At 38.1% G+C, this 72,089-nt stretch overlaps 1 pseudogene; it reads left to right on the plus strand.

Moving 5' to 3' along the window:
• The first annotated feature begins 1,153 nt into the window (after positions 1-1,153).
• LOC124197740 lies at positions 1,154-29,676 on the plus strand (annotated as a pseudogene).
• The last annotated feature ends 42,413 nt before the right edge of the window (positions 29,677-72,089 follow it).

A 72,089-nucleotide genomic window follows, 5' to 3' on the forward strand; every position in this document is an offset into this window, starting at 1 on the left:
CTCGTATCAACTTGTTCGTTTGAATGTCTTTTTCTACTTTATTGTCGAAACCTTCCTGATCGCCCGTCTCCGTTTAATCGTTACGTGATCTCATTCAAAAATTCAGTTCTGTGTGTGTCGCTTTCCCCATTTAATTGGCTCTCCTCATGTGCAGTTTGTTGTGATTACCTGTCCCAAAATCTAGACAATCTGTTAAAATCAGAAGATCTTGTTTTGTCAGGAAGGGCCGAATTTTGTGAAACGGTTGGGCAATGCTGCCATTCACCCTATTCCTCCCGTCTTCTCCCTCCCCCTCCCCCTTTTCTGGGTGGACGAGATGAATCTCCCCTTACTGATGACCAGTGTACGTTTGCCGCTCGAGTTAAATACGACATTCTTATCGCTCTCCCTTTTGCCCCACAAGACCGACTTTTACAGATTATTGAAATTTGTCGCAAGGCATGGGTTGCGAAAGCGGTTTCTCTAAGAGAAGTGTCGACAATTTTGGGTAATCTGGCCCAGGTGATTCAAGCGATTCCCTTCCCACATGGCCATTATCAGTGCATACAGCGGCATTTTTTTAGGGAATCGGCTCGTGCTGATAGGGATCTGTCGGCCCTTATTTTTCTAGACAGAGAATCTAATTTTTATTTGGATTGGTGGGCATCCAATGTTGAATCGGCGAATGGTACGCCTCTTTCTACTTAAAAGCCGGATCTCATAATTTTTTTCCGACGCCTCCCTCTCAGGATGGAGCGCGTCCCTAAATGACGCGTTGGAAAAAGGGCCTTGAACTGGCCGGGATCGATATCGCCACATCAATAAGTTGGAGCTGCTTGCAGCCCGTGAACAAGTCAGGCGGATCAAGGTCGAAGGCCCTGTACCGGATTAGCGCAGAGATCGTTTCGTGGAGTGAATCGCAGTCGATTGCTATTAATGTCGTTTATCTTCCCGGTTCCTAAAATATACATGCAGATTGCCTGTCAAGAGCCCCGCCGGACTCAGCAACTGGATGATGAGTCCAGCCGTATTAGAACACCTAAGAACTCGTTTGAGCCTCAAGGTGGACCTGTTTGCCTCGTTATGGAACAGACAGATGGACCGATCCGTTAACTGTCATCCGTACGCGTTATCAGTAGACATACGCATTCCCGCCATTTTGTTTGATTCAGAAATGTCTGACCAAGATATGGAGGGAGCAGGCAGAGCTGTCGCTGGTGACCCCTTATTGGTCGGCACAGTCATGTTCATTGTCGCCACTGGAGCTGACGTGCGAACTAGCGTTGATTCTTCCGAGGGAGAAGCTTCTGTTGGGCTTCAGGTGTTCGTTTGTGTTTGTGTTGGGGTTCAGGGCCAACAACATCCGCTTGCGTAATCGATCCTGCTAATCGCCTGGCGGTTGTCATGAATCAAATGGAAAGCAGCGGCCTTTGCGACCAAGTGGTCAAACTTATCCTGGGCGGAGTAAGCAACTCCACATCAGCTGCTTACCAATCCGCTTGGAGAGGTTGGTATAGTTGGTATATTCGACAAGGAGTGGATCCCATTTCTCCACTTTTATTTAAGGCACTGGAATTTTTGTCATGGCTGGTGGGCGAGGGGAAAGCCTATAGGACGGTTAACGTCTCCCACTCTTTGCTTTCTCTACTTTGGGTAAGATCGACGGCGTTGACATAGGTAAACACCCTCTCGTGGTTAAATTAATAAAAGGAGCCTACAACAAAAAGCCGCCGCCCCAAAGTATGCAGGTTTTTGGGATGTAAACTTATAGTTATAAATTATATAATCTCCTTGGGTCCTAACGATAGAATCTTGCTTTCGGGAAATCGGGGTTTGCCAACGGACGCTATCTTATCAGCATCTTATCAGCTGGAAATGGGAACCCACATTTACAGGTTTTTACCATTGCTCAACTGCGTGTGTATCGGTAGCAAGCGCTTTGCATATGGGTCGTTAGACCATCATTTCTGTATGCTGTAAAGTCACCTATATGAATCCAGGTCGAGCCACTTGTAGGCAATTATCTCATTACTCGAGGTCGCTAACTAGCGACAGAAGGGTTATTGTGATTGCCGTTCAAGTGGCGAGATCTGGATCCATATAGGTGTTGACCTACATCTGATTCAAAGCAGTGTAGCAATGGTAGCAATGGCAGTCATCTCAGGCCCTCAGGAACTACGCCCCTTAGACCAATGAGGATTTCAAATAGACATATCGTGTTTTTACACGAAAACTTTGTCAATTTCAAATAGTTCTGTGGCTATCCGAAGTTCGTTTGGTTTTTTACAATTTTTCCACTTTTTATTTCAGAGTTGATTGGTGTTTCTTTACCAATGGCTATATTTGTAATAGACTATAGCAACAGTGGAGAAATAGATGGCGAATAACTGTGCGAACTCAGCGGTTATCGCTGCTGAAGCTAGAGAAGATATAACGGCAATGAATTACAAGTATGATGATTTGATTTTGATGAATTTCATTTTATGTACAGTCATGCCCTTTGACGCTTTTAAAAAGAAAGGAAAAAAATGCAAATTTTGCAAACCAAAACTCTAACAGCCAATCCTTCTCCAAATCCAAGTCTCCGATAAGTTATCCACGACGCCAATCCAAGCTCATACAACCTAAAAATCCAATCCAGTGAAACTTATCTTCCCCGTAAAGTAAGACTAAGCTTCGCCTGAGTGAAAACTCAATTGTGTCTGTTACTTCCTTGTTCCTACGGGCACTGCAAATCTTCTAGAGATATTCTGGTTGTTTGTTAGAGTTCTGACATTTTTCTCCATGCCCTGAACTTCAGTCACCTTCGGATTTTTGAGAATTTTGGGTGTTGACGTCCCGTACACTTCTGCAGTCACCTTAGGTATAGAAAAGGTCACTTTCAGTTGAGACCCCGTCAATGAATCGGATGGATATGACTCAACTTTGCGGTATCTTTTGGTAGTTTCTTTACGCTTGAATCGGTCGAATTCTGAACTTCGCACTTGACTTTGAAAATAACACTTGACAAGGTAAAAATCTGGTTTATTTGTGTGTATAAATTCAAACTAAGCAGAGATTTATATTATAGGATACCACTTCCGGAGCTTTCTGTCCGGTTGTCACGAAATAAACTCGCAAACAAGATTTGGTGGAAATTGCAGAGTTCACTGTGTCGGAGCATCCGGATTGTCCACCAAAATTTCCTGATGCTGTAAAGAAGAAGTTTGGCAATTTTGAGCAAGAAGCCTGTCACATAATTCACAGTCATAGGGCTGCATTGAGCGAGAAAGGTAGCCTCTCCATTTCACCCATAACAATCTAAATATCGTAGCTATTTTATAGCCATTTGTTTCATTTTGATATCAACAAGTGGTGGCCCATAAACTGTCCCACTGAATCCTTTGCACCAAAAGTATTAGGAGCAATATTTGGGCATGGACAATCCTTGTGTCGCAGCAACCACTGGATTGTATCCCTGATTCAATTCCGCGAATTAGAATCCCATTGTCAATTAATTGGAATGATTCAATTCCTCAATCGAAGATAATAAATATTGACTAATATAATAAAAAATTGTATAACAGGGCGCAATGGACACCGAAGCAGCTGATGAATTGCTCAATGATCCAGAGAAGGAAGTGTTTGAGAACATGTTGGGCAGGCAGCCAGATGAAAATGATAAAACTGACCTTATTCAAATGGTTTATGAGTAGTCGGAGGATTTTTAGTATATATTATCATTCAGAAATGATTTTAAAACATGATTTATACATCCATTGATTCATTTTTTAGCCATATGGTGGCTGATAAGAGTAACGATGGAGATGGGCCAAGATTTTCTGATGAAGAAGAATAATTTCGTCCAACTATCAACAACGCTCTAGCCAACACTACGCCGGAAGAGTCTTTCGATTTATGGGCCAAAAAGAATACGCTAATGCGTTCATCTTGCGCCATTTCCGTTTATTCCAGTGGCCAAACGACCCCTGCGACGAATTCGTCCCTTATTCATTCTATTTTGAATAACATTCCGAAACGCAATTTCAAAACCCTCAGGGAGACCAAGAACACTACTTAATTCAAGCTTTGTTCTAAAAGTGAGACGGCTGGCCATGCCCGCATGTTGGAGACACGCTTGCGATTACTCTCTGCTGCCATGGAGGTGCGTGATAAGTAGAAAAATCCAATGACTGCTGCCGGAATCCAAAAAGACCTGAAAGACATTATCTTTAATCCGCATTCGATTCTCATTATTGTCTTTTTTGTTCGCAGTGCGTGTGCAAATATAATTAATGATTGGCAAGATCAACGCAAAGAAATCAATGGCAAAATTTTTATTATTTCTTCATTACTTGACACTGAACTTTGTCCGAAATATTAGCTTAATCGTCAACAAATTCACCGATAAAGTTGTTTGGGATATCCATGTTTGCAGTAGAAACAACTAGCAGCAGACACAATGGCTATTTTGTAAACAAATGGAGCGAACGTTGCCATACATTGAATTGAATCCTCCTCTTTTTACCTCACTTTCTACTTTCTCTTTATTGACTTTATTAACTCCATATTCTACTTCATTTTTTCCCTTTTGCCCCATTACCCCCGTCATCCTTAAAATGATTTTATCTTCATCGTCACCTTCGTCTTCATCGTTCATATCATCGTCCCAATTAGTAGTCTTTCGAATCATATTCCGACTCGTTCCCAAATTTTATCATCACCTGTCCGAGTTCCAAACCCACAATCCGCCCAGTCACGATCCTCGTAATTTTCTAAAATAAAATAAGGTTCGTTTCATCATCGTCCCGATCATCGCCATTATCACTTCCACACCAGAAATTAGGATTTAGGAAAAAAATCGAACTAATTTACTTAAGTATACATTTAGGCAGGCCGTAACTCAGGTATAAGTAGAAATAAATCAAAAGGAACAAAAATGGCGTCCAGTTAATAAAAAAAAATCATTGAAAGGAACTCTACCTCTTGGACAAACAGAGGGATTCCCTGATTTTGAAATCGAAGTGTAGTGAGGCATTCTAAACAGAAAGAGTTACTGCAATACACGAGGTGATCTATATGATGACATATTACGCAATGTAAATATTGGTGATCTCATACCTTGGTAACGGTACAGGATCATCGGTACGAGATTGGAGCCTCCAAGCAGTCAGTACTAGATTATCGGCTCTAGACAGAAGAAATCACAATCATAATTCTTGGTCGAATAAAAGCTACTACTCTAAACCAACCGCTCGGTATGGCTCCAAGACACTTAATTAAATCTGAGGGAAACTGGCCTGTTTTCTATACGTTGGGGGGATGTAAGCGCTGTACTAGAAATTGGATCTAGTTGCGACAACACTATATCTTGTTAAACTTTTTGATTTGGAAGCTCTTGAATTGGATTTTGTTCTTCCGTAACAACTTCATCAAGGGGTGAATTTCCGATATCCTGTCTTTCGCGAAAGTTGTGGAGTTCTTCTTGAATAATAGGTTGCCCCCGGCGATGTCATTAGGTTCTTTCGACGAGTAAAAATTTTGAGATTAGCACAGATAATAAAGCTCACTTGCTAATTTATGCAAATTTTCCGTATGCAGTATACCGAAAGTGTTCTTGAACTGTTGGTAAAACTGTAGGTGTTTAAACTTTTTCTTCCACGCCTTCTGATATGTTATGGTTGATTTCGACAAATATGCAGGCTAATCAACAACGAGTAAAGGTGGTGCGTAACCTTCTTGGTCTAAAGCCCGTTGAAACATGGCATTGAGTTGTATTTGTAGTTGATGGTCCTGAAAAAGAGAACCATAAAATGTGTGCCCACTTTAAAATATTTATTTTCTATTCAAAAGCCCTTATACCTGGATTCTGTCATTTGTTAAGTCTGATTCAAATTCTTTTGAAGGAAACCTCTAGAAATTCTGGAATTAATTCATCCGATTTCTTTTTGCCGTATCCTAGAAGATGCGTGCTTGTTATCGGACACCGCTCACATCTCCACGGGTAGCATGGTTAAAATTCACAGGTTAAGCTGCCTCAATTTTTTGTAGAGTTTTTATTTCAATGTAGAAATAAAATACAGTGTTTCTAATTTGTTTATTAATTTTGATTGACGACGCTAAAAATGTATTTACTTACAGGAAAAAATCCAGAATCAATTCAAGCGACATCCATGCATTCTTTGATTCAATTTTCGGTTGTATAATTCCAGATGATTGTTGGTTAGTCTATGATCATTTTGATTTCGAAATCGATAAGGTCCAATTTGGTCGAACCAAAATCTTTGCACGTATGAAAAGAAAAGTCAATGGCGTCCACAGCATCTGCTTCGAACGCAAGGTCTTCTATTATTATTTCCCCAAGGATTTTAAGACCTAAAAATATTTAACCGAAAAAAAATTATGGCTCATATTATGTGTAAAGCATTTAATGTTTTTTTTTTAATGATAACATTTATAAATATTTAAAAAATCTGACTTATGTTTTCTTGTCAGTGATAAAAGTAGCACGCCCTTACCTGATGGCAATTTGAAAACTGAGATGTCATTGCTGAAAGAATGGCTGCAATCGTAAATCATCAGAATGGATTCTAGCGAAACACAATTTCTTTCCGCCGTAAGAAGCGATGACAATATATTAATAAAAAGCTGTGACTCAATAAAAAATACATAAATTTCATCTCGATGTTACCTACCAACCGGGGAATTGAGGCCTTGCTAAATAACAAATACAAATATTTAATTCAAACTGGCGATCAAGGTTTCAAATTGAAGTAATAAACAAAGGGGAAAAAATAGGGAATAACAATGGTTGATTTCAGCTTTGCAAATATAGCTTGTTTTTTAATTTTCTTTACGTTTGCCTATGCTTCTGCTAGCAAAAGGTTTTCAATCGTTTTCAATCGTTTCTTCCAAAGTAGCGGTAACAAAATGACATTTGAAATTGTTTTGTTGGTATTCAATGTTTTCTGCTGGTACATTTGAGCAATCAGTTAAAAAACAAAGACAACCAGCAAAAACAAGTATCATAAAAAATTATAACATTTGATGAAGTAAAGGAATTATTACATATTCTATTTCGGCATCATCATCACTGTTAAAAAGGTTACCGATTATCAGTAGTTTGGTATCAATGAAAATCAAGGATAGGTACCAAAATTTGGAAAACGGTGATTAAAAATTTAAAAGTAACCGAAAGAGACAAATTGGTAGTTTTTAAACCTCTAATTTGATTTCGAGGATAATAATGCACGATTTTCGTAATTGTTTTTCTTCGCTGGGCTTGGAACTTATAGATATTTGTAAACCTTTAGATTTAGTAAATGAGTTTTTATAATAATTTTGTATGTAGGGAACTAGGTTACACAACTGTTGCTATTATAGACAATTAATAGAATATATTGGATGAATAATACTATTGCTGTGATCAATTAACACTATATGGGCCTACTTAGCATGTAGCATACAACATCAGTGTTAAGTTCAGGTTTTCCTATAAATATACAGTCATGCTTGAAAGTTTCTTTAGCAGGCAAATGGCTCTATTTGTTTTAATTTTCAATTGACGGAGGGTATAGCATAGGAAGATCACTTAACCTCTAATTTTTGTTCTTTCTGGTGGGAAAGTTGAAAGAAAAAAAGGGGGAGAAGAAAAGAATGGAAAAGCACAAAATAAATCCAAAAAGGGGGAAAGGTGTGCTTTTCAGTATAACTTCCGTCAATTTAAAATTGAAACATATATAGCCATTAGCCTGCTAAAGAAACTTTCAAGTATGACTGTATATATTGAATCTACAACTATATATAATTCATTTTAAGTTTTACTCATTTGTGTACCAGCTTGGGGTTCTTTAGGTCTTAGATTTAAACCGTACTGGAGACACACTTTTGTTTCCTTTTTATATTAATTTCTTACACAAAAATATAAGGGACACAGACATAGCAGAACTATGTCGGAATCATGTGTGTCATTTCCGATGTCTACACGACATACTTTTCTTCTAGGTACATCACTGAATCACAACACATTAACGACATTTGAACGATAGTCGGGTGCCACCTGGACAGGACAACCATGGCTGTATAGTGACTTGCTGTGAATTAGTCAGGCAGCTCTAGTTGTTACACAACCAATAACAGTTTTGAAAAAATCTGCACATTTCGTTAAATGTTTCTGGTATGTAGAAATACAGACACAAAATTGTACGTTAACATGTCTTTCACAAAATATGAATTGGTGGGTTCATCAACTTTATCAATAAAACTAAATAATAATTTATTTTCCTTCAGTAATTAACTAATTATTCTCTAGTACCGATCTCAGATCTGCAGCATAATGTCACTTTCCTTTGCTTGGCGTTGAAGACACTTCGACATTGTAACCAAAACATTCATTTGATCAGTGCTCTTACAACACCTATCGCCCCATGGATATCCAATATCTATGGATATCCAATATGTCCTTGTCCTATCTTTGTCTTTTCCTAGTCAGACAGCGTTTAGACATTCAAAATGTTTTTGACCATGGCCTTCATTGGAAAAAGGACTCTTATCCTATGTTTTGAGTATTTAAACTAGGATTAAAAGATTTGGAATTGATTTCGTCCTCATGTGATATCCGCTGCAAATCCCTTGAAAGCGAAATCAGCACCAAACATTGTGCATTTATCTTTTCATTGAAAGGATATCCTCTGTATATGTTTAGGAATGATTCTCTTGTCTTAAATTAGCATCCCATTGATATCAAGGAACTACATTACAGACGTTCTTTTGACTTACACATTTATAAATAATATCGTTATGTCAGACGTTTTTTTTCTAAAGGGTTTTGAACATTTTTTCACAGAATTAAAAGTTGAAAAATTGTGTTGTATCATATAATAATGATGATCAGGATATTTGGTAGAGAGACAAAGGAATTTAGAATCAAAATTTTTAAACTGTTCCCCAAGGAGGTGATTAATACTATAAGGACCGGCACTGTTGCTCTGTGTGTTGGTCATCGCTTCTTGGTATTGTTTGTTGTTTGTTTTCCGGGGATTGTTTTCGTGGGTTGTCTTTCTTTTTACGCTGGAGTCTCTCGGGCGGCAGATCCGTCTCAGACTCACAAGAGCGCACCCGCTTCTCCTTTTGTTCGACTCAGTTCTCTTTTCTAGTGTGTAAAGCGTATATTAATCTACTGGTTATTGTGCCAGTAGTGGCGATTAGGCTCCTTGACTGTGTTTTCGACCAGCATCGAGTTGCTTTTCCCCTATTGTGTACCAATCTCGCCGAGTTGTGTAGTCGGAATAAAAACTCCCGTGACAATATGTTGATCAGCCACACGAACGCAGAGCGGAGAATAATTCCACGAAGACGGCGGTAGCAATCCCAAAATTACCTATCCCTTCGATGGAGTTACATGACGAAAACATATGTTAATTCGGTTTGATGGTAATTTCATTTTTTTTAAATTTTATTTTACATTAAGATAATAAATTTAATCTTTTATATAAGAATCGGATTATGAAAGCAGGTGTTGGCATAATATTTAACAAACACCGTGAAAAGAACATTTCTAAATATCATGAGTCAACAAGTACGTGATTTGTGCAGGTGTTGTGAAAAACGGTTCCCAGAAACACAATCTCAGAGGCCCCTGTTTGACCAGTTTTTCGACGTCGTGTTCTCCCTTTTATCGGAATTGCTTGGGAACTGGTGGTTTGGTCCATCTTTGATGTTTTCATCGTTCTTCATACATTACTTAATGTGTTATGAAATTTGTGTTTTTGCTTTGTTCTACTCCAAATATGACCATCACTGTACCCTAGTCTACTCTCTATGCCATAATATTATTTTCTTTGTTTTCTTTTTTCCCTGGAAATACAATAAAGAGGCAACTATCAATATTGATAACGCCTCTGCAATTAAAAAAAATACATTACTTAAGGTAGGGTTTGAAATTATTTTATTCAAAAAATTATTAAAAAACGGCATTTTTAACCAGGTGAGAGAAATACAATAAAAATTGACAAAAACGTCGTCGCGGCAGAGATGCTGAACATACCGCAACAGGAATAATTCTGTGATGGGTTCATTCTTTAATTTAACATTTCAATTCTCATAATTAAATCTCTCATAACACGACAAGAGTAAAATGGCAAATTTAAAATATAACAGTATTATAAAATCCATGTCGCCCAAGTAATCCTCGTCTCCTATGAGGTATGGATCCAATTCAACGTAATCATGTTAAATATTTTGTTATACGCTGCATAATCTACACACCATTTTTTAATTTGCTAGTGTATAAATTAAAACGATTCTTTATTTTTAGGAATTTTTTTACGTTTAACGAGGTAAGTTGGAAGAGAACGGTTGCTTTCTAGGACAGCCATTACTCCTGATTTAAGAACAAATTTATACTTTTTCCTGCAAAAAAAATCCGAGGGGCCATCTAGTTACGAATTTTTTAAATTTAATCTGGGGCCGTTGCGGATTGAGCTTCGATACTGAACATGATGATACTAAGGAGAATTATGCCAACTTTCGAAGATCGGATTCCTTGTTCTAAATTTGAGTGTCCAAATTTGTTTTACAGTCACTACGGGTATTATTAAAGATTGATTTAACATCGTAAAATTATGTTTTTTTGTCAGTGGAAATACATTTTTAGAATGTGGCAATTGGTCTTAAAACTTGCAGAATAATTCCCGTACTTGGTAAATTTGTACGATGGCTCTAAAATTAGTCCAAAATGAATAATTATTAAAATTTCATTACCCCAGATTTAAAAGAAATTTTGTATTTTTTCCTGAAAAAATCCAAGGGCTACATTTAAAAAAGGGCTATCTTATTAGTTATTACGTATTTTTTTGCTAAATTATTTTTAGATTGAAGATTTTATTCCTATTTCTAAATTTGAGTTTCCCCATTTTTACAGTCATATGATACAGGTATGATTTATTAACGATTGATTTAACACGTAAAAAAAATTACATTTTATTTTATATACAGGTGTGATCAAAGGAAACTTATCATTCATGTTCGAAAGAGATGACGTTATAACTGCATTTTTGTGTCAAGTGGGTTTATAGTTTTTGGTTTTGTGGTGCAGTTAAAATTTGTTGGAGCACCTAGGTGGGCATGGATATACGATTTCGGGGTCTGAAGGCCATTTCGTGGACGAAGATTTTGTCTTGAGCCTTTCCGTCAAATTCGATGGCTACGGTGGGAGAAAAACAGTGTTGACAAATTGGGGGTGATAAATTCCGACACACTCCCAGCCCGGAATTGTTTGTACTTCCACCGAGTCCTAGATCCGTTGTTCGGCAATGATAGGTGCTTTATATCGGATATCTTGTAGAATGTGAAATGTTCGATTTGGGAGGGGTTTGAGTGTTTGAAGGGGCTTGGAGCGTCTCTGTAACCTCCAGCGGATATAGTGTTTTTACGAAACGATTTATTTTTCTTTTCGCGGTACGAATTTGGGCTGCTCGGGTTTCCTCGTACGCGCTGGCGGTAAGGCTTTCAATCATGGCTAGCTTCCAGTTCCTTCTAGGTCTTTCGTTGTGAACAAGAACAACGTCGCCAACCTTGATGGTGGGAGAAACCTTTCTTGCAAGAAATTTGGCGTTCCTTAAGACTGGTTTAATAGTTCTTTTGCCAACGGGACCAGAAAGATTAAAGAATTATATGGTGAATGCCAAACATGTTGAAAGATGAGAAGGCTTTTCACCGAAGGTGGGATCTAGCAGCCCTTCTTCGACAGCTGGATGATGTAAGAGTGGAGTAAGACGATCCTCGTACAGCAGGTGAGATGGTGTGAGAGCTTGAGGTTAATTTAAATCTGACTTCACATACGTTAACGGGTGGTCATTGAAATTGGCCTTAAGTTTGGTGACGATAGTGTGGAAATCATAAATTTGAGTTTTGTGCGGCCAAGCTACTTGGGGATTCTTTGGTTAGACTGACGAGGCTTTCCCAAAAGCAACTATACCAGGGGCCACGCTTCGAGAGAAAACGCCACTCCGTCTGAAAGTCGGAAAGGTATTAATTGTTTCGCACTACATGCGTCAACAACTTTTTCGCTGTATTTAATTTTAGGCAAGTTTCTAAAAGCCTCGGTATTGCCAAAGTCCTTTCCGCTACAAGCATGGTGAGACTAGTGCCGTTTTTCGTAAACGATGGACTTATTTGCGCGTCGTGCAATCGACGCGTGTAAAAATTGGAGTATTCGAAAAACGCGACTTGCTACGAGTGTTAATGTCGCATTTCAACTGTCTTACATGACGTAATAACATAACACACTTTGTTATTCACTAAAAGAAGACTTTGTGGAAAGGGGTGAAAAAATGTTGTGTTCATGATATTTTGGTTGCTGCTCAACTGGCAAGGCCACTTCGCCAGTTCATGACTGCTGTTCAGCTAAAGAAGGGAGTTACAGGTGCTGCTAGAACTGCTGGTGGTACTACAACTGGTACTGGGCCTGCTGCTGGACCTTCTGCTGAACCTTCTGCTATTTCTGAAAGATATAATACGCATCAGGACAAGATTATCAGAAAAATCTTGAAATTGATGCCACCTCTTCTAGAAATTTCAATTAATCGAAGGCAATCAACACAAAGAAGAGGAGAAAAAAAAGAAAAACCACTAGAGATGTCGACCAACAAAAAAAAATATGCTTTTTTCAGTTTCATATTTTCAATCAATGTCGAAATGTTTTCGCTCTAGTTCCCTTCTTTTACTCTAGTTGTACTCTAATTCCTTTTTTCTTGGAAACCAGTTGAAAATGATAAACTGGGTCCTGAGTTGTTTTACAATTTCCTGCATGCCATGAAATAGAATGAGAGGTATTTTTTGTTTCTTTCACAGTTATTTGTTGTGTTTGTCTAAATTTTCTTATTTTCGTTTGCCAGAAATCCTTACTGATATGGGCATTGTAATCGTTTCGGATACTCCAAAGAAATACAAGTTGTCGGGGAGTTCGCGAACGCATCCAACACCCGTGCAGGAAAAGGACGTAGCGACACCCAACCTACTGCAAGATCCAATCGTCAATGCCTACAGGCCAGGCGACATTATTTTGATTGCGATGAGCCAACCAACAAATTTATGGTCTTTCGTACATGAGGCAGATGGAAGAATCAATTCTTAATCTAATAGGTGAAAACACCATTATTGAAGATCTAGGGACACTTAAGGCAAGCAGCTCCTTTAATGAAGAGTGGTATGAATATGAGAAGGGAGGATTGTAAACTGGAAATAGAGCTAGGGAGGCTGTTATACCTTCAACAGTTGTTAAAGAAAATAGCAAGAGCCATCTGTAAAATGTTTCCATACGAGACAAAGAGAGGAATACTCCATGAAGGTGCGACAGTAAGCTTTGAGTGTGTTGGGTACCTATCTTAGAAATTTTATTTTGTCAAAATCATCATGGTTAAAGCAAAAGCCGTATTCGAGCGAGCTGTGCTGACTGGCGTTGTTTTAGGGTTCTTGAGTTCTTTTGTCCAAAAATAAGTTCATTTATATCGAATGGAGAAAGTGAAATGGTTGGACAAGATAGTTTCACCAGAGTCATGAACCAGAGAGATGTCAGATGTCTTACTCCTGTGTAAAGTCCAGCAGTCGACGTTTCCCCCTCCCCTTCCATTCGTTTGTAGTTCTCCTTTCGGTGAGCTCCTGTAACTTTGCTTTGCATGGATAGTGTATACGTTTCCCATTGAATAGCTCCACCCCTTACGTCAGAACCATACCGCCAGGCAAAGCAAGATTTTATGAGTTTGAGAATAGAGGCAGAACAGGATTATTTCTGCTACGAAGGGGAAACCGAGACTGCTGGACTTAACAAACGAGTCAGATTTTGATTTGGGGCTGAATAAATTCTAGCAAAAGTGAGTTTCATTGAACGAGTACATCGGTTTCATCCATCGAAAACGTTTTAACTTTTCTTGCTATAGTCAAATGATTATTATTATATAATTTTGCACATTTCGTCTGCATCAGCAGTAGAGAAAAATTTAATTTGTTTTTGGTATACAAATATTGCAAAATCGTTCAACAGTTTTATAATATAAAAAATCAAATAACATTTACCATTGTAATTGAAATTTGTTATATAATTTTTAAATTCTGTTACCAAATTTGACGTTTTACAGGATATTGATTGTATATTGGAAGTCAGTAATGTTACTGTATCCAAAGTTGGATGAATCACACTGATTGTTTGTTGTACATTATCAGCAATTTGTGTGTGCTCACGCTCATTTAATCTTTTTTATGGAAAAATGATGCCCTTGTAGCTGGCAAGTCCATTTTCTCTAGATCCAAATAAAGACATAACAACTTGAACATGTGTTTTCAATGTTGGCATATCCCTGAAATGATGATTAATATTTTTTATACAAAAGTAAAAATAATACAACGCAACAATTATGTTTATAATAAATCGTATTAATGCATACTCATGATGAGCAGTGAAAATCCCCTTTAGTTCAACGAAAATTATATAACTGTTTGTAGTACTTTTTTTGTTAAATTAAAAATGAAATTAATAATTTGCGTTGTTTGTTGTTTGTTATGTTTTTGTAACATTATCTCCTATTTATAAAAAAATTAGCTTTTAACAAGATATGTTACACTTAATTAAAAAAAATACATGCCATATACTTTGAGATTCACATAGTTTTTTTTCTAGGGAGTGCGATTTTCCCAAATGTTCTGTTAGAAACAAAAATAATTTTTGTTTCTCAATTTTATCAAGCGATGGTTTCATTTTAAAATCGAAGTATAAAACAAACAAACTATGTGGATGGTAATGCCCGCCCTTTCAGAGATGGCCACCACCACCGTCTACGTCACAGCCATGACGTCGACACCAGTGGCATACGTCACACCCATGACGTCACGCCGACTAAGCACGCTGACCCAGACACCGGTCCAGCTCAACCAACTCACCGGTCCAGCTCAATCGACATGACGATCAAGCGGGATCACACAATCCCGCCAATTAACCCTCCTATATAAGTTGTATCTTAAATGTGTTTTCTCTCTCTTCTTGTACTCCACTCCTGTTGACTAGAAGTCAATACATTCAGTCTACTGCTCCAAACCCGTCTTGTCAAATCACGGTAAGCGGTGCCTTACATAAACATCCTATATGTATAATAGCACTATTGTTTAGTGACTTCCAGGCTTTCGAGGAGCTTCTTGAAGCTACGAGTGGCGAACTCAAATGTTGTTTGTATAGCGTTGTCTGATAATATAATTTTTGGCATGCAGTGATGGGGGATTAAGTTCCTGAAAGCCAATATAAAACAACTGTGAGTTCTTCTACTATAACTCAAGATAGATAGCACGAGACGTGATGCATGTGGAAAGGTAAATATAATCCTTCGAATCCCATTTGCCAGGTAGAGTGCGGACAAGAAACGGGCCGGCAAAGTCAATGCCAGCTGGGAAATTAAGCTAAAACTTTACAGTCAGTAAAAACGTTCTGAATAAAACGTTCATCGACGAATTAATTTATGAACAAAATAGATTCCAAAATTTTATTAAATTCCTATGCGGTTTTGGACTTCTCGAACAAGAAATTTTCTAGAACAACAAGGATGTCTTCTAATAGAGAAGAATCAATGTTATAGCGATAAGGAGACGAAAACATCTTTAGTCCAGGAAAGGACCTCTCAACGCTGACTTGTGTTACAGGGAGCGGTCACTAATTTTGCGAGTAAATAAATCTCAGGCATTTCCATTTTCATTTTCTCCCACCATTCAAATTGTTTTCCATTCTTCTGAAGTAATGGAATGGAATGAAAAGATTCAATAAATTGAGTGCTGTGGTTTCTTGAAGAAAATCCTGGTGTTCAATTAGAACGAAGACTTTTTTTTAAATATGCGGTCTAGATAATCTTCCATATTTTCAATTGGAAGAACAGGAACCGCTACTTAGTCACATTCTGGGTGTCTATTTTCGGCTATTGACATAATTTGAAACCATACTGACTTTAAATGAGCTTTGGACCAATTTTTATCTTCACCAGAAAGCATTATTTGAAATAAAGGATCAAGATGAATAGGGGAGCAAAATAAATCAATCTGCTTTCAAAGAGGTTGGCGATTATTCAACGTTTTTCGAAATCGTGCGCAAATCTATTTTTGACTTTTTCAACTTGAATTTTGCAAAGAAGCCAATGCTTTAAAAATCCCCCTCCTCTTTATTCCTATTTAACTAGATGTGTTACTGAAGTGTATTTTTTGTTTTCATCTTCGCCAATGTTGCAACTAGATGTTATGGCGTTTGGTAAGAAAAGAGCAATTCCTTTTCCAGCAATTTAAGCAAAAAATCGTAATTGAATGTTGAACCCAATATGATCGAATATTTCCCAAAACAAAAAAAAATACATGGAAATTGCAAACAGTAGCAGTTATATTTGGTTTAAATTACTACCTTCTTTTATCGTCCACCAATTCTCTTAGGTAAAGGAATATGTCTCTTGTAACAAGAAATCCCCTATAATATCTTTTAATTAATCAGACAAACATAACTTGATTCAAAGTCAGACTAATCATTTTAATCAGGCTACGAATAGGGCCAAAAAAAGAAAAAAAAGAAGAATTCCTTTTTGCTATGATCTTCGACAAATTTGGCTACAGCTACACCAGTACACCAGTATATTGCTTTGTTCTTTGATTTTATATACTTTTCCAAACATTTTGTTCCTTTTTTTATTTAGAAATGAATTTGCAATGAATAGCAGGCTATATGGGAGCTGCGGTAAAAAAACACTTTAAGACGTAGAAAAAGAGTAATGAACGACACCAACTTGTATATTTTCAATATTTCCAAGGGTCGACCGTATAGCTGGTCTGGAATACCACCAACTCGAAAATCATCAAATCCACAAGTAGTCTATAATGCCTCTCCCGCCTCGACCACGGTCCACTACCGACCAATGTGAAACCAATGCCGAAACTATGCCGAAACTTCAGTTTCAGCATTTTGTAAAGATTGTAATTTTTGTTTTCAGAAAACTTTAAGGCATAAGTTTAGGCTCTCGGGCGTAAGAAAGGCAGGAGAATGAAGTTATACTAAAATTATGCCATGATCACATTTATTAACCAAACTTATGTGTCCCAAAGTTTAAACAATTTTTTTCTGTTGTTATTAATGTATATTCAAAAAATTACTTATGGATGAATTAAGACTTTTTTTTATTTTTTATATTTTTAGCAAAATTGAATTTTTGAAAATAAACATAACTTATATTTTTTAGAAGTCTGGCAACAAACATCAGAGGTAGTTTCAGTGTCATTTGCTCAGTGTGCTCTTTTTGTGTTTACTTGCAATAATGACATTGAGTGAAATTTTTTGGAATCTTGGCCATAAAATAACTTGTCATAACGTACGGGGAAGCATTAGAATGGATAATCGTTTATTATTTCCTTCTTTTTTCGGGACATCCCCGCAAGTGTGTTATATGTGGTCAACTCAACGTCCGCCTAATTCATCACCTAATCATCTCTTATGGGGACTTTTATTGTTAAAAGCAATACAACATCGAGAGTGTTAATGCTGTCCTTGTTGGAGCACGCAAAAAGACTTTTCGAAAATGGTCTTTAATTTGTGTTAATTTATGTTAAATTTTGGTACATAATCTTAAATTAGGTTATTTTTTTTTCCAAAAATCGTTGGCAGATGGACTGTGGAGGCTACATATCCAGAACATTCTGCTCTTTCGGAGAATCTTTTTAACAAAGCGTTTACATGTATTCGCGTTATAAATCACATTTGTTGTTGTTTCTGCTCTTGTATAAAAACTAACTAGGCGAGATTTTAGCGACGATGAAAAAGATTATCAACAATGGCCATTCCGTGCAAATCCAATAAGTTGGCGGTGCGCGGAAAATTCTGATGAGGTTTAAATGTACCATATATAGAAAAGAAAAAAAAAAAATTGCCGAGTAAAAAAATAAACTTGAACGGTAATTGCTATTTTAAAATTGCGTGGTTTTATTATATCGTACTACGCCGGAACGATAGGTGTGATAGCCTGATAGGCGCTTCCCACCCGAAATAAAAAGAGTCAAATAAGGTATTAATAAAATAAAATAATCAAAAGGCCAAAATAAAGTCTGTTGAAGCTAATTGCTGCAATAATAGCGAACAAGAAGAAGTCACACAAAAGCAGACCCACGTGCCAATAATGAAAACTGCTGCGATAACTTATTAACTCCAGCATAGACCCCATTCAGAACATATTTATCAATTCTTCACTAAAATCGTATGAGGTCAATCAATTTAAATCAATTTATATGTTTGATAACTAAAGCTAACCAATTATTGAAAACTTTAAAATTAAAATTCGTCCGAGAAATGCTGTTGAATTGCCTATTGTAGAAGAGATATAGCCAATACAGTTATGTTGCTATGTATGAGCTCACAACTAAAAATTACGAGTTCTTTCATCTTGTTCAATGACGTCTTCGTCGACGGTTCCCAGCCGTTCTTTTGCCATTTAAAACTTCTATACGGCAGCTTTTTGAATATATGGCAGTAAGTTTCTTTCTTCCAGCGATAAACGAAAGCGGTTGGCCCAATTTCCTTAAGAATGGTGTCGTTTGTCAACTCTTGGCTGGTCTAGTCGGCACGACGCCAAATTATGCCTAAATTAAAAGAAAAAAAACGATAAAAGAAGGTAGAAACACTAAGGAATGTCTTTAAAAGTTTACCCATAATAAAGGGGGGAATAGTTTTCATATCAGTAAAAAACGTGTTTTACTTAAGTTGCCTTACAGGAAACGTAGATCATTCTGAGCTCTTTGGACATCAGACCCTTGAGCACTTCAGAAAATGGCCTTTAAGTTTTTGTTGTTACCAACCAGGGTCAGAGCGTTTCTTATTTGAGTGTTTAGGGTAGCATCATTCTTCCTTTGCCCTTCAAGCTTCTGGAAAAACTGTTGTCTTGTCACGGGCAACTCAACAGCAACGTACGTCAGTTGGGTATGACGGTCCATTGATTGGGGTAGGCAAGTTGTTAGTGATTTTAATTCTCATCTCCATGAACAATTCTCTCAGCTGCTGCATTCCAACTTTTAGCTCAAAAAGAATTTTCGCCCCGTTAACCTTTACTTACATTGATTTTTCTGATTGTTGGATTGCCAAAACCAAAAACAGTAAACAAAAAAAAACCATACATTAGTTTCCACTCAGGTATAGCAATAAATACATTGTCGTTACCCAATATGTCCACATCTGTTATAGGAAAACCTACCGTATAACGTCACCATTATACACCACAACTGTTCTCTCCAGCTTGGGCTTTAGTTGCTGTTTAATCTTCTCTTGTCTCTCCAACTTTGGCGTCAACACACCCTCTTCTTCCGCTTGAGTAGCTGTTTCATGTGTAGGCCTATTGATGTCATTTAAGCCCTTTCTTCTGCCTCGTGTTCTGACGTTGATTCTTCAGAGTTATTGTCATGTAAAGCTTCAGCACTCTTTTAGCAGAAACTGGGTGGAATTTAAAAGGATCTGTCACTCCCTTCTTCTTCTGCCTTATCAGACTCTGGCTTCCCTGTTGAGAACCACACATAAAAAGTTATAAGGAGGCGTTCATAAATTATGTAACGCAATAGGGGGGAGGGAGTGGGGGGGGGACGAATTAATTGTTTCAGATTGTGACAAGGAGGGTGGTGCTACAAGACTTTGTCACGTAATAGAGGCAAAATTTCAACGTCTTGTCGTTAAACACAGAAATTTGGTTTTAAAAGCTGTTTTTTTATTAATATTTTGTCATTTTAATTTTTTTAAAAGACTCTGTTACCTAGTTATCTAGAAGTGGGGGTCAAATTTTTGTAACAATTTGTTACAATTGGGGGGAGGGGGTAAAAAACGTGAAAATCGCGTTTCAAAATTTATGAACGCCACCTTATAGGGATAAGGAACTTGTTGGCTTGGACTACAGTTTTGCTTGATGTTGTCGATGATTCGTTGTTAGGGAATTACAATTTTTTCAAGACTTGTTAAAATTCTTTTGATGTAAACCTCTAGAAACTCTGAAATGGTCAATTCCATTCGATTTTATTTTGCCATAGCCTAGAATATACGTGCTTGTCAGTGCCTGCCACTCATTCTTCACGGACATGAATAGTAAAGTTAAACATCACAGATTCAGCTGCCTCCATTATTGAGAGATTTAAAATGTCAATAAAGAAAAAAAAGAAATTTTGAATTTGTTTATTAATTTATATCAATGAAGCTTTAAATTTACTTACTACTTAATTAGTAATAAATGAATTTTTACCAAAAATTGTCGCCCCAGAAGAAAAGTCTTGAAAATGACGATAATTAGGAAGCATTAACATGCCGAAGATGGTTTTCTCACTTCTAAATTAATTGAGTGTTCTCATTTTTTTCAGTCGTCAAAGGTATGATTAATATTTAATTTGATTTGTTCACAAAATTTCACTTGTCTTTTATACAGGAGTGATCAAGACAAATTATCCTTCTGTTTGACAGAGAGAAAGATGTTAATAAATTTCTTGTGAATTGTATTAAGAAATAAGTAAACAATAAATTATCACTGGACTTTATATTGAATCTTGAATCCAGGGTTTCTACTATTTGTTCTAATTGGTGAATTTCAGAGAGTTTGCATGGACTCTACTATCATCTTTAGAATTTCAGTTTCGAGTCTAATTGGACTTATGGATGCTGAAGCGCAGAGGATCTGGATGTAGCTTGATTAGTTTTGAGGCTTTGGCCTATCTTGCTCTGTCGTTGAAGTCATCAGTTTCAAATTAATGGGCACGCTGACGAACTTTCCAATGCTTTCCACCACAATTGATACAGTGAGGAGGGGGGTGCAGTTTGACTGGTCATCGTTTTTTTCATAAACTATTACATCGCACTTTGCCCCTATACATACAGATGCTGTATTGCTGGTGTGGCCCAGTTGTTTTCATTTTTTCAAGAAACCTACAGTTAGGATTGCATGTACGGTCTCGCTGTGAAGACTTTTTTGTTTATGAACATTTTGTTTTGAGACTTTCTGTCGAATTCAAGTGCTACGGTGGGATTTGCTACCTTTCTGCGCCTCTGTCAGCTTTAAAGTGGTACACGACGAGGATTTCGTAGCCTTTAATTTTAAGGGCATTATAGATATCTATTTCGTTGTTTCCGGTAGGGAGAATTAGTAGATGGTAAATGTGAAGCCAATTGACATAGACTGGGGAACGGTAACTATTATTGTGCAGTGTAAATTTGAATTGTATCAGTGGTTCGTGTTGCACAATGGCATTGTCTATCAGTGTTTCTTGTTGCACAATGGCATTGTCTAAGAGATCTCCTCCTGTAATTTTTTTTAAAGGGCAAAAATCCTCTCGTTGTCATAGAGGTATACCTTCTAAATTCGGCACGTGCACTAGTTATCTGCGCGTTCCATTTCGTCGACATGGATGATCTCGTCTTCGGTCGTCGGGTGTTTGGGCTCTCTTGCCAGTCCGGTCGAAAGGCATCAAATTTTTCGTCCATTCATTAAATTCTTTGTAGTTGCGATCAAACATATATAATTTCCCATGACAAACTCCATAAAAAACAGCTTGAAAGTTGAAACAAGCAAAAAAGCCTTAAATTCGTAAAGTAGATTCCTTTAACATGTGGATAGCTATTTTCCCTCCCAGCATATGAACTAAATTGATACTTTCAGCGTTGTTCCAGTCCCTTTTTTTTGCGGACGGTTGAATGAGGATGGAAACCCGTTTTGGGTGGGGTATCCTCAACTGCTGTGCCCCGTCTGGCCGGCCAGGGCTCCCATCCCTTCGTCTTTCTTCATTTTTCCCATCAGCTTTTCAAATGAAAACTAGTCTGTTGTCGTTGGCCACCATTAAAAATTGCGTCAAACATTGTTGACGGTTTAATGAGAACAGAACCGCGTTTTGGGTGGGGTATGTCACCAGCGCTACCCTGGTCGGCTAGCCACTCCTCCCATCGCCTAGTCTCGCTTACTTGTCCTTCCAACTGTTCAAACGTAAACTTGACATTCCTCGTTTTGTCACTAGTCTCGTCAGCCAATTGCTATTGCTTTTCATGCCAGCATCACTAAGGTAAGTGGCACGTGCTGGCAGTAATGCACAAAGAGTTATGTGTGTGTCTGTGTGTGTGATTCTGCACATGTCGATATGTGTGTGTGTGTTTTCGCGGGTGAGTTTGGGTGACTGGGACACGTGCTAAGTGTTAACGACTGAAAGTTATGTTCGGGCAATTAAACTTGGGTTTTTTCTAACGTATTCTCGCACCTCACACCATTGCTTGTTGTTGGCCAATCTTTGGATTGCTTTTTCTGCCAGTGGCAGGTGGTGGAATGTAGATCTTCTCGGAAATCGTTGGTGATTGCCCAGCTGCAATTTTCCGTTTGTAACCGTAATATTTAGCATTTGTAGATTTAAAAAAGAATACCAAGTTAAAGTGTCAGTCAAAGATCATTATGTGTATAACTTTCGGAAAACATATTTTACCACTTCCATTTTCAAATCCAATTTTAACTCATATTGCAGGAATTGTGGCACAAAAAGAGTGAAACGAAGTTTGCCTGCTATAGCAAGACATATAGCAAAGTTTACCGACTGCGGAATCATCTTGGCGAAGTTTAACAAACTTCCGGCATTCAGAAAAAGAACCAAAGAACTGGAGTTGTCGGCCGAAAAACTGTGGTGGCCGAAGAGTTCGAAGATAATGAAGAACCGTTGCCGTCTCCCGACCCAGCTCCCATCCCATACGAGTGCAGTTGGGGCTCGATTGTGAGGAAGTACAACGGGCAGACTACCAATCCCTACTTGAACTGGCCGTTTCCAAAAAATGTGGAGGATGCGCCGGGAAGCGCGGGTCAGGTAAAATAATGTTTTTTACAGTTATGGAGATCGACTGGTAGATATATGTTCAACTTTTTTTTGCTTTTTTTTATTCCTGGTGTTGCTGTTAGTCAAGTGCGACACATGCGACGGCTGCGTTCCAGACAGTCTTGGCCAATAAAAGAAAATTCGACGAATGGGTTTATTCGCAAGACTCCTCCTCGCCGGCTCTGGAAAATAGGTTGACAAGTTATAGGGAACTTTTTTTTGTTGTTTTAATGCAAGAGATGAGGGCGGAAGTCACGACGAAGCTGGCTGTAGCCGGAACGCGTGACAACCCCCCCCCCCCCCTAAATATGGAATTTCTCTCTTTAACACGAATCTTTAACACGAATAATTCAAATGCTGGCATAAACTTTCTATAATAAAAAACATTGAATTACCTGATTTTCAGCAACTGCTTTTTTGTTTTGTTTATTGTGTAAGCTACTCAACTGGTGTGTAATTTTAGTATTATTTTTAAAAATGAGTAAGTTTAAGTTGAACGCCAAGGATGCTCGGATCAAAAATGGCTGAGAGGAAGGAAACTGGAAGGTTCAGCATCCCTTATATGCTGTTTCTTTTCCTGGAACCAGTTCTAAAGTTCGTCAAGATCGACCACCATTTCCGCCCCAAAAAAAAGTATTGATACAATGTGAGTCGGTGTGAGTAAGGTGTATTTAAAAGATCCATTTTGTTGTATCTTATTGACGTCGAAAGTTGGGTTAATTTTGAAAGAAAATGAACAGAAAAAGCTATATTGCACTATGATTTATCAAAAGATTCTATATCCACGATTGGGAGAGCTTGCTTCTCCCAATCGTGGATATTTTCCTCCGACACTCTCCAACATCCACTTAACTCAATTTCTATGAGTGCTGTGTTGGCTTCCCTATCCCGTTTTAGGGTAAAAGTAGTCCGATTTGGAAACTTTAAAAAGCGCCTCTAGTGAGTGTGTCAGCTTCTACGTGCAGCTACTTCGTACAGCCTAAATGGCTCTTTTTGACGTTTTCACTTCATCTCTGAAAATCGGACTACTTTTACCCTAAAGCCGTGATAGGAAAGCCAAGACAGCCGAGAAGAGACCAGGAGTCTATAGATGCTATTCCAACCAAGAAGTAATAGTCGAGTAAAAAGTCGTGCGCAGTTTACGCCGATGCGCACCACTGCGGCCGATAGATGAACGAAAATTTTTATTACGCTTGATACTTAACGAGGGTCCAATCATTCGTTCAAGAACCGTCTGCTTCTCGAACAATGGATTGGACCTACGTGGTCAGACCTATTGCCATGCCGGTCCGACAAAAAAACCCAACAAACAAAAACCCCGTGCAAAAAAACTTATCTAGCGACGGCTATCGCATTTTAACATTACGTACATACATTTTTACTTTGTTCTATGCTTATTCCACCCCGAAATCCTTTTCTTAAATTTTCTCGGTCACGACTTAGGAATCATTTGAGTGTTATCATGTATGTTTAATGTATGTCCCCTGTCCCCATCACAAACTATGATGGAAATTATGATTCTTATATTTACGTTTGTTATTGAATTCTCAGGTTAGATAACCGTAATAACAGTAAGCGTTTTTTAATCTCGTTCAGTGCAAATAAGTGCAAAAAAAGTAATCGTTCAATTAAATGGGCATAATAATTATTAAAGGGACTTGCTAGTTAAAACGCTATACAAGACACTTTAGTGTGAAAAGAAATCATCGGGGAAATGTGAAGACGGTCGACATGACATAGATTATTAACAATCGTTGCAAGAAGATTCAACGTGGAGATTACGTTGCCTATAAATGAAAAAAATCAGTGATTAAAAATAGGATGATATTTTACACAAGAAAAAAAAATTTGGTGGTTCTTGTATTATACAAATCAATGAATCAATAGAGAGAGACACGAGTGACGGTAACACACTCTTGTGTAAAATTAGGAGCAATGTAGGACGGCAGGACTCAACAATTAAAATTTTATAACCAAAACTCTATAAACTAAAAAATATAATTGGCGCAGAAATACAATGGTAGAAAGATTTCAGTGTCACGGTATCAGATCGATCCTTATAAATTCAGTGAGCTTTCCGTATTTGCGTAATAATCTCCGGTGTAAAAGTATGGTGGAGGAACTTATGGTTGGAAAAGGCTATCTCGGCTGAAGCCAGTGGTCGCACCTGATCAGCGCTGCCTGGTGGACAATTGGGATAATTGAACCAATGACAAGCCAAAGAATTGAACCAAGAAAGTGCGACCAGCCCTGCAATTGGCTTGCCTTTGGCACTAAGCTCTTCCTCCTGTCCGAAAACTGGCTTCAGTCGAGATAGCCTTTTCCAACTTTATATTTTTTATATGGAAGTAGACGAGCATAGCAGATGAATGGGGTGAAGAAAAGAGGCGTATGTATGTATTTCGCTGCTACAAACGGCGCATCAAACTATAAAGCACAGTAGGGGAGAGTGGGGTCATGCTGGACACGTACCAGGTAGGACAAGCTCAATAACTGACGGTAGGGATGAGGAAAAAAAATATTGTGAAATGAAAAATTTCATAACAACTACAGGGTATAAGTTTAAGTAAAATCCTGCTAATAGTTTTGAGTTATAGCAATAATATAAAAATGGTGGTAAAATTTTTTTTTCTTCATTGCCATAGTTTTTTGTATAACTAAACAACCTCTACGGTTAACAAAATTGTTATTGTTGAATAAAATACTTTATTCATTCTGTTTTCATGTTGTGTAAAAATTTTATTGTTACGGTTAATCGTTTAAGAATAACAATGATTTAGAAAAATGTTTTTTCTGTGGGAAATACTGATCATCTTTTTTGGGGCAATAATGGACTGTAAGAGCAGTAGGCTATAAAAATATTCAACATTTTTTTTGTAAACAACCAAAATAATTTTGTACAAAAACACCATCTTTACTTTTATTTGTGATTCAATACTTAAAACTTTCTAAGCCCCTCCTCTTTTTACATTTTCAGCGCTGCGTTTTGTCCATTCCATCCCATAAATGCCAAATTTTGATAACATTATTTTTTTTTTCACATATTATATTACTTTAATGACCAAAGTAACTTTTAAGAATTTCATTTTCAATAGTTTTGTAATAGCATTAGAGTTATAACCATGTCTTTTATCACCCCCCTCTGTCCAGTTTTCTCGGGAAGAGCCTCAAGCGTTTCGACTTTCCAATTGCTCCAGGCTTACATATGTAATCCCTTTACGGTGGGCGTAGCTATCTTAGCCATTGAAACCATAAAACAAATTGTCAAAAGACCTTAGCATAAGTCCGAATACTACAATAAAATAAAAGCCTCGTAAATATTTCAGTCTCATTTCGGAAAAAAAATAAAACATGTAATATGCTTAAGCAGATAGTGAATCGCAATGATGATAAATTAAAATTTTGCAATCTTTACATGTTTCAAAATTCAAATAGTTTGAAACATTGTAGAAAAGCCCTTTCATTACAATACAGGCAAATCATAATTGGCAATGCTGAATATTTCTTCTGCAAACTTAAACAAACTCCAGATTATTTTTGAGAATGGTCGAGTATAGACTATAAAGAGCTCAGGTCTTGACATGATCTGAAGGAGAGGGGGGTTTCCTTCATCCAGTTCATTGGCTTCATCAACTCCAACCCCCTTTGAAACCAATTCCATCTAAATCTTTGAAACGAGTTACGCATTTCAATCAATAGGTTAATTGCATTGGCATAACAAGAGATAGTATCCCAATCCCTAGGTGATGAACCTAAAAACTAGCCCACACATATTTTTAATTTACATTTTGATAATCGATGGGGAGGAAATGCAATATAATTTGAGTAATGTAACTTACCAATTCTATGATGTAATGTAAAACAGATCCGATTTTATTTTAAAAATCCCATTGGTCAGTTAACGATAGGGTTTAACAGGAAACATGAAAAAACGGAAGAAAAAAAACTTCAACTTCTTTTCTAGGGATTTCATCTCTTGTTTTATCTTTTTGTTTTGATTGCTTAGGTAGGGGAGACTGGAGTATGCCGGGACACAGGGTCAACAGGGACAGTGAGGGGGGAAATAGAAAATATTAATTAATTCAAAATTTTTAAAGTGTAACATGTAAAAACATGTTATCTAATTGGGGTTGAAGTTTGGTGTGTTTTTGTCAATAACTGTAGGAGTTATTGACAAAATTAAAAAAACGGCTTTTCGATGTAAACATTTTTTGCTGCCATAAAAGATATTACGGGAAAAATACAAAAAAAAATGCATAATATATTTACATGGAAAAAAACTTTGTTCATTTCTCTATGTATGTAGGCAGCTACCAAAATGATATATTTAGGTAACTACCCAAAAGTATAGTGCCTGGGCAGGGTAATAGGCAGTAACTAAACCACTTCCAGGCAACAAACTTTGGTAGCTACCGAACTACCCTTGGTCACTACCTGGTAGTTGTTTGGTTACTGTTTGTGCTGGCTGGGTGGTTACGTTAAAACAAGACAGGGAAAGGCAAAATCCCAGTCATTATTACAAACCAACATTTACAGTAACTCCATCACATTTCAGGTCTGGTTGGGAATAGTAATTTCGATTGTTTGCGTCATCGCCGTTTTGAATCTAACGCAGCGCTACTTGGAATTTCGATCTCAATTTAAGAGAAAATCACAAGAAAATGCAAAGCAGTGGCTAGGCATTTAATACCTCTATGTGTTTGGCAACTTGATGTCCGGGTGGGCTACATCATTCTCTGATAACAAAATACAAGTCAATGAAAATGGAAAAGTTAATTCTTATAACAGGTGGCCCTTGCACATCGAAACAGTTCCAGAGTTACCATATCTTCTTACTATTTGCTACCATTTATCTCTCCATACCTAAAACATTTTATGTTAAACTATTCCCTTCTGCACTAAAAAGTTATTAATAAGTGTTGCTGAATGTTTTCTACTTTCTGATGTAAGCGGAATGAAAATTATATTTTCTTGATGAAATCCAAACAAAGAGTTTGATTACCAAGGAACTATCACATCATTGTTCAACTATATAGCAACATTCATAAATTGCTACATCACTGTTGTCCCGATCTTAAAAAAAATATACTAGAAAGGATAGAAAAGATTAAATTTAACTGGTATAATAAGCTGTTTTTCATAGAAAATATATTGGACTCAGCACAATTGCATGTGACGACTGACGACGTCTTGTGTTCTCCAGGTTAATAGACTGCCCATGACTATTATGGAAATATGAAAAAAATTATTACAAAGCACACACTTAAAACATTTTCAAGTTCAAGTCAAGTTTCAAGTTTTTCATTCAAGTTCAAGTTTTTTTTTGTTTCCGCCGCCGATAAATCCTGTGTGTTTAACTTTTTAATATCAGAGTGGATATTTTGAAGGTTCTGGCCTTGGAAAGCACTTCCAAGGTATAAAATTTCCAGTTCAGGCCGTGGAAAGCAGAAACATGAGAGCCATTGGGTAGGCTATCTAGCTCCTGAAGAATCCGAAGGCAGTTCTGACTGTGTTGACACATCCAGTTGCCTCAAATCTGTAGCAAACTGCAGTAGGCTAGTGAAGTTAGTAAGGGAAAGTCACCTGTTTGCAGTGGAGTTAGAAGAAAGATATCAACTGAAAAAAAAACTGAGTCTGGCTTTCAGACTAAACCTGATTCTTCTGCTGCCCCTTCAAAATCAATTGTACCACCAAGAAAACATGTTCAAATTTCATTTATTTACCTACTGAATGGAAAATCTATGGTAATGCATTTGATAGTTAATGTTTCATTTTCTGTAGCAATCCCTCTGATACATACATTTTTTCTTTTCAGAGCTCTCCTGCTGTTGGCATCCATTTTGGTACCACTCACACATGTGTCGCTGTATTCTAGAACGCCAAATTGAAATTTTTAAGCACGATCAGGGAAGTCGTACGACTCCTTCTTGCGTGGCTTTTTCTGACACTGATGAACGTCTCATTGGAGATGTTGCGCTCAGTCAACTTGCCGTGAATCCAATAAACACCGTGTTTAATGGAAAAAGATTGATAGCACGGAAATATAACCATCCAGTAGTCCAAGCTGGCAAGAATAATTGGCCCTTTGAAGTTACCGGCGATAAGGAGATAGATCCAAAATTGTAGTGAAATACAAGAACAAAACTCAAACGTACTATCCAGAAGACATCGCTTCTATTATTCTTCGGAAGATTAAGGAGATTAATGAAGCTCATATAGGCAAGACCATTAATGAGGCTGTTATAGTGTCCCTACCTTCTTCGATGATGTTCAACGTGAAGCCAGAAAACAAGCTGGTTTATTAGCTGGCTTTAAATTTTTACGTGTCATCAATGAATCTACTGCTGCTGAAATTGCCTATTGCTTGGATAGGAAGGTATCTTCGCTTTTCTTTAGTCTGCCACCATAAAAATTGTATTAATTAAAAATATTTATGTCACTGTAGTTTGGTGGTCTACGCAATGTTTTGACCTTTCATCTTGGCGGCGGCACTTTCATTGTGTCTGTTTTGACAATCGAAAACGGTTCAGTAGAAGTAAAGTCTAGTGCTAGTGCTAGTTAACGCTCACTTAGGAGGCGAGTGTTTTGATACTCGTTTAGTGAATCATTTCGCTTGAAAATTCAACAGGAAATACCGCAAGGATATTGACAACCACGCGCGACTTCGCCTCCGATCAGCATCTCAAAGAGCTAAACACGTTCTTTCTGTATCAACTGAAGCTCAGATTCAGATTGATTCTCTGTTTGAGGGAATTGATTTCCGTTCTGGGTAAATTGCTTTGCGGTTGTTCTTTTTTACTTTGTCTGATTTTTAGCTTTTCTCAGTATATCCAGGGCAATTTTTGAAACACTAATTGAAGACCTGCTTAGCCCGACCATTCGATTTGTCCTGACATATGTGAATTCGTGTGATGCGTTTATTCATTTTTTTTTCAATTTGTGTAGGTTAAAGAAAAAATTCAGAGAAGAAAGTACAAAAAGAACAATTAAGGAGAGAAAAAGAAGAGAAAAAGCTGCGGGAGCTGGCATTGACAAATATATAGTTTCAGAACACTGAAAAGGCACGTGATAATTCTAATTAAGTTTATTATCAATCGGAAAGATTGTTGCCACATCACGGACTACAAAACCAAAAAGAGCCTACAATCCCATTAATAGTTCGGCAGCGAACGACTCGTGAGGCGCAAAAAAAAAACACTAAATTGAATAAGGAAGAACAAAATACTGCTGAGAGTAAATTACTACAAGATGTCTTGGATGATTCTGAACTCGGTTGTATTGAGTCATGTACGGAAGATAAAGCATCCACTCCAATGAAAGAAGATAGAAGAAAGAAATGGTCCAAAGAAGATAAGATGGTAATAAAGAAACTATTTCATTTATTTGAATATATGTTTATTCATTTTTTTTTTCAATTTGTGTAGGTTAGAGAAAGAAAAAATTCAGAAAAGAAAGTACAAAAAGAAAAATTAAGGAGAGAAAAAGAAGAGAAAAAGCTGCGGGAGCTGGCATTGACAAATAGTTTCAGAACACTGAAAAGGCACGTGATAATTCTAATTAAGTTTATTATAAATCGGAAAGATTGTTGCCACATCACGGACTACAAAACCCAAAAGAGCCTACAATCCCATTAATATTTCGGCAGCGAACGACTCGTGAGGCGCAAAAAAAACACTAAATTGAATAAGGAAGAACAAAATGCTGCCGAGAGTCTATTACTACAAGATGTCTTGGATGATTCTGAACTCGGTTGTATTGAGTCATGTACGGAAGATAAAGCATCCAATCCAATGAAAGAAGATAGAGGAAAGAAATGGTCCAAAGAAGATAAGATGGTAATAAAGAAACTATTTCATTTATTTGAATATGTGTTCATTCATTTTTTTTTCAATTTGTGTAGATTAGAGAAAGAAAAAATTCAGAGAAGAAAGTACAAAAAGAACAATTAAGGAGAGAAAAAGCTGCGGGAGCTGGCATTGATAAATAGTTTCAGAACACTGAAAACAAGAGATGGAACAATTTCTTAATTTGCGGAAAACGTGGAGGAGTGAATGCACGCTCTGTACGAGAGAGCTGTTCGTCACCGTGGTGCCAGCTGACAAGTGAGTGAGGGAAACGGAAAGGTCTAAACAGTAGATCAGAGAAGGCCGAGGTATCTCCCGCATCACGAGTGCTGCCATCTAGGATGCTGCCATCTAGGGTTGCATGGTCACACATCAGTTTCTGTCCTTTAATTTTGGAAACTTTAGGTGGTTTTCTCCTTTCGATTTTACCATAGGGATCACCCTGGTAAAGTCTCTTTACATAGATATACTGAGATTGTTTGATGTATCTGTAGATTAAAGCACAGACTAAGATTAGAAAGAGGGCGATATCCTATACAGCAATAAGGATAATGCTCGTGACTCCCGGTGCGGCTCTGCGAACGGGCAAGAAGGGACTTTTTGGTGAATTTTTCCTTTATCCCTACTAATAGACCTCTCGCACCGTGCGGATAGCAGGATTCTTGTAGTCCGAAAACGCTGTCGGCAGCCATATTGAGAAAAACACACCCTTATTTTACACAGGCTCTTATGGAAGTATTCAAAGTTTTTTTTTTTGTTAACTGGATAACAACCAGGAGGTGGGAAATTTTCGCCTTTGCTCTAGTAGGCGATATTAACCCTTCCTACGAAAATGAAACAAAGGAGAAATCGCGACAACACCGCGGGGTGGGATAGAAGGGGAGAAATGGGCAAAAATGACAAATCTCATTTTCAATTTGAAATTCATTATATTAAATGAAACTCAAAAAATTTGAAAATCAATGTTGTCAATGTCAACAATGAGTCAAATCCAGTTCTGAAAGATAATCCACCCCTGATGCCTCAATTTCATCGGGTAATTCTTAATGGTTTCATTATAGTCTGTTTTCCACCTGTTGATGACAATTTTTCACCAGGTGACACGAGACATTCTTGACGTACCATACTTCCCGTTTTATGATGACTGGGATAACTAATTACTCTTGGGTCTGCAGTGAACAGACATGAAAATTCCAAATGCTGACGTTTACTCCGTGAAGCCGTGTACGATCCTCGTTTATTTAGTTTAAACCAAATCATCTCCCTCACGTTTTCTAATTGTAAAAATACTAAAAAATGTCAACAAACCTGTTTTTCTTTTGGTGTTCAATGGCGTGAGTGATTTTGGGCGGTTCTCGTTTGCTGAAAGAGTGCCTTGAATTAACTCATATTCTGATGTTTCATATTTAATGCATTGGTGTCACGGTTAGGCGATTTTTTTTGCTGTTATTGTCAACTATTTACTGATTGTTCTTTTTTATTTCGGTTAGTTGAAGTCTGGCATTATTGGTACTAGGAAATCAGTTGGCTTGTGTATGAGGTAGGCTACTATAGTGGGTTGAGTTGTCAAATTGGCGATACTTGTAACCACTCAGGATTTTACTTTTTTTCTAGTTAGGTGTGCCTGCATCATTCTTGGTTGGGCAGATTCATTGTCAGGACCTTGGATATAGGTTTTTGCTTGCACTTTTCTTATAGGTGTGACATGCTTGGAGCACTTGGAATCAATAGTCCTTGTGGATCAGCTCAACTGATGACTTGATCAGCAATTAATAAACAAATAAGGTAGTGTTAAACTTCATACTTTCTAAAAAAAAGTAAATAGTAATGGTAAAATGACTAAAATCTAACATAAAATGACTAAATCATCTTGAGCTCCACTAAACCCCTCATTTATTCTCTTTTCAGGCTAATCGCTGATCATTCAATAAAAAGTTGTGCGAAAAAGTAGACGTCGAGCTTATATTGGACTGTTTGAAAATGTAGTTAGTGGCACTCACCTCTTTGGTCTGTACAACTAAATAATAACTACATTTCGATCTTTTCAGCCATCTTTTTCTTTTTACAAATATTCAGGTCTCGGGTGGGCATCTCATGCTCTGTCGGCTGCTGTGGCCATAAACCGTCGCATAAAAGGACCTAGCCCAGCCTAGCCCAGCCCAGCCCAGTCCCCAATCCCTCACACTCCGATCTGGGGAATCTGACATTGAATGAGGAGTGTAAATAAAATAGGAGAAAGAAGAAAGAAAGAAAGCATTGGGAATTATTGACATGGAGGGCAAAATTTCTTTCGTGTAAAATATAAAGAAGCTGTATTTCCAGTTGCTGAAATCAGCTCAAAGACTCAAGTGGCCTAACGCGAGCACGGTTAAAAAGAAGCCTTTTGCTACGAGAAATTAAACGCGTAAATTCAGCCCACAAGATAGGACTCTGAGGAATGGAATGCAGTGGAGGCGGCCACTGGGAAAGCTCAGCCAATGACTGTGTTTTGAAACCAGCTCGATCGTAAAGGGGACAGACGAAAAGAAAGTGTTCCACGGACTCTGACTGATCACCACAACGACAAGCAGGATCAGCAAGAAAGCCGAAGCGATATTGATGCGCATTCAAGGCGCAGTGACCAGTGATGATTTGCACCATCCAAGGTTTTAAGTCTAAAGCCCCAATTACATGTGCGGATGCCACATCAGGAAACAACAATTTAGTGAAAGTTGGCGCTGATGATAACCATTCCTTATCCCACTGAGAGCTTAGAGATTGAGTGATTTGAGACCTGGCTGTAGCCACCGAGTGAAAATTCGGAAAAGTTAGGCTCACTGGCATTTGTCTGGCAAGCAAGACTGCTGCCTTGAATCCGTCGGACTCCGAGCGCCGGCTAGTGAACACTGTAGATAAAGATTGAATAGAAACAAGCAATGAGAAGTTCTTGATTTCCATATCATGAAGCCTCCTGTTAGGGTAGGAAAAGAAAGGAGCTGTAGGAACAAAGAATTCAAAGATTTTGTCAGACGAAGAGCCAACGACCTCATGAGCAAAAAGTAAGACTGAGTTAAGAGCGTAAGCGCTAACTCTACGTAAAGAGCATTCTAGTGGAAGATGACCATAGCTTGAGAAAACCAAACCGTAGACATTGAAACAGACCACACCGAAACTACAGTGCTTGACGTCGCGGAAAGCAACCACATAAAAACGGAGCACCCTGTCAAGAACAGGATAGAAAGAGACTATACCATCAGAGGAATGGCTATGCGACTAAGTTCAATATTCCAGAGAGGATGACAAGAGAGGTGGGGGTGCGTAATCAGCTTAGTTCTTGGAGAGCACACAAGCAAGGGTAGCCTTTTATTAATGACACGGCGAGAAGAAGGTGAAAACATTTTGGCATGAGACTGACATTTCTGTATCAACAGAGACTAACTCAAAAGCCTTTGCCTCTACAGGTCGTAGATTGGAAAAAATTAGAAGGGGGAGCGTAGGTGCAGTTTTAAAAGCTCGTGTGGCGAGAAGCGCCACTAAGCGTTGGAAGGAGCGCAGTTTCTTAATCACACGATCTTAATCACACGAAGAGCCAACGACCTCATGAGCAAAAAGTAAGGCTGAGTTAAGAGCGTAAGCGCTAACTCTACGTAAAGAGCATTCTAGTGGAAGATGACCATAGCTTGAGAAAACCAAACCGTAGACATTGAAACAGACCACACCGAAACTACAGTGCTTGACGTCGCGGAAAGCAACCACATATAAACGGAGCACCCTGTCAAGAACAGGATAGAAAGAGACTATACCATCAGAGGAATGGCTATGCGACTAAGTTCAATATTCCAGAGAGGATGACTAGAGAGGTGGGGGTGCGTAATCAGCTTAGTTCTTGGAGAGCACACAAGCAAGGGTAGCCTTTTATTAATGACACGGCGAGAAGAAGGTGAAAACATTTTGGCATGAGACTGACATTTCTGTATCAACAGAGACTAACTCAAAAGCCTTTGCCTCTACAGGTCGTAGATTGGAAAAAATTAGAAGGGGGAGCGTAGGTGCAGTTTTAAAAGCTCGTGTGGCGAGAAGCGCCACTAAGCGTTGGAAGGAGCGCAGTTTCTTAATCACACTTTTCTTACGAAGAGCAGAAATCCAGATGCTACAGCCATATCAAAGAACTGGTTCAACCACTGTTTCGTAAAGAAAGAGAATCCTCTTTCTATCGACACCCTATGTCAGTCGCAAGCAATTTTTAACAGAGAACAGAGCCCTCTTCGCCGCAGCACATTTTTGAATTATATGTTGTTGCCAGTTTAACTGGGCATCAATAAAAAACCCTAGATAGGTTACAGTTTCCGAGAAAGGATCGAGACTCCATTTATGAGCACCTTAAATGAGGGTAGAGGGGCAAAGCGACGAGAGAATAAAATGAGAGAGCTTAACTCCTTCCAGCCACCCATTTATAGCGTCACAAGCTATTTGAAGGCGAGCAATTGCCACTGCCGGATCCAGGTGTGATGTTATGATTGCCTGCCAGATCATCAGCATAAGCTATAAGCAAATAAAGAAAAGGAAAAACGATGCGCAGAATGTCATTGATCATAACGTTCCATAGGAACGGCGAAAGGACACCGCCTTGCGGGCATCCAACTTCCACTCTCTTTTCAAATGACGAACCATTATGAGATAGAATTGCACAGTGGTCGGCTAGGAAGCTGCTTATGATTTTTAAGAGGTATTAGGGGCAAGATCTTTTAGACAGAGCAGCAACAATGGCAAAAGTAGAATCGAAGGCACTCTTAATATCAAGGAAAGCGGCAGCAGAGAAATGTTTGATCGAAAAACCATATTCAACAAAAGAAGTAAGTGAATGAGTAGCAGTTTCAGTAGATTTACCAGCCAGAAAACCATATTGCATTTAATTTCCATACGGCTGCTTTCCACTTGTTGCAAATTCTTTTTGTATTCTTTCATATTTTTTAACTAAAAGAAACTAATTACAGTACCTACTAAAAGTTTGGGAACACATGAGAGAATCTTTCTTTGATTTGGTGAACTGTGAATAAGTTATGGCACGTGCACTAGTTATCTGCGCGTTCCACTTCATCGACTTGGATGATCTCGTCTTTGGTCGTCGGGTGTTTGGGCTCTCTTGCCAGTTTGGTCGAAAGGCATCAAATTTTCCATCCATTCATTAAATCCTTTGTAGTTGCGATCAAACATAGACAATTTCCCATGACAAACTCCATAAAAAACAGCTTGAAAGTTGAAACAAGCAAACACCTCCTTAAATTCGTAAAGTAGATTCCTTAAACATGTGGATAGCTATTTACCCTCCAGCATATGAGTAAAATTGATACTTTCAGCGTTGTTGCAGTCCCTTTTTTTGCGGACGGTTGAATGAGGACGGAGCCCCGTTTTGGGTGGGGTGTCGTCACCTGCTGTGCCCCTTCTGGCCAGCCAGAGCTCCCATCCCTTCGTCTTTTGTCCTATTTCCCATCAGCTTTTCAAATGTAAACTAGTCTGTTGTCATTGGCCACCATTGAAAATTGCGTCAAACATTGTGGACCGTTGAATGAGAACTGAGCCCCGTTTTGGGAGGGGTGTTGTCGCCAGCGCTACCCAAGTCGGCTAGCCACTCCTCCCATCGCCTAGTCTCGCTTACTTGTCCTTCCAACTGTTCAAACGTAAACTTGACATTTCTGGTTTTGTCACTAGGTTCGTCAGCCAATTGCTATTGCTTTTCATGCCAGCATCACTTAGGTTAGTGGCACGTGCTGGAAGTAATACACAAAGAACTATGTGTGTGTCTGTGTGTGTGATTGTGCACATGTTGATATTTGTGTGTGTGTGTTTTCGCAGGTTAGTGTGGGTGACTGGGACACGTGCTAAGTGTTAACGACTGGAAGTTATGTTCGGGCAAATAAACTTAAGTTTTTTCTAACGTATTCTCGCACCTCATACCATTGCTTGTTGTTGGCCAATCTATGGATTGCTTTTTCTGCCAATGGCTGGTCGCGATTGCAATTGCCTTGCTGCAATTTTCCGTTTGTAACCGTAATAATTAGCATTTGTAGATTTAAAAAAGAATACCAAGTTAAAGGGTCAGTCAAAGATCATTATGTGTATAACTTTCGGAAAACATATTTTACCACTTCCATTTTCAAGTCCAATTTTAACTTATATTGCAGGAATTGTGGCACAAAAAGAGTGAAACGAAGTTTGCCTGCTATAGCAAGACATATAGCCAAGTTTACCGACTGCGGAATCATCTTGGTGAAGTTTAACAAACTTCCGGCATTCAGAAAAAGAACCAAAGAACTGGAGTTGGCGGCCTGAAAACTGTGGTGGCTGAAGAGTTCGAAATTAATGAAGAATCGTTGCCGTCTCCCGACCCAGCTCCAATCCCATACGAGTGTAGTTGGGGCTCGATTTTGAGGAACTACAACAGACAGACTTCCAATCCCTACTTGAACTGGCCGTTTCCACAAAATGTGGAGGATGCAGAGGGAAGCGCGGGTCAGGTAAAATAATTTTTTTACAGTTATGAAGGTCAACTGGTAGAGATGTTCAAATTTTTTTTAAATTCCTGATGTTGCTGTTAGTCAAGTGCGACACATGCGACGTCTGCGTTCCAGACAGTCTTGCCCAATAAAAGAAAATTCAAGGAATGGGTTAATTCGCAAGACTCCTCCTCGCCGGCTCTGGAAAGTAGGTTGACAAGTTATAGGGATCTTTTTTTTGTAACGAAATCCGTTGACTAATTTATGTTTTGTTTCAATGCAAGAGATGAGGGCGGAAGTCACGACGAAGCTGGCTGTAGCCGGAACGCGTGACAAAACCACCCCTTAATATGGAATTCCAGATGGGTTCGTTGAATTTCAAGAAATGTACGCATAACTCCACCTACTACAGAGAACTGAGACGCGGCGTTAAAGAACACGGTTATGATAAGGAAAGGAAGAAACCATCTCTCCAGAAATTGATTGAAAAACTCGATTCGTAGGTTTCGTTTGTAGTTAACAAAAAATTGTTTTGTTTTTTGGGTGAGGGGGTGTCAATGAAAAATGTTAACCTGTTTTGGGTAGTTATCAAATCTTGTGGTAAACGTTTTTCTGTTGTTGTTTGCCTCTCAGGCAAGTGTCGGACGGCGTAGGGGTTGCTGAAGCGCTCCTGTCCAAGAGCTTCAAACGAGTTCCAACTTACGTGGAAAACGACGGACCCGTCTTCTCACTCTGCGAGCGTCGTGTTCACAAATTGTGGAAATTCAATCCTGTGACCTGCAAGCAGCGCCATAGCCGCATAACTACTGCATACCGGGAAATAACTGAAAAAATTTGTTGTCCATTGGATTACGAAAGTATAAAATGATTGTTCAATTCTCGAAAAATCTTTAACACGAATCATTCAAATGATGGCATAAACTTTCTCGGTGTGAGTAAGGTGTATTTAAAAGATCCATTTTGTTGTATCTTATTGACGTCGAAAGTTGGGTTAATTTTAAAAGAAAATGAATAGAAAAAGCTATATTGCACTATGATGTATCAAAAGATTGATAATTCCCAATTTTTCTCACGAGCTTGCTTCTCCAAATTTGGATATTTTCCTCCGACACTCTCCAACATCCACTTAACTCACTTTCTCTGAGAGCTGTGTTGGCTTCCCTGTCCCGGTTTTAGGGTAAAAGTAGTCCGATTTGGAAACTTTAAAAAGCGCCTCTAGTGAATGTGTCAGCTACTACGTGCAGCTACTTCGTACAGCCTAAATGGCTCTTTTTAACGTTTTCACTTGTTATTCCAATCAAGAAGTAGTATTCGAGTAAAAAGTCGTGCGCAGTTTACGCCGATGCGCACCACTGCGGCCGATAGAAGAACGAAAATTATTATTACGCTTGATACTTAACGTAGGTCCAATCCTTCGTTCAAGAACCGTCTGCTTCTCGAACAATGGATTAGACCTACCTGGTCAGACTTATTGCCATGCCGGTCCGACAGGGCAATAGCTCATAGCCATAGAGGGCTATTGTCCTGTCAGTGCAAAAAACCCCATCTAGCGACGGCTATTGCATTTTAACATTACGTAAATACATTTTTACTTTGTTCTATGCTTATTCCACCCCGGAGTCCTTTTCTTAAATTTTCTCGTTCACGACTCAGGAATCATGTGAGTGTTTTCATGTATGTTTAATGTATGTCCCCTGTCCCCATCACAAACTGTGATGGAAATTATGATTCTTATATTAACTTTTGTTATTTTCTTCTTCTTCTCAGGTTAGATAACCGTAATAACAGCAAGCCTTTTTTTCATCTCGTTCAGTGCAAATAAGGGCAAAAAAGTAATCTTTCAATTAAATGGGCATTATAAAGGTTAAAGGGACTTGCTAGTTAAAACGCTATACAAGACACTTTAGTGTGAAAAGAAATCATCGCGGAAATGTGAAGACGATCGACATGAGATTGAGATTATTAACGATCATTGCAAGAAGATTCAACGTGGAGATTACATGGCCTAGAGATGAAAAAATCAGTGATTAAAGATAGGGTGATATTTTACACAAAAAAAAATCGGTGGTTGTTGTATTATAAAAATTAATAAATCAATAGAAAGCGACGAGAGAGATAGTACACGAGTGACGGTAACACACTCTTGTGTAAAATTAGAAGCAATGTAGGACGGCAGGACTCAACAATTAAAATTTTATAACCAAAACTCTATAAACTAAAAAATATAATTGGCGCAGAAATACAATGGTAGAAAAATTTCAGTTTCACGGTATCAGATTAATCCTTATAAATTCAGTGAGCTTTCCGTATTTGCGTAATAATCTCCAGTGTAAAAGTATGGTGGGGGAACTTATGGTTGGAAAATGCTATCTCGGCTTAAGCCAGTGGTTGCACCTGATCAGCGCTGCCTGGTGGACAATTGGGAGAATTGGACCAATGACATGCCAAAGCATTGAACCAAGAAAGTGCGACCAGCCCTGCAATTGGCTTGCCTTTGGCACTAAGCTCCTCCTTCTGTCCGAATACTGGCTTCAGTCGAGATAGCCTTTTCCAACTTTATATTTTTTACATGGAAGCAGACGAGCATAGCAGACAAATGGGGTGAAGAAAAGAGGTGTATGTATGTATTTTGCTGCTACAAACGGTGCATCAAACTATAAAGCACAGTAGGGGAGAGTGGGGTCAATACTGTTGAGTGATTTGTGTCGTTCCTTTTAAGTAGTTTTTATGTTTAGAGGCATGTTTTTTGTTTTCCCCTGTAAAATTGACACATGTCTCTGCAAGTTCAAGTTGCTGAGGTCTGACTGTTTCCAAATCCCATAACTTCCACAATTAAGGAGTCCTTGGGTTTAGATTTCAAATCCCAGTTGATTTGATTTCGTTTTCTTCTCCAACAAATTACTTATGAATTTACTTATGAATTTGTTTTTATTATTATTTTTTTACAGCTTCAAGGGGTTTGATGAAGGGGCTAGTGGGAGTTCATCATCTTTCACCATCACACTTGAAAGAATAACAAAGTGTAAAAACGAGCCGGTGTTCGACGATAATTGCAGATACACATTGATCACAAGAGATTTCTATTAAGAATAAATTAAATGTATGTTATATTTGTCACACGGGTCATGAAAATTGCAAAATAACTTTTCAAGTGCCGATTCGCCAGGGCCCAGCCTCATAACCATCTGCATTGACCAACATCGTAAAGAATTCTTCGCTGATGTGCTCCCAGATCTGTTGAAAGGAATGCCTTAAGCCCTTTAGCCCTTAGCTAGGGAATCAAAATGTGTTCCGTTAATTTTATGATTCCGTAGTTTATGCATCTCCTTTTCTAGTTCTTATTCCTTCTTCTCTTTCTCTCTCTATATTTAGGTTCTACTGGATCTACCTTAGGTTAAGATTCCACAAGCTACTGTCGCATGCAATGATCATCCACTTCAACCAGCCACACCTTTCCACAACTTACTTAGTTTCCATCCTTATTTGTTAGGATTGCATTGACAAACCTTTATCAACTATAAAATATTTTGGTAGTTGACTAAAATAAAATAAATTATTACATTGCTATTTAAAATAATTGGTTAGTTAAATTGTATGTACTTCTATGTTTGTTTGTCAACTGGATTGTAGGGGCCACATGACAATAGAATAGCAATTGATAAAAATTTATCAATGTGCAATTATTTCAAATTGTAATTACTTTTTAAAGAACAACAATTTGGCAATTTGGGATGGACCATCGCCGAGTTCGGAATTATACAAGAAACCACCTCGTGGGGATGCACACAGGGCAGCATCATCTTGTCCTTCCTTGTTCACTTTTGATGATTCTTTAGAATTATCATGCCAACTGAATTTTTGTGCGCAAAGCATTCAATGGAATTTTGAATTTGAATTCCTTCTTTGGTTTTGCAGCCCCTTTTTTCAGTCCCACTTAGGAAAAGATCCCATGCAAAGAAGGAAGGGGGGAGTTAATGCCTGATTTACTGGCAAGAAAATAGGCTTTTAATGCCTCAACGTCGAATTTTTTAACGTTTTGGACGAGATCTGATTGACTTAGACCTGAACCGCTCATTTTCAATTTTCAGTTTTACCTTCCTTCATCCGAGCCATCAACACAGTCTAAAGCACTAACGAGGACATCGTGCGGTCAGAGTTTTCGCGTGGCGCATGCTAGCTCTTATTGTTTGTTGTCAGTAAAATTTTTCACCATGTATGTATTGAGACCAAGATTCGTGTTTGTGACGATCATATGGATGTGGTTCGTTAATTAATTTTGTTTTTCTTTATTTCGATACGACGATTCGGCAACGGCCAAGAACCAGAATTTGCTGAACACTTTCTACTGGAATATTGGAGGAAATCGTTGGCCAAATGGGTTCGCTACAAGGACATTAAAGGCGAAAAGGTATGTGATATGTGAGTCTGGCGCAGTCCGTTTTCCATTACTTTGCAGCCGTTCCTATACTATATTTTCTTTATTGCCAACCAGCTTCCATAGTCTGAACCAGGATAGAAGTATACAGAGGGAAATTCATCCGAACAGTGTTGAGTGAGGACCGGTGCTAGGGAGCTAATGAGAGGGATAAAAAGGGTGGCATCCAACGGATACACAAACAAAAAACAAACAAAACATAAATAACAACAACAAATGATGGTCCAAGCTGATATTTTTTAGAGACGGATGACCTTTTGTATCTGAATAATAAGTTATGTGGCAACAAATGTCAATTGAACTTGCTTATAGGTGACACTCATCAGGTTTTTGGGTCAAACATTTGGTAGCGCACATTATTATTTGTTAAACATAGCTTGCGATATTGAGAACTTCACACACAACAAAGTTCACTTGCTTGTTTCATGGCAATTTTTCCGCAAGTATACCGGAAGTAAGCGATAGCTCCTCAACTGTTGAGTTGTCTTCAAATCAAACCAATATTCGTGATGGACGTAAAATTTGCGGTCTATTCGTGTTTTCATTTTTTCAACGAAAACGATGCGATTTCAGATTTTCAACTAAGGCTACTTAGGCAACTAACCTGACCCCATATTTGCCATTTGACGAGGATCACGAAAATTAAGTTCTTTTTCGCACGACACGAGTTTACAGAACCTAAGCTAATTAATAAACCGGAAGTAAAAAAAGGCACACTACCATACATCTAACGGAGCTTTGTGGCTGGATGCTGGAACAATTTCTGTCAGATTATACCAAAAGAAAACTTACAGCAACTAACAATACATTTTTTAGAGATAAGCAAAGTAACTTAAATTGATGTTTCTAACAACTGATTAAGTTATCCCTCTAATTTTAGAAAGAAAAAATGTTTATAACACTCACGATTTAGAAACTCACACAATATTCTCCTCATCGAATATATATCACTTCATCATCTCATCACCGATGACAATATCTTGAGGAAATAAACATAGAGGCAAGTATCTAATAATGCAAAGGAGACCACAGTAAATAATTGTTACATGAACATTTTGTGGAATCATGGTAATAAGCTGCTTTTTAAAAAGAAACAAAGCAAACCAAGCAATGTAATTGTGTGACAGGATCAGTCGCAATTTTCTAATTTCACGCACTCCAGAAAATGTCCTACATTGCACGACACAGACATTGGTAATGCGTTTGCACACAAAAGAAAACACGGTCAACAGTCAACACTAGAAGATCATCTGTGATTGGTCGAAATCTAAGGTTGAAACTCTTTTATTAAATCACTGAATTTTAATGGTTGATAATTGTGCAGCACAAGTTGTGACCCTTGTAGGCTTAACGTACCCCTTTCACAATCACTTAACACACTAATTTTCAATCTTCTAGGCCAGCTAGGGTGGGCAGTGGTCAGTGGCAGCCTTCTTTCTTGAGCAAATTTATTGATGAATAAGTCCAATTAGAAAAGAATGGATTGGATCATCGAGGAGTGAATGTTAAAGTATGATTGTCGGGATTAATATGTGACGCACCAGCTCGGTCTTTCGTTACTGGCACATGTGGACACACAGGGAAATTCGCTTGTCCCAAATGCAAAGCTATTGGAGTCAACTTTGTTAAGCCTGGTAAAATAAAAGATTGTTTTTCCAGACATGGAAGCTGCACTTCGCACGCATCAGACTTTTACCGACAGAGAAACACCAGGGCATCATAAAATGAGATCAGTTCTTGAAGACCTTCAAATTGACATAATCAAAGACATTACTTTGGACTACATGCATTTGGTCTGCATGGGTGTGATGGGTAAATTTCTCATTCATTGGGTGAATCGTCAAACGACACAGCATTTTATCACTCCTGAAATGATTGAAGAAATATCAGACCGTCTAGAATCATTAAGAAATTGGGTTCCAAGTGAATTTTCCCGACTTCCTCGCTCTCTTTCGGAACTTTTTCGTTGGAAAGCAACTAAATTAAGACAGTTCCTGCTTTATACTGGCCCAATCGTACCAAAGGAAATTCTTCCTTCCCCGATTTATAACCATTTCCTATGTTTCTATGTGGCAATCAAATTTCTTTGTTCACAACCTCTCTGTTTTACACATAATCATTATTGTAAACGGCTTTTGAAACATTTTGCCAGGAATCAGAAAATCTGTACGGGGGGCATTTCATAACATTTAATATATACTGTCACATCCACCTACCTGATGATGTCATGTGGTTCGGTCCTTTGGATAAATTTGACAGCTTCCCGTTTGAAAATGACTTACAGCAATTGAAAAGACGCAATAGGTGCATCAACTACCCACTTGCTCAATTAGTCAAACGTCTTAGTCAATCATCCAAAACTCAGAATCACTACGAATTGAAAACTACCCCAAATTCATTGATTTTAAAACAAGAACATAAGAATGGGCCTCCTTTTCTAATTGAACAGCTTCATCAATAAATTTGCTCAAGAAAGAATTCACACAATCGGGCTTTCCGGTTCCATGGTATACACCAATTGGGAAAGGTTTTTCTTCTCCATATATTAATCCAAGAATTGGCCAGAAGGTACCCCGGCTGCTTTTTGTCAATGGTATCCATCAACATTCGCCAATAAAGAGATGGATTCGAGAATAGAATTGTGTGGAAGATTAGCAAGTTGCTGATGGATTTCTTGTTTCAAGCCGAAATACAAGTACTTCCCGTCTGCAATGTTGTCTAACAAAACTGATCTTGGAGTCTTGAGTAGGGTACGAGCATCCAGCGGCAGATCTTTAAATTTTCTATTTTGTTTCTTTAATGATTTCAATCCTTTAAGAAGGGCATTCGACGCAGAATGTGGAATATTGAAACGATTGACCCACAACTTCCGAGAAACTGTTCGAGTTCTCTGTGACCATCAATATCTATTACTGGGTTCAAAAGTGCTTCGCAGTAGTAGGAATCAATTTCCACGTATTCTTCGTCGTCAGATTCACTCTGCAAAAATCCCTCATCGTCGAAAAAAATCACTGTCACTGCAGCTATTAGACTCGTATGAATCGTCACTTTCATTAGACAACAACTCTTTCTGATCAATCGTACACTAATGAAGAGGACGAGCCTTTGATGGAAGATATATCCAACCAAGTTGAAAAAGTAAATAAACGGAAACAAGCCGGTGCTACCAAGAAAGTTTATGCGTCATCAGGAAGTAAAATTCCGACCTTGAATAATGTTTTGGGATCCATAAATCGGCAAGCCGTATTAATTTATTTCCTACCAGCCTGCTAAGAAAACAATACGCTGGGGGAAACTTAAAAAAAAACTCTAAAGCCTTCGGAAAAGAGATATAAAGATCGTTGCAGCAAAAAATATACTAGCTGGTTCGAAAAATGCTCACGGCTTAACGAAGACAGATACTTCGACGCTAAAGAAATCATCTGACTCAAACAAGACGCTACAATCTTTGCCAAAAGAAAGTGATCGTGGCAACACACCACCTGTTTTTAAAATCGCGCATGATTCGAAGAAATCTTCTACTTTGACGCAAGGTGGGTCTAATTCAGCAAAGCGTAAAAACGCTGTACCCCGTAAAACGCAACAAGTGTATTCCAAAGAAGCGCTCGCCTACAAAGAGACGGGTACAAAATAAACACGAAACAAAGAAAAAACTTCGAGTAGCGTCTGTTCAAATGCACTAGTCTTGAGAGATAGTAATAACAGCAAACCAGGTGAATGATGGAAATCATCAATGAGTAATTCGCCAGTGATGGATTTAATACAGAGTAAACCAGCTGCTACATCGCAAATAAAAGAGCGTTTTAGTGAAAATCCTCAGCTGGCTGAAGGTTCGAATGGTATGTTTTTTAATCATTTATTTTTACGTTATAGATACTTCCTATTTATTTAATAATTTTTAACATATTCTTTACAGCTACATAGTTAAGCAAAGTAGACAAATTCATAATACAAGTTCTCGCTGAATTTCAAAAAATAATGAACAAAGATTTGATTCTATCGATGTCAAACTCGACTTGATATTGGAGCAACTTCTTAACGGCGTCCTATCGGTTTCTTTAGAGGAAGCAAATGTTCATATATCCGTCGATAGCTACGAGGAGTGGATGGACTTTGAAAAAGTGCTGGCAAATAGAGATACCAGTCATACCACAATAGCTTTAGTAAGACTTGTTGAATTTAAAAAAATATGTAAGGCCATTAACCTTAAAATTTTGTAATAGAAGAAGAAAATTTCAATGAAGGGGGAACACTTTGAGCGAACGACTGCAGCGTGTATGGAAAACCCTCATCTCAAACAAATTTGGAACGCAATTCAGATGGGTAGGACAAAAAGGGAAACCTCCTGTACTAAACTTGGAAATGTTCTAGCTGTCAGTAGGGTTGATATTGAATAACATTTTGATATCTATTCAAAAATTTTGTTCATTCAGCTGTGGTATGCTCACTTCCAGTTTATGCTAAAGCGGACAAAAAAAACAAATCGAAAGCCACTCGAAAAAATGGATCTGGCAGTCGAATAACTGTTATTATTATGTTATTATAATTATTATGTTATTATGGAAATATGATAACAATTATTACAAAGCACATACTTGAAACATTTTCAAGTCTGAAATCTCACCAGAGTTGAAACTCGAAGGACAGAAGCTCAGAAAGCTCATTTCTTTAGCAAACTAATACAAACCACAGACAGTCAGCCATGACAGTCAGTCAGCCGCATTTAGTTAACAAATGCGGCGGAAACAAAAAAAAACACTAGCTATAGCTATATTGACATTTTCTTTACCTATATCTGGTCCGGATTGGCGCATTTATTTTCCGTGCTTTTGCAATTTTGTACGACAAAAAAATACACGTTAGGTTTACGTAAGAAAGAATAAATCAATTATTTCATATTTAAAGCACCGAGATACAGGTAGAATGAATTATGTTAACTGCAACCGATCGAATCAGTTTTTTTTAACTAAAACTACAGCTTCCCCCCCCCCCAAGTATCTCTAAAAGTTGAATAAAAATCAACATGGCCGGGCAAGAAATTTCTCTACTTAACAGATAAAGAAAGCCAATCCCGATCCGATGGTTAAAATATTTCTCTACTTAACAGATAAAGAAAGCCAATCCCGATCCGATGGTTAAAATAAGAAAAGCGCCCTCTAAATCTGACAATCGGAGGCTTTTCGGTCCGGTATGGAATTTCCTGACGTCACCACATTTACCACCCGATGGAGGCCAATAAATAACTTCCTTCCAATAAATCCCAAGACCCGCTTCCATCATCTGAAGAACCCTGTTAATTTCGCAATTAAATGGATGAACTTTCACTTTATACAAAATAGGTTATTACTTTTTATCTAAAAGTAGCTTTTTAAAAAGGAGAATTGTTAGGTAAGGCGAACTCTACTCTCTCAAAACGATTGTCGTGAAAAAGGCAACAATGGCTTGATGATTGCACTTGTAGTCGTGAAAAAGATGACAAATTTGTAGTAGAAAACCCAATATTTTTCTATCGAGTATATAGATAACAAGGAAAGGGTCGAAAAAAAAACGCCGAAAGGTACTCGCACAATTTTTCTCAACAAAAAACGACAATCTTTCTATCTACATTTTGTGTGACCTCATTTCCACCTTCTCTTACTTAGAAGAAGGGCGATTTTCGTTCCCTTTCCTTAACTTACATTGGCAAAAAAAGAGAACGAAGTCCAACATCATCCCCTGTACTGTTTTTACCCCTTAGAAGGCGGCATGCTTCTGATCCCCTGTTCTACCCCCCCCCCCCCATTTCGTCCTCTCCTACCCCATTCTCTATTTTTAATTGTGGATGTTCACCCGCCACCCACTTGACTATCATTGGGAGAAAAATGGCCGTTTTCAGTTGCATTCATTGCCCTTTGTAATGAATGGCAAAGGGATACCCTCTCAACAAAGATCCGAATGGCAAAGACTTCATAACTTCGTAACAAGATCTCAGAATGTGGAAATGATCGCAAGGCGTTGTTCTTTCTACTAAACCAGTTCCTTTCGCGGAAGCAGGACTTCAAGCTCCCTCAGCACAAATCGTTTGAGGAGATTTTGAATGTCCTAAGCTAGTGTGCTCCTACTTCCAGGCAAAGATTCTAAATATTCAGAGGGGACTGGACTCTATCCCTGTTGAAATTCCGCTTTCTTTTGTTGGTAAAAAGCTTAGTTCCTTTTGCCCTGTTTCTGCTACTAAGATAACATCAATAGTAAATTACTCCCCCTCTAAATCTTTTAGCTTAAATCTAATTACGACTTTTCTCCTTAAGCAAGTAATCCATGTTCTTGCCTCTCCAATTAGTCATATTATTAACTTGTCACTGTCTTCTGGTCGTATGCCTACTGTCCTTAAAAGCGCTGTGATAACCCCTGTACTGAAGAAAACTGGCCTTGATCCGGACTGTCTCTCGAATTACCGTCCAATTTCCAATCTCTCCTTATTACCTCTTATTTCCAAGCTCATCGAGCGCACTGTTGCCACGCAGACTGTAACCCATTTCACTAACAATGATGTCTTTGTTCCCGTCCAATCTACGTATCGCTCTGGTCATTCAACTGAGATTGCACGGGTTCGGGTCTTCAATGATCTTCTACTGTCTGTCGATCGTGACTGTTCTCCTCTTGTGTTGTTGGATCTGAGTGCTGCTTTCAACACCGTTGATCAACAAATGCTTCTTGACTGGCTTTTCTACCAGTTTGGAGTCAGTGATGGGGCTCTGGACTGGTTTAAAGGCTATTTCTCTGATCGATACCAGTCTGTCTTCGTCAATGGTGTTTTATCAATGAGTGCGTCTGTCACGACCGGTGTGCCCCAGGGTTCTGTTCTTGGACCTCTTCTCTTCACATCATACACGGCTCCTGTACACCACATTGCATGTCGCCATGGTGTATGTTCTCAATTCTACACGGATGACACTCAATTCTCAGTTTAATTCCAGTCTTATCCTGTCAATCGGCTGCGTTTTGCCGGCTCTGTGGGTGCTTGGATGAAACATGGGACTGGATGACTAGGAACGGGCTGAAACTCAACGATGACATGGCTGATCTGCTGCTTGTTTACTCCACCAGAGCGAAGAGGAAGCCCAGCCTAGGCCTCAAGATGCCCAATGGAAGCTGCTGTCTAACTCCATCTGACTCGGTAAGGAATCTCGGAGTCACCCTCAACTCTCAGCTCCGAATGGAGAGGCATGTGCGAGGTGTTTGCAAAACGGCCAGTTTTGATCTTAGATCTATCGGACGTATTCGTCGGCTTCTCAACCGCACTGCGGCCAAAACACTTTTGCATGCCTTTGTACTGTCAAGACTCTATTACTGCAATACTCTGTTTGCTGGCCTGCCTGAAGAACTTATTAATCGTCTTCGGGGAGTGCAAAATGCGGCAGAGCGGATGATCAAGCGAGTGAAGAGGGTTTACCACATCACACCACACCTGGCTCGTCAGCTCCACTGGCTTCCTGTCAGACTCCGAATTAAATTTAAGATCCTTGTTCTGGTCTACAAATGCATCAATTGTTTAGCCCCCGCCTACCTGAAGGAACTAATAACCATTTGTCGACACTCCGTCAACTTTAGATCCAGCCGGTCTGTCTTGCTTCATGTTCCTGTCACCAATAAGAAAGGCTGTGGAGACCGCACCTTCAGTAGGATTGCCCCCCCCCTTCTATGGAATGAACTCCCCCCAGCAATTAGGACATCTGATTTCCTCCTCTCTTTCAGATCCAGATTACAATCCCACTTCTTCAGACTTTAATATCCCGAATTTTGTACCCGGACCCAAGTCCAGCGCCTTTGATCATGATGTATGTACAGCGTGTCATATTTTGTAAAAGGCGCTCTACAAATGTAATAATAATTCTAGTATATTCAAAAATTAGGGAATAATGAAATGTAATGCTGCATAGTCAATACATAATTTTAATAGAAATATATGGGCTATAAACCATTTGATGTCTATGCTTTTTGCTTGTTATGAAAGCGGCTTAGTTATACACTCGCGTAGTATTCATTTTCAGAAATATTTTTAAGTTCCAATTTTTGTATTTTCGGTTCAGATATCATGTTTGTTTTGTGCTGGGAAAGCAAAAACCAAGTAGCTCAGAAGATAGCTTTTGGAGCGACGAAACCATTTCTGTGTGTTCGTGGAATCGTTCCCAGTTAAGACGGAAAAATGAAATGAGAAGAAAACGACTATATAAATTTCTTTTTGAAACTGAAACATCGGTAGGGTTGGGAGGGGTTGATTGAGGGTGGGGTCGATGGGTGGTTTTCACACCCAAGCAAATAAACATTTTCCTTTGCCCTTGAAGTGGATAAGTTGCTAACAAACGACGGAAAATGTACACGGAAAATTATCCCCGATTTTGCTTTGTACCGATGAAAAAGTCGCGAATTTTCACGAAAAAAAAACACGTCGTGTGATATTTACGGACTCATCTGTCGTGTTTTACACGAATTTTTTTTAGAGAGTACGTTAACCTCGAAGAATCCTTGCTTGCTGGCAATTTCGAGACGGCAAGTGTCTGATCGACGGAAAATCTTCATAAACAGCAAGCTCGAGATTCGATTTGTACTACAAATAAAAATTCTTTTACTATACAAAATTAAAGAAAGCTAGCAAAAGTAAGTTGTAATTACTATACCTTGTTCTCCAGCTCTATAACCTATCGTCATTTGCTTGAGATACTTAAACATGTTATTTATTTTTTAATAAATTCGTTTTTCATTTAATTTTCATACCTTTCTATTAAGACAATAAATCCTCTGTACTAGAAAATAATTTCTCAGGTTTCCAGGGTCAGGAATTTAATAGAAAATCTGTAATCCAGAACACGGGGACATAGTGAAATTATAATGCGCCATAAGAAAAGGCATTGTTTGTTATTCTATGAAAAGTTTAGAAAAAACACATCATATCTGTTGATTAATTAAAATTCAGTGATTGATGATTAATCCTCGTGATACGTGTGTGTAAATATGGAAAATAATAAACTTGGTTATTAAAAACATTTCCGGTTGTTCAACAGCGTATCTTTTTAATTTAAGTTATATTCGAACTTGAACGCAAACATAAGGCTCAACTTTAGATAAGAGAGGTTTTGTTTGGGGAGGATTCGTCGTATATACGAAATAAAACAGCTATACTGAGTTATTTCTTGGGACTGGAAAGTGTTACTAATTTAGCATGTCTCGGACTGTTCCGAACGTTGGCGCATTTCGGACTTTTCAGGGCGGTCGAGCATTCGGAATTCAACTTGCTGTTCGTAGGAGGACAAGGTGGAGCAGGAGTGTCCAGGGTCATTTCGGTGTCTTCGTAGGCCAGGTGGAAATCGTAATCGATTACCGGGTGAACATTTTCGTGAAATTTTTCCCCCTGTAGTAATGTTTGGAAACTGGATGGTAAATTTGGCGAGACTGCTCCCTCCACACATTTCACGTTCTCATAAGGTTTTTCAAGCTCGCCATCACTGAACGTTACAATCGATCAGTAGCCATCCATAGATTAAGCGACTATGATCCATCCATTGCTAGACCTGAAAGAGAAACGTGGAAACTATAAATCTTATGCAAGAACTGTGTCGATATAGACAAAATACCAGGCCAAGTCGGTACGGCGGTTGTAATGAAGGGGAGACCGGGGCTAGTTGGCTCACTTTTTACACACCGGTCCTTGACAGACCTATTTTATAAATTTTTGTTTGTCTCAAATTTGAAAAAATTTGACGTTAAGGCATTAAAAGCCCATTTTCTTGCCAAAACATCAGGAAATAATCCCCCCCACCCCTTCCTTCTTTGCATGGTGAAATGGATCTTTTCCTAAGTGGAACTGATAAAGGGGCTGCAAAACGAAAGAAGAAATTTCAAACCTAAGATTCCATTGGATTCTCGGCGAGCAAAGACACAGTTGGCAAAAGTTGTTGATAATTCTGAAGAATTATCAAAAGTGAACAAGGAAGATGCTGCTGCCCTGTGCGCACGAGGTAGTTTCTTGTCATCACATCGTGATTCTGAACACGATGATGGCACATCCCAAATTGCCACAACTGATCAACCAACATCAGTAGTTTACTCCGAAACAGAAAGTGAGCTTGATGTGAGTTGTCATATAGTAATGATACTTTATCGGCATGGCATATGCCTGGCCAGCCAGCATATGCCAGGGCTGGCCGGCACGTGATAATTCTTATTAAGTTTATTATCAATCGTAAAAATTGTTGCCACATCACGGACTGCAAAACCAAAAAGAGCCTACAATCCCATTAATAGTTCGGCAGGGAACGACTCGTGAGGCGCAAAAAAAAACCCTAAAGTGAATAAGGGAGAACAAAATGCTGCTGAGAGTCTATTACTACAAGAAGATGTCTTAAGACTACTCTATTACTACAAGAAGATGATTCTGAACTCGGTTGTATTGAGTCATGTACGGAAGATAAAGCATCCACTCCAATGAAAAAAGATAGAGGAAAGAAATGGTCCAAAGAAGATAAGATGGTAATAAAAAACTATTTCATATATTTGAATAGTATGTGTTCATTAATTTTTTTTTTTAATTTGTGTAGGTTAGAGAAAGAAAAAATGCAGAGAAGAAAGTACAAAAAGAACAATTAAGGAGAGAAAAAGAAGAGAAAAAGCTGCGGGAGCTGGCATTGATAAATAGTTTCAGAACACTGCAAACACGAGATGGAACAATTTCTGAATTTGCGGAAAACGTGGAGGAGTGAATGTACGCTCTGTACCAGAGAGCTGTTCGTCAGCGTGGTGCCAGCAGACAAGTGAGAGTGGGAAACCGAAAACGGAAAGGTCTACACAGTAGATTAGAGAAGGCCGATGTATATCCCGCATCACGAGTGCTGCCATCTAGGGTGCTACCATCTAGGGTTGCATGGTTGCATATGTAATCACACAACAATTTCTGTCCTTTAATTTGGAAACTTTAGGTGGTTTTCTCCTTTCGATTTTACCAGAGGGATCACCCTGGTAAAGTCTCTTTACATAGATATACTGAGATTGTTTGATGTATGTGTAGATTAAAGCACAGACTAAGATTAGAAAGACGGCGATCTCCTATACAGCCATAAGGATAATGCTCATGACTCCCGGTGCGGCTCTGCGAACCGTCTAGAAGAGACTTTTTGGTGAATTTTTCCTTTATCCCTACTGATAGACCTCTCGCACCGTGCGGATAGTAGGATTCTTGTAGTCCGAAAACGCTGTTTGCAGCCACATTTACTTATAATTTTCAACCTGCTCCCAGTGAAACACTTGGTAATTGATTTTTCCGAATTATTTAGATTGTCATGTGTGACGAGGAATTGGTGGAACATGCTGTAATCCAATTATTGGACCTTTCAAGAAGAACTGGTGGTGTTTTGCGAGAAGACGCTGCTCACCGTCGTCCGCTTAGTGTGAGTTACAGTTAATAGTAGTTGTGTTAAGTTGTATGCAGGTTGAAATTAAGTATATGCAGGTTGAAATTATACAGATTGACATGGGAAACAGTGAGAAAAATTTTGAGGGCAATGTGAGGGAGCAGGAATCGAATCAGGGCATTTTTTCCAGTTTACGTTTGAAATTAAATGTGTTGAGCCTGAAGTAAAGCCTCGGAAGTTTTCTGAGCGCAATACATTTTTTTCACGTATAGTAACCATGAAGGTGTTCAGTGCCAATTTTTATTTGTAGAAGAATCTTGAAAGCTAGGAAGATTTGGAAACCATACTGTCCACCACGTCCAGAAGCTGAGAAACATTTCATATGTAAATAAAATGTTTTTAATGGCAAAATCCTTGATTAAACAGATAATGATTTTGATCATGACATTTGTCATGTTTTATTGCAGGCACCTTTCAAAATAAGGAACTTCACTTCCGCTATCCTGTCTAGCACTTACGTCCAATTTTGCAGGCCTTTGCTGTTAACATCAATAACATGCACTAATTTAAGGTTAGCAAAGTGAATATCTTATAAAGTTTAATCAAAAATGAAATGTGTTGATTTGGGAGTCAAACTAAAGGCGTTTTAAGGAAAAAATCATGGCTTCCATTGATTAGTTTTAATATTTTGGAATTTTGTTGAATTATCAACATTAAACAAAGTTTAAATGTGAATTTGTATTTAAATCTTTAATGAAAACATATAAATTTTTGTTTCAACAAAAGATATCAGATAATAATGTTGCCATGGAATATTTGGGTTAACCATGTGAAACATCATAGCATTATTTTCATTGATGCTAAAATTAATTTGATTTCATTTTTGTTGTAGTTTCATGTTCCCATTGTTGCTGCCCAATGTAGCGTGTTGTCATAGCCTATGCCGATGAAAGATTTATTTTCTTCAAGTTTAACTATGGCTGTTCCTATTACGAAATTTGCATCGTGTATTTTGTTCAATTTTATGTGTGTCTATATCGTTTGTATGTTGAGAAGGAAGAAAATCTGAAATTTGGGGAAATTTTACGTAAAAAAATTAACATATTTTCGGAATTGGGAAAGCAACGAGGAGGAAGATGGTGGGGGGGAGGTGATTTGATTTAAAGTAAAATATTAATCAATCGTGACGTGAAAGTAAATGATGAAACGTTTTTTTCATGAAACCTTTAACCCCAACTTATATTTATATTCACATTATCAATACCCCTAAAATTCATACGTCTAATACTCAAACTCCTAATATTCATCCCTCCCGTATATTTCTCACACCCCTCATACCCAAACCTCTAATAATCACAATTCCAATTCCCATACCTCTAATATGTTTCTAATTATAAATAATATGTATTTTAAATAAAATGTAATATACAAACATATAATGAAAATTATGTTCATTATTTACTTAATGCGGAACATAAATAAAATAAATAATTCAATAAACAGAGCGTCCCGTTCAAAATGATTTTTCTTGTGTGCAAACTTTAACAAACAGTCCACCGAGGCCGACCAATGAGACAAAAAAAAACGACAGTTTTGTTTTCAAGAAAATCTGCATAAAGCAGTTAAAAACTTAACCAATTTAACAATCTCGTGTTGAGTTTTGCTTCATGTTTTCATGTCTTCATGTTCAGGCTGTTAATGGAGATGGTGAAAGGTGTGCTTGAGGCTGTTGCAAATGTTGCATGCTGTCCTTGGTGTCACAGTTCAATGTGTTGTTCCTTAATTTATTCGTTATGCCAAATCTCATCCATGCAGTGTACAATTGAGGCAACCTGACCTTACATGGTCTAGGAGTGATTCAATTAACAACTGACAGATCAAAACACTTTCTGCGTTAAACAAAAAATAACGCTGTTATTTTTAGCGGTTGATTATATTATATATTATATCGGTTGAGAGTAACAGGCCCCTGACAAGACAAGACATAAAATAAAATTATTAGTATTGTTTAATTTAATTAATTGGTGCAGTATGTACAGATCGTGAAAATAAGTTGGGAAATACAAGCCTATAAGTATATAACATGGTATTTTAAAGTTTTTATAAAGGAAATATGACTGTTTACAATATTGTTGACGCTATTATGAAGGTAAATATATTTAAATCTATAGTCATGCATATTCATATTTCAGCTTCATTGAATTAATTTTATCAATCTGAAATATTCTGATTTCCTTGCAAAGTTCAGTCAATCAAGACAGGGGAGACTCTGCCTTGATCGACCGTGACCAAGGACGAGATTTCTTGCTGGACAAGGAAAAAGAGATGAGTCCGGAACTACGAGGCTTGGCTAAGATTTGCACTAAACGAAACAGGACAATTTAAGAAATTCAATAAATCAATGTCGGGAATAGGCCATTTCGTTAACCATTGTATGAACTTGTTTTAGGTAAAATTTAAACGAAGAGAGGGATCCATTGGATCAGATCAAGTGGAATACCTTCAGGCCAAACATTTTCGCCACTTTTAATGCGAGTGACGTAAGTTTTCTCTTTCCACTGCTTTCCAGGTGTCAGAGACAAATTATGTGATCGTGATCTTCCCTCTTTCTGCAAATTATTCAACCAACCTTTAAGTCCAACCTGTTTAGTTGGTATTTTTAGAAACAATTACATTTTATAACCTAATTTGTAAAATTCAATGTAGTTTTACATGGATGGATTCACATGATGGCTTCCAAAGATACAAAGCTTATGTTACAAGCTGACCCTCCAGACCCTGAGAAGATACCTGAAGGCGATGCAATTGGAGCAACTGCTGTGTTCCTGTCGTGCTTCTACAAAGAACATCAATTTTTCAGAGTGGGCAATTTTGTCAACAATGAGTACATTGATCCAGAACTGAAAGATAATCCACCCCTGTTGCCTCAATTTCATCGGGTAATTCTTAATGGTTTCATTATAATCTGTTTTCCACCTGTTGATGACCATTTTTCACCAGGTGACACGAGACATTCTTGACGTACCATACCTCCCGTTTTATGATGACTGGGATAACTGATTACCCTTGGGTCTGCAGTGAACAGACATGAAAATTCCAAATGCTGACGTTTACGCCGTGAAGCCGTGTACGGTCCTCGTTTATTTAGTTTAAACGAAATCATCTCTCTCACGTTTTCTAATTGTAAATATACTAAAAATTAAAATGTGTTAACAAACCTGTTCTTCTTTATTGGTGTTCAATGGCGTGAGTGATTTTGGGCGGTTCTCGTTTGCTGAAAGAGTGCCTTGAATTAATTCGTATTCTGGCGTTTCATATTTAATGCATTGGTGTCATGGTTAGGCGATTTGTGTTTTTTTTCTGTTATTGTTAACTATTTACTGATTGGTGCTTGGATGAAACATGGGACTGGATGACTAGGAACGGGCTGAAACTCAACGATGACATGGCTGATCTGCTGCTTGTTTACTCCACCAGAGCGAAGAGGAAGCCCAGCCTAGGCCTCAAGATGCCCAATGGAAGCTGCTGTCTAACTCCATCTGACTCGGTACGGAATCTCGGAGTCACCCTCGACTCTCAGCTCCGAATGGAGAGGCATGTGCGAGGTGTTTGCAAAACGGCCAGTTTTTATCTTAGATCTATCGGACGTATTCGTCGGCTTCTCAACCGCACTGCGGCCAAAACACTTTTGCATGCCTTTGTACTGTCAAGACTCTATTACTGCAATACTCTGTTTGCTGGCCTGCCTGAAGAACTTATTAATCGTCTTCGGGGAGTGCAAAATGCGGCAGAGCGGATGATCAAGCGAGTGAAGAGGGTTTACCACATCACACCACACCTGGCTCGTCAGCTCCACTGGCTTCCTGTCAGACTCCGAATTAAATTTAAGATCCTTGTTCTGGTCTACAAATGCATCAATTGTTTAGCCCCCGCCTACCTGAAGGAACTAATAACCATTTGTCGACACTCCGTCAACTTTAGATCCAGCCGGTCTGTCTTGCTTCATGTTCCTGTCACCAATAAGAAAGGCTGTGGAGACCGCACCTTCAGTAGGATTGCCCCCCCCCTTCTATGGAATGAACTCCCCCCAGCAATTAGGACATCTGATTTCCTCCTCTCTTTCAGATCCAGATTACAATCCCACTTCTTCAAACTTTAATATCCCGAATTTTGTACCCGGACCCAAGTCCAGCGCCTTTGATCATGATGTATGTACAGCGTGTCATATTTTGTAAAAGGCGCTCTACAAATGTAATAATAATTCTAGTATATTCAAAAATTAGGGAATAATGAAATGTAATGCTGCATAGTCAATACATAATTTTAATAGAAATATATGGGCTATAAACCATTTGATGTCTATGCTTTTTGCTTGTTATGAAAGCGGCTTAGTTATACACTCGCGTAGTATTCATTTTCAGAAATATTTTTAAGTTACAATTTTTGTAATTTCGGTTCAGATATCATGTTTGTTTTGTGCTGGGAAAGCAAAAACCAAGTAGCTCAGAAGATAGCTTTTGGAGCGACGAAACCATTTCTGTGTGTTCGTGGGATCGTTCCCAGTTAAGACGGAAAAATGAAATGAGAAGAAAACGACTATATAAATTTCGTTTTGAAACTGAAACATCGGTAGGGTTGGGAGGGGTTGATTGAGGGTGGGGTCGATGGGTGGTTTTCACACCCAAGCAAATAAACATTTTCCTTTGCCCTTGAAGTGGATAAGTTGCTAACAAACGACGGAAAATGTACACGGAAAATTATCCCCGATTTTGCTTTGTACCGATGAAAAAGTCGCGAATTTTCACGAAAAAAAAACACGTCGTGTGATATTTACGGACTCATCTGTCGTGTTTTACACGAATTTTTTTTAGAGAGTACGTTAACCTCGAAGAATCCTTGCTTGCTGGCAATTTCGAGACGGCAAGTGTCTGATCGACGGAAAATCTTCATAAACAGCAAGCTCGAGATTCGATTTGTACTACAAATAAAAATTCTTTTACTATACAAAATTAAAGAAAGCTAGCAAAAGTAAGTTGTAATTACTATACCTTGTTCTCCAGCTCTATAACCTATCGTCATTTGCTTGAGATACTTAAACATGTTATTTATTTTTTAATAAATTCGTTTTTCATTTAATTTTCATACCTTTCTATTAAGACAATAAATCCTCTGTACTAGAAAATAATTTCTCAGGTTTCCAGGGTCAGGAATTTAATAGAAAATCTGTAATCCAGAACACGGGGACATAGTGAAATTATAATGCGCCATAAGAAAAGGCATTGTTTGTTATTCTATGAAAAGTTTAGAAAAAACACATCATATCTGTTGATTAATTAAAATTCAGTGATTGATGATTAATCCTCGTGATACGTGTGTGTAAATATGGAAAATAATAAACTTGGTTATTAAACACATTTCCGGTTGTTCAACAGCGTATCTTTTTAATTTAAGTTATATTCGAACTTGAACGCAAACATAAGGCTCAACTTTAGATAAGAGAGGTTTTGTTTGGGGAGGATTCGTCGTATATACGAAATAAAACAGCTATACTGAGTTATTTCTTGGGACTGGAAAGTGTTACTAATTTAGCATGTCTCGGACTGTTCCGAACGTTGGCGCATTTCGGACTTTTCAGGGCGGTCGAGCATTCGGAATTCAACTTGCTGTTCGTAGGAGGACAAGGTGGAGCAGGAGTGTCCAGGGTCATTTCGGTGTCTTCGTAGGCCAGGTGGAAATCGTAATCGATTACCGGGTGAACATTTTCGTGAAATTTTTCCCCCTGTAGTAATGTTTGGAAACTGGATGGTAAATTTGGCGAGACTGCTTCCTCCACACATTTCACGTTCTCATAAGGTTTTTCAAGCTCGCCATCACTGAACGTTACAATCGATCAGTAGCCATCCATAGATTAAGCGACTATGATCCATCCATTGCTAGACCTGAAATAGAAACGTGGAAACTATAAATCTTATGCAAGAACTGTGTCGATATAGACAAAATACCAGGCCAAGTCGGTACGGCGGTTGTAATGTAGGGGAGACCGGGGCTAGTTGGCTCAATTTTTACACACCGGTCCTTGACAGACCTATTTTATAATTTTTTTTTTGTCTCAAATTTGAAAAAATTTGACGTTAAGGCATTAAAAGCCCATTTTCTTGCCAAAACATCAGGCAATAATCCCCCCTTCTTCCTTCTTTGCATGGTGAAATGGATCTTTTCCTAAGTGGAACTGATAAAGGGGCTGCAAAACGAAAGAAGAAATTTCAAACCTAAAATTCCATTGGATTCTCGGCGCGCAAAGACACAGTTGGCAAAAGTTGTTGATAATTCTGAAGAATTATCAAAAGTGAACAAGGAAGATGCTGCTGCCCTGTGCGCACGAGGTAGTTTCTTGTCATCACATCATGTTTCTGAACACGATGATGGCACATCCCAAATTGCCACAACTGATCAGCCAACATCAGTAGTTTACTCCGAAACAGAAAGTGAGCTTGATGTGAGTTGTCATATAGTAATGATACTTTATCGGCATGGCATATGCCTGGCCAGCCAGCATATGCCAGGGCTGGCCGGCACGTGATAATTCTTATTAAGTTTATTATCAATCGTAAAAATTGTTGCCACATCACGGACTGCAAAACCAAAAAGAGCCTACAATCCCATTAATAGTTCGGCAGGGAACGACTCGTGAGGCGCAAAAAAAAACCCTAAAGTGAATAAGGGAGAACAAAATGCTGCTGAGAGTCTATTACTACAAGAAGATGTCTTAAGACTACTCTATTACTACAAGAAGATGATTCTGAACTCGGTTGTATTGAGTCATGTACGGAAGATAAAGCATCCACTCCAATGAAAAAAGATAGAGGAAAGAAATGGTCCAAAGAAGATAAGATGGTAATAAAGAAACTATTTCATATATTTGAATAGTATGTGTTCATTAATTTTTTTTTTTAATTTGTGTAGGTTAGAGAAAGAAAAAATGCAGAGAAGAAAGTACAAAAAGAACAATTAAGGAGAGAAAAAGAAGAGAAAAAGCTGCGGGAGCTGGCATTGATAAATAGTTTCAGAACACTGCAAACACGAGATGGAACAATTTCTGAATTTGCGGAAAACGTGGAGGAGTGAATGTACGCTCTGTACCAGAGAGCTGTTCGTCAGCGTGGTGCCAGCAGACAAGTGAGAGTGGGAAACCGAAAACGGAAAGGTCTACACAGTAGATTAGAGAAGGCCGAGGTATATCCCGCATCACGAGTGCTGCCATCTAGGGTGCTACCATCTAGGGTTGCATGGTTGCATATGTAATCACACAACAATTTCTGTCCTTTAATTTGGAAACTTTAGGTGGTTTTCTCCTTTCGATTTTACCAGAGGGATCACCCTGGTAAAGTCTCTTTACATAGATATACTGAGATTGTTTGATGTATGTGTAGATTAAAGCACAGACTAAGATTAGAAAGACGGCGATCTCCTATACAGCCATAAGGATAATGCTCATGACTCCCGGTGCGGCTCTGCGAACCGTCTAGAAGAGACTTTTTGGTGAATTTTTCCTTTATCCCTACTGATAGACCTCTCGCACCGTGCGGATAGTAGGATTCTTGTAGTCCGAAAACGCTGTTTGCAGCCACATTTACTTATAATTTTCAACCTTCTCCCAGTGAAACACTTGGTAATTGATTTTTCCGAATTATTTAGATTGTCATGTGTGACGAGGAATTGGTGGAACATGCTGTAATCCAATTATTGGACCTTTCAAGAAGAACTGGTGGTGTTTTGCGAGAAGACGCTGCTCACCGTCGTCCGCTTAGTGTGAGTTACAGTTAATAGTAGTTGTGTTAAGTTGTATGCAGGTTGAAATTAAGTATATGCAGGTTGAAATTATACAGATTGACATGGGAAACAGTGAGAAAAATTTTGAGGGCAATGTGAGGGAGCAGGAATCGAATCAGGGCATTTCCAGTTTACGTTTGAAATTAAATGTGTTGAGCCAGAAGTAAAGCCTCGGAAGTTTTCTGAGCGCAATACATTTTTTTCACGTATAGTAACCATGAAGGTGTTCAGTGCCAATTTTTATTTGTAGAAGAATCTTGAAAGCTAGGAAGATTTGGAAACCATACTGTCCACCACGTCCAGAAGCTGAGAAACATTTCATATGTAAATAAAATGTTTTTAATGGCAAAATCCTTAATTAAACAGATAATGATTTTGATCATGACATTTGTCATGTTTTATTGCAGGCACCTTTCAAAATAAGGAACTTCACTTCCGCTATCCTGTCTAGCACTTACGTCCAATTTTGCAGGCCTTTGCTGTTAACATCAATAACATGCACTAATTTAAGGTTAGCAAAGTGAATATCTTATAAAGTTTAATCAAAAATGAAATGTGTTGATTTGGGAGTCAAACTAAAGGCGTTTTAAGGAAAAAATCATGGCTTCCATTGATTAGTTTTAATATTTTGGAATTTTGTTGAATTATCAACATTAAACAAAGTTTAAATGTGAATTTGTATTTAAATCTTTAATGAAAACATATAAATTTTTGTTTCAACAAAAGATATCAGATAATAATGTTGCCATGGAATATTTGGGTTAACCATGTGAAACATCATAGCATTATTTTCATTGATGCTAAAATTAATTTGATTTCATTTTTGTTGTAGTTTCATGTTCCCATTGTTGCTGCCCAATGTAGCGTGTTGTCATAGCCTATGCCGATGAAAGATTTATTTTCTTCAAGTTTAACTATGGCTGTTCCTATTACGAAATTTGCATCGTGTATTTTGTTCAATTTTATGTGTGTCTATAACATATTTTCGGAATTGGGAAAGCAACGAGGAGGAAGATGGTGGGGGGGGGAGGTGATTTGATTTAAAGTAAAATATTAATCAATCGTGACGTGAAAGTTAATGATGAAACGTTTTTTAACCTTTAACCCCAACTTATATTTATATTCACATTATCAATACCCCTAAAATTCATACGTCTAATACTCAAACTCCTAATATTCATCCCTCCCGTATATTTCTCACACCCCTCATACCCAAACCTCTAATAATCACAATTCCAATTCCCATACCTCTAATATGTTTCTAATTATATATAATATGTATTTTAAATAAAATGTAATATACAAACATATAATGAAAATTATGTTCATTATTTACTTAATGCGGAACATAAATAAAATAAATAATTCAATAAACAGAGCGTCCCGTTCAAAATGATTTTTCTTTTGTGCAAACTTTAACAAACAGTCCACCGAGGCCGACCAATGAGACAAAAAAACGGCAGTTTTGTTTTCAAGAAAATCTGCATAAAGCAGTTAAAAACTTAACCAATTTAACAATCTCGTGTTGAGTTTTGCACCTTGTCTTCATGTTCAGGCTGTTAATGGAGATGGTGAAAGGTGTGCTTGAGGCTGTTGCAAATGTTGCATGCTGTCCTTGGTGTCACAGTTCAATGTGTTGTTCGTTAATTTATTCGTTATGCCAAATCTCATCCATGCAGTGTACAATTGAGGCAACCTGACCTTACATGGTCTAGGAGTGATTCAATTAACAACTGACAGATCAAAACACTTTCTGCGTTAAACAAAAAATAACGCTGTTATTTTTAGCGGTTGATTATATTATATATTATATCGGTTGAGAGTAACAGGCCCCTGACAAGACAAGACATAAAATAAAATTATTAGTATTGTTTAATTTAATTAATTGGTGCAGTATGTAAAGATCGTGAAAATAAGTTGGGAAATACAAGCCTATAAGTATATAACATGGTATTTTAAAGTTTTTATAAAGGAAATATGACTGTTTACAATATTGTTGACGCTATTATGAAGGTAAATGTGTCCAATATTTAAATCTATAGTCATGCATATTCATATTTCAGCTTCATTGAATTAATTTTATCAATCTGAAATATTCTGATTTCCTTGCAAAGTTCAGTCAATCAAGACAGGGGAGACTCTGCCTTGATCGACCGTGACCAAGGACGAGATTTCTTGCTGGACAAGGAAAAAGAGATGAGTCCGGAACTACGAGGCTTGGCTAAGATTTGCACTAAACGAAACAGGACAATTTAAGAAATTCAATAAATCAATGTCGGGAATAGGCCATTTCGTTAACCATTGTATGAACTTGTTTTAGGTAAAATTTAAACGAAGAGAGGGATCCATTGGATCAGATCAAGTGGAATACCTTCAGGCCAAACATGTTCGCCACTTTTAATGCGAGTGACGTAAGTTTTCTCTTTCCACTGCTTTCCAGGTGTCAGAGACAAATTATGTGATCGTGATCTTCCCTCTTTCTGCAAATTATTCAACCAACCTTTAAGTCCAACCTGTTTAGTTGGTATTTTTAGAAACAATTACATTTTATAACCTAATTTGTAAAATTCAATGTAGTTTTACATGGATGGATTCACATGATGGCTTCCAAAGATACAAAGCTTATGTTACAAGCTGACCCTCCAGACCCTGAGAAGATACCTGAAGGCGATGCAATTGGAGCAACTGCTGTGTTCCTGTCGTGCTTCTACAAAGAACATCAATTTTTCAGAGTGGGCAATTTTGTCAACAATGAGTACATTGATCCAGAAATGAAAGATAATCCACCCCTGTTGCCTCAATTTCATCGGGTAATTCTTAATGGTTTCATTATAATCTGTTTTCCACCTGTTGATGACCATTTTTCACCAGGTGACACGAGACATTCTTGACGTACCATACCCCCCGTTTTATGATGACTGGGATAACTGATTACCCTTGGGTCTGCAGTGAACAGACATGAAAATTCCAAATGCTGACGTTTACGCCGTGAAGCCGTGTACGGTCCTCGTTTATTTAGTTTAAACGAAATCATCTCTCTCACGTTTTCTAATTGTAAATATACTAAAAATTAAAATGTGTTAACAAACCTGTTCTTCTTTATTGGTGTTCAATGGCGTGAGTGATTTTAGGCGGTTCTCGTTTGCTGAAAGAGTGCCTTGAATTAATTCGTATTCTGGCGTTTCATATTTAATGCATTGGTGTCATGGTTAGGCGATTTGTGTTTTTTTTTCTGTTATTGTTAACTATTTACTGATTGGTGCTTGGATGAAACATGGGACTGGATGACTAGGAACGGGCTGAAACTCAACGATGACATGGCTGATCTGCTGCTTGTTTACTCCACCAGAGCGAAGAGGAAGCCCAGCCTAGGCCTCAAGATGCCCAATGGAAGCTGCTGTCTAACTCCATCTGACTCGGTACGGAATCTCGGAGTCACCCTCGACTCTCAGCTCCGAATGGAGAGGCATGTGCGAGGTGTTTGCAAAACGGCCAGTTTTTATCTTAGATCTATCGGACGTATTCGTCGGCTTCTCAACCGCACTGCGGCCAAAACACTTTTGCATGCCTTTGTACTTTCAAGACTCTATTACTGCAATATTCTGTTTGCTGGCCTGCCTGAAGAACTTATTAATCGTCTTCGGGGAGTGCAAAATGCGGCAGAGCGGATGATCAAGCGAGTGAAGAGGGTTTACCACATCACACCACACCTGGCTCGTCAGCTCCACTGGCTTCCTGTCAGACTCCGAATTAAATTTAAGATCCTTGTTCTGGTCTACAAATGCATCAATTGTTTAGCCCCCGCCTACCTGAAGGAACTAATAACCATTTGTCGACACTCCGTCAACTTTAGATCCAGCCGGTCTGTCTTGCTTCATGTTCCTGTCACCAATAAGAAAGGCTGTGGAGACCGCACCTTCAGTAGGATTGCCCCCCCCCCCTTCTATGGAATGAACTCCCCCCAGCAATTAGGACATCTGATTTCCTCCTCTCTTTCAGATCCAGATTACAATCCCACTTCTTCAGACTTTAATATCCCGAATTTTGTACCCGGACCCAAGTCCAGCGCCTTTGATCATGATGTATGTACAGCGTGTCATATTTTGTAAAAGGCGCTCTACAAATGTAATAATAATTCTAGTATATTCAAAAATTAGGGAATAATGAAATGTAATGCTGCATAGTCAATACATAATTTTAATAGAAATATATGGGCTATAAACCATTTGATGTCTATGCTTTTTGCTTGTTATGAAAGCGGCTTAGTTATACACTCGCGTAGTATTCATTTTCAGAAATATTTTTAAGTTCCAATTTTTGTATTTTCGATTCAGATATCATGTTTGTTTTGTGCTGGGAAAGCAAAAACCAAGTAACTCAGAAAAACGCTTTTGGAGCGACGAAACCATTTCTGTGTGTTCGTGGGATCGTTCCCAGTTAAGACGGAAAAATGAAATGAGAAGAAAACGACTATATAAATTTCTTTTTGAAACTGAAACATCGGTAGGGTTGGGAGGGGTTGATTGAGGGTGGGGTCGATGGGTGGTTTTCACACCCAAGCAAATAAACATTTTCCTTTGCCCTTGAAGTGGATAAGTTGCTAACAAACGACGGAAAATGTACACGGAAAATTATCCCCGATTTTGCTTTGTACCGATGAAAAAGTCGCGAATTTTCACGAAAAAAAAAACACGTCGTGTGATATTTACGGACTCATTTGTCGTGTTTTACACGAATTTTTTTTAGAGAGTACGTTAACCTCGAAGAATCCTTGCTTGCTGGCAATTTCGAGACGGCAAGTGTCTGATCGACGGAAAATCTTCATAAACAGCAAGCTCGAGATTCGATTTGTACTACAAATAAAAATTCTTTTACTATACAAAATTAAAGAAAGCTAGCAAAAGTAAGTTGTAATTACTATACCTTGTTCTCCAGCTCTATAACCTATCGTCATTTGCTTGAGATACTTAAACATGTTATTTATTTTTTAATAAATTCGTTTTTCATTTAATTTTCATACCTTTCTATTAAGACAATAAATCCTCTGTACTAGAAAATAATTTCTCAGGTTTCCAGGGTCAGGAATTTAATAGAAAGTCTGTAATCCAGAACACGGGGACATAGTGAAATTATAATGCGCCATAAGAAAAGGCATTGTTTGTTATTCTATGAAAAGTTTAGAAAAAACACATCATATCTGTTGATTAATTAAAATTCAGTGATTGATGATTAATCCTCGTGATACGTGTGTGTAAATATGGAAAGTAATAAACTTGGTTATTAAACACATTTCCGGTTGTTCAACAGCGTATCTTTTTAATTTAAGTTATATTCGAACTTGAACGCAAACATAAGGCTCAACTTTAGATAAGAGAGGTTTTGTTTGGGGAGGATTCGTCGTATATACGAAATAAAACAGCTATACTGAGTTATTTCTTGGGACTGGAAAGTGTTACTAATTTAGCATGTCTCGGACTGTTCCGAACGTTGGCGCATTTCGGACTTTTCAGGGCGGTCGAGCATTCGGAATTCAACTTGCTGTTCGTAGGAGGACAAGGTGGAGCAGGAGTGTCCAGGGTCATTTCGGTGTCTTCGTAGGCCAGGTGGAAATCGTAATCGATTACCGGGTGAACATTTTCGTGAAATTTTTCCCCCTGTAGTAATGTTTGGAAACTGGATGGTAAATTTGGCGAGACTGCTTCCTCCACACATTTCACGTTCTCATAAGGTTTTTCAAGCTCGCCATCACTGAACGTTACAATCGATCAGTAGCCATCCATAGATTAAGCGACTATGATCCATCCATTGCTAGACCTGAAAGAGAAACGTGGAAACTATAAATCTTATGCAAGAACTGTGTCGATATAGACAAAATACCAGGCCAAGTCGGTACGGCGGTTGTAATGTAGGGGAGACCGGGGCTAGTTGGCTCAATTTTTACACACCGGTCCTTGACAGACCTATTTTATAAATTTTTTTTTGTCTCAAATTTGAAAAAATTTGACGTTAAGGCATTAAAAGCCCATTTACTTGCCAAAACATCAGGCAATAATCCCCCCCTTCCTTCTTTGCATGGTGAAATGGATCTTTTCCTAAGTGGAACTGATAAAGGGGCTGCAAAACGAAAGAAGAAATTTCAAACCTAAAATTCCATTGGATTCTCGGCGCGCAAAGACACAGTTGGCAAAAGTTGTTGATAATTCTGAAGAATTATCAAAAGTGAACAAGGAAGATGCTGCTGCCCTGTGCGCACGAGGTAGTTTCTTGTCATCACATCGTGATTCTGAACACGATGATGGCACATCCCAAATTGCCACAACTGATCAACCAACATCAGTAGTTTACTCCGAAACAGAAAGTGAGCTTGATGTGAGTTGTCATATAGTAATGATACTTTATCGGCATGGCATATGCCTGGCCAGCCAGCATATGCCAGGGCTGGCCGGCACGTGATAATTCTTATTAAGTTTATTATCAATCGTAAAAATTGTTGCCACATCACGGACTGCAAAACCAAAAAGAGCCTACAATCCCATTAATAGTTCGGCAGGGAACGACTCGTGAGGCGCAAAAAATAACCCTAAAGTGAATAAGGGAGAACAAAATGCTGCTGAGAGTCTATTACTACAAGAAGATGTCTTAAGACTACTCTATTACTACAAGAAGATGATTCTGAACTCGGTTGTATTGAGTCATGTACGGAAGATAAAGCATCCACTCCAATGAAAAAAGATAGAGGAAAGAAATGGTCCAAAGAAGATAAGATGGTAATAAAAAACTATTTCATATATTTGAATAGTATGTGTTCATTAATTTTTTTTTTTAATTTGTGTAGGTTAGAGAAAGAAAAAATGCAGAGAAGAAAGTACAAAAAGAACAATTAAGGAGAGAAAAAGAAGAGAAAAAGCTGCGGGAGCTGGCATTGATAAATAGTTTCAGAACACTGCAAACACGAGATGGAACAATTTCTGAATTTGCGGAAAACGTGGAGGAGTGAATGTACGCTCTGTACCAGAGAGCTGTTCGTCAGCGTGGTGCCAGCAGACAAGTGAGAGTGGGAAACCGAAAACGGAAAGGTCTACACAGTAGATTAGAGAAGGCCGAGGTATATCCCGCATCACGAGTGCTGCCATCTAGGGTGCTACCATCTAGGGTTGCATGGTTGCATATGTAATCACACAACAATTTCTGTCCTTTAATTTGGAAACTTTAGGTGGTTTTCTCCTTTCGATTTTACCAGAGGGATCACCCTGGTAAAGTCTCTTTACATAGATATACTGAGATTGTTTGATGTATGTGTAGATTAAAGCACAGACTAAGATTAGAAAGACGGCGATCTCCTATACAGCCATAAGGATAATGCTCATGACTCCCGGTGCGGCTCTGCGAACCGTCTAGAAGAGACTTTTTGGTGAATTTTTCCTTTATCCCTACTGATAGACCTCTCGCACCGTGCGGATAGTAGGATTCTTGTAGTCCGAAAACGCTGTTTGCAGCCACATTTACTTATAATTTTCAACCTTCTCCCAGTGAAACACTTGGTAATTGATTTTTCCGAATTATTTAGATTGTCATGTGTGACGAGGAATTGGTGGAAAATGCTGTAATCCAATTATTGGACCTTTCAAGAAGAACTGGTGGTGTTTTGCGAGAAGACGCTGCTCACCGTCGTCCGCTTAGTGTGAGTTACAGTTAATAGTAGTTGTGTTAAGTTGTATGCAGGTTGAAATTAAGTATATGCAGTTTGAAATTATACAGATTGACATGGGAAACAGTGAGAAAAATTTTGAGGGCAATGTGAGGGAGCAGGAATCGAATCAGGGCATTTTTTCTAGTTTACGTTTGAAATTAAATGTGTTGAGCCAGAAGTAAAGCCTCGGAAGTTTTCTGAGCGCAATACATTTTTTTCACGTATAGTAACCATGAAGGTGTTCAGTGCCAATTTTTATTTGTAGAAGAATCTTGAAAGCTAGGAAGATTTGGAAACCATACTGTCCACCACGTCCAGAAGCTGAGAAACATTTCATATGTAAATAAAATGTTTTTAATGGCAAAATCCTTAATTAAACAGATAATGATTTTGATCATGACATTTGTCATGTTTTATTGCAGGCACCTTTCAAAATAAGGAACTTCACTTCCGCTATCCTGTCTAGCACTTACGTCCAATTTTGCAGGCCTTTGCTGTTAACATCAATAACATGCACTAATTTAAGGTTAGCAAAGTGAATATCTTATAAAGTTTAATCAAAAATGAAATGTGTTGATTTGGGAGTCAAACTAAAGGCGTTTTAAGGAAAAAATCATGGCTTCCATTGATTAGTTTTAATATTTTGGAATTTTGTTGAATTATCAACATTAAACAAAGTTTAAATGTGAATTTGTATTTAAATCTTTAATGAAAACATATAAATTTTTGTTTCAACAAAAGATATCAGATAATAATGTTGCCATGGAATATTTGGGTTAACCATGTGAAACATCATAGCATTATTTTCATTGATGCTAAAATTAATTTGATTTCATTTTTGTTGTAGTTTCATGTTCCCATTGTTGCTGCCCAATGTAGCGTGTTGTCATAGCCTATGCCGATGAAAGATTTATTTTCTTCAAGTTTAACTATGGCTGTTCCTATTACGAAATTTGCATCGTGTATTTTGTTCAATTTTATGTGTGTCTATAACATATTTTCGGAATTGGGAAAGCAACGAGGAGGAAGATGGTGGGGGGGGGGAGGTGATTTGATTTAAAGTAAAATATTAATCAATCGTGACGTGAAAGTTAATGATGAAACGTTTTTTAACCTTTAACCCCAACTTATATTTATATTCACATTATCAATACCCCTAAAATTCATACGTCTAATACTCAAACTCCTAATATTCATCCCTCCCGTATATTTCTCACACCCCTCATACCCAAACCTCTAATAATCACAATTCCAATTCCCATACCTCTAATATGTTTCTAATTATATATAATATGTATTTTAAATAAAATGTAATATACAAACATATAATGAAAATTATGTTCATTATTTACTTAATGCGGAACATAAATAAAATAAATAATTCAATAAACAGAGCGTCCCGTTCAAAATGATTTTTCTTTTGTGCAAACTTTAACAAACAGTCCACCGAGGCCGACCAATGAGACAAAAAAACGACAGTTTTGTTTTCAAGAAAATCTGCATAAAGCAGTTAAAAACTTAACCAATTTAACAATCTCGTGTTGAGTTTTGCACCTTGTCTTCATGTTCAGGCTGTTAATGGAGATGGTGAAAGGTGTGCTTGAGGCTGTTGCAAATGTTGCATGCTGTCCTTGGTGTCACAGTTCAATGTGTTGTTCGTTAATTTATTCGTTATGCCAAATCTCATCCATGCAGTGTACAATTGAGGCAACCTGACCTTACATGGTCTAGGAGTGATTCAATTAACAACTGACAGATCAAAACACTTTCTGCGTTAAACAAAAAATAACGCTGTTATTTTTAGCGGTTGATTATATTATATATTATATCGGTTGAGAGTAACAGGCCCCTGACAAGACAAGACATAAAATAAAATTATTAGTATTGTTTAATTTAATTAATTGGTGCAGTATGTAAAGATCGTGAAAATAAGTTGGGAAATACAAGCCTATAAGGTATATAACATGGTATTTTAAAGTTTTTATAAAGGAAATATGACTGTTTACAATATTGTTGACGCTATTATGAAGGTAAATGTGTCCAATATTTAAATCTATAGTCATGCATATTCATATTTCAGCTTCATTGAATTAATTTTATCAATCTGAAATATTCTGATTTCCTTGCAAAGTTCAGTCAATCAAGACAGGGGAGACTCTGCCTTGATCGACCGTGACCAAGGACGAGATTTCTTGCTGGACAAGGAAAAAGAGATGAGTCCGGAACTACGAGGCTTGGCTAAGATTTGCACTAAACGAAACAGGACAATTTAAGAAATTCAATAAATCAATGTCGGGAATAGGCCATTTCGTTAACCATTGTATGAACTTGTTTTAGGTAAAATTTAAACGAAGAGAGGGATCCATTGGATCAGATCAAGTGGAATACCTTCAGGCCAAACATTTTCGCCACTTTTAATGCGAGTGACGTAAGTTTTCTCTTTCCACTGCTTTCCAGGTGTCAGAGACAAATTATGTGATCGTGATCTTCCCTCTTTCTGCAAATTATTCAACCAACCTTTAAGTCCAACCTGTTTAGTTGGTATTTTTAGAAACAATTACATTTTATAACCTAATTTGTAAAATTCAATGTAGTTTTACATGGATGGATTCACATGATGGCTTCCAAAGATACAAAGCTTATGTTACAAGCTGACCCTCCAGACCCTGAGAAGATACCTGAAGGCGATGCAATTGGAGCAACTGCTGTGTTCCTGTCGTGCTTCTACAAAGAACATCAATTTTTCAGAGTGGGCAATTTTGTCAACAATGAGTACATTGATCCAGAACTGAAAGATAATCCACCCCTGTTGCCTCAATTTCATCGGGTAATTCTTAATGGTTTCATTATAATCTGTTTTCCACCTGTTGATGACCATTTTTCACCAGGTGACACGAGACATTCTTGACGTACCATACCCCCCGTTTTATGATGACTGGGATAACTGATTACCCTTGGGTCTGCAGTGAACAGACATGAAAATTCCAAATGCTGACGTTTACGCCGTGAAGCCGTGTACGGTCCTCGTTTATTTAGTTTAAACGAAATCATCTCTCTCACGTTTTCTAATTGTAAATATACTAAAAATTAAAATGTGTTAACAAACCTGTTCTTCTTTATTGGTGTTCAATGGCGTGAGTGATTTTAGGCGGTTCTCGTTTGCTGAAAGAGTGCCTTGAATTAATTCGTATTCTGGCATTTCATATTTAATGCATTGGTGTCATGGTTAGGCGATTTGTGTTTTTTTCTGTTATTGTTAACTATTTACTGATTGTTCTTTTTTATTCCGGTTAGTTGAAGTCTGAAATTATTGGTACTAGGAAATCAGTTGGCTTGTGTATGAGGTAGGCTACTATGGTGGGTTGAGTTGTCAAATTGACGATACTTGTAACCACTCAGGTTTTTACTTTTTCTTCTAGTTAGGTGTGCCTGTATAATTCTTGGTTGGGCAGATTCATTGTGAGGACCTTGGATAGGTTTTGGCTTGCACTTTTCTTATAGATATGACATACTTAGAGCACTTGATTTTTATATTTTTCCCAATGATCTTTTTTCTCACGCAAGAAAAATGAATCGGGATGAAGGGCGTTGAGGCAAGATGCT

Source organism: Daphnia pulex, chromosome 7 (genome assembly GCF_021134715.1).
Source record: "Daphnia pulex isolate KAP4 chromosome 7, ASM2113471v1".
NCBI lineage: Eukaryota > Metazoa > Arthropoda > Branchiopoda > Diplostraca > Daphniidae > Daphnia > Daphnia pulex.